Source organism: Bidens hawaiensis, unplaced genomic scaffold (assembly GCF_021521415.1).
Source record: "Bidens hawaiensis isolate Kalapana, Puna unplaced genomic scaffold, B.hawaiensis_p1.1 tig00000820_1, whole genome shotgun sequence".
Lineage (NCBI taxonomy): Eukaryota > Viridiplantae > Streptophyta > Magnoliopsida > Asterales > Asteraceae > Bidens > Bidens hawaiensis.
Genome location: NW_027491048.1, coordinates 216,666 through 288,294, shown reverse-complemented (window position 1 = coordinate 288,294; position 71,629 = coordinate 216,666). Strand labels below are relative to the sequence as shown.

Sequence of the window (71,629 nt, the reverse complement as noted above, 5' to 3'; positions counted from 1 at the left end):
CAATATCCTAACAATAATCACTAAATGAATTAGTAAGAGAGCAACTGAACAAGTGATCATAACTTTTGAACGACATTTTTTAGTCACCGTCGTCTGGCATTGATCGTGTATACACATCAATAGACTTCTTGCCTTTGCCTCTTATGGAGAAGATGAATACGAATGAAAGTAATCGAGTCATCCACTTGTTATTTTTTGTCTCCTCGTTAACATCTAGTAGTCATGTGGCCATTGAATGTTCGGCAATAACACACAAAAAGAGCATTCATGTATGGATACATGATCACACCAACAAACAACCAAAACATAAAAGTAAAACATGTGAAACTAAAAAAAACGTTGAACTATGTGGTTTAGTCAAAAGAGTAACATTAATTGTCCACCGTTGCGCTAGCAAGCATCTCTTTACACAAGTGTTTGGATTAGGACTTGTGGAAAGTTCAACACAAAAGTTGATTAGCATATCTTTTTACAATTTATGACTTTAAAATAAGCAATAAGCTTAATGATAATCTCGTAACATGTTTACAACAAACACACGCGCGATTAAAAAAAAAGAAAAAAAAGGCATGTTATGGTAGTTAGGCTATGTGCAGTGGATGAGCTACAAAATATGATGATTTACGCCATGTGACGTCCAGTCAGTAAAATGTGAGTTTTTGTTTTAGGGTGTAATGGTTTTGTAGGCTTGTAGCCCCATACACACACATATATATATGTGTGTGTATATATATATATCTCACACACACGCACACACTATTATAATAATAATAATATAACATAAACAAGAACATACAACAAGTTCTCTCCCCCCCCCCTCTTTTATCGTCCATTTTGTCGCCCCACTACGGGTGGGTTTATGAGGTTTTATTTTAAAACACCATCCAACAAGATATATAATTATATGTAATCAGGATTTATACCAGAAAGTTATACATTATTTTAAAAACCTGATCTCAAGACTAACATAAGGATCTATTTCTTCTCAAAAGTATAAATATAAAACTTTTATTACTTTTAGCAAGAAACTATAGTTTTCCAACAAGGCTCTGAATATAAATAAGTAATTTTTTTTGTTAAAAGTTATTGTTATTGCCACCGGCCTATTAGATCTCTAACAAAACATTATGTTTATTGTTTAACTTGATAAAGTAGTAACCACTTTACTAACAAATACCATGATTACCATCATGATATTTGTAACATTGCAACAAATGATTTGATGTTATCACGAACTCCACTTGCATCGATGCCTAACATGAAATAGGACTTCAACAATAGTTTTGTCACGAGAGTTGGTTCTAGTGATTAATCTCTAACGTAACATTGTAACAATAAGCAAAATAATATTTACAATGAGTGCATTTCATTATTAGACTAGCTAATAACTTTAGTGTACCACATCAATTGAGAAACAAATAAACTCGTTTCTTATAAATTTATATTTTACTAACATTCGATTTTGTGGTGGGAAATAACTCAATAAGGACATAAGATTAGGTGACACAATCCTAGTTGGTCGGGGAATCTTTGCATGTTTTAGCAATTTTTCATGTATCCCACTCACATTCTTTTTTAAGTTAAGGTATGGTTTTTTTACATGGTTTATTGTACGACCTAAAATTTGGTATTGTTTTTTTTTAATGTATCATAAACTTGTGGATGGTGTTATCTTAGGTATATTTCCTTTTATATACTCCATTGTCCGTTATGTTTGGTATCATCTATGCATTTGTAATACCCTTCACCACTTATGGTTTTCTTTTATATGTGTTTTTATAAATTATAAATTATTAAAGTGTTTGGTCATAATTTGGAATGGTGATCACATAGTTTGTGAGAAGATTGATTGGTGAGAACTATCGGACTATTGTGATATTGTCACACCCCAGTTTCCCGTGGCATCACGTGACGAACTGGTATTAAACTTAAAGCAACATAAAATAATCAAACGACATAAATAAATGAAGTGTCAATGTGTAGGCTTGATCACGACTACCCACATAAGTCCTAAACCAAATAAACTCATACCAAATGAAACATGTCTAATAATCACAACATTAACAACACATTGTCTAAATAACAAGTTCATAAGGTCGTCTAAAATAAGGTGTCCTCATAGCAGTAGCATTCTATGATCCAAGCTCAAAATCGTGCTAATCAACGTTCATAAATACATGCTCAACTTATATGTTAGTGATATAGGCATATAGCTATTTGAGTTTGTAACATGACACATAAGTCAACCATAGTAAAATAACAGTAGCTCTATCTAGACATATAAGATTTGTGTCCACCAATCAAGACGCATTTGAGGATGCAACCAAGAATGCAACTATATGTTATAATAAAATTTATATAAGTTGAGTTAAATTGGATTGGACTAATTTGAATTTAGTTGATCTTAATTGAATTTGGGATCAAAGTTGAATTTGGGTTTTCATTAATTTCGACCCTAAACGAGTATGGGCTGAGCACAATGGGCCTAGCCCATATTTGATTATTCTAATTATCTAATTGTACACCGGACTAGAGGTGTACAAAACCGGTTTTAAACCCAAACCGAACAGGTTGGTCAACGACTGGTCAAAACCAGTTTGACTCAAACCGGTTTGGTTTATAAACCGGTTTAGAAGCAAGATAGGCCGGCCTAGTCACACCGGTTCAGTTCGGTTTATAAACCGGTTCGGTTTAAAACCGGTTTGATAGATTTGAAGGGGAACCGGTCCTGAATCTTACGGTTTGAAAACCGGTTTGGTTGAAACAGGTTTTAAACCCAAACCGGTTCGGTTTATTTTGTCTAAAACCGGTTCCAAACCGGTTTTTTTACACCTCTACACCGGACCCTAATTAATACAAGATGACAATTAACTTCTTTATAATCAGACCTGAATATTTCATGTGTGTTACAGGCTTGTGTGGTTTTTACATGTTCACTCGTTTTAACATGGGTATAATGCAAATTTCATTAAAAAATAGTTTTTTATAATAAAAATAGAAGGAATGTGTATTTTTGAAAAGAAATAAACTCTTATAGATACATGTAATAATGTACTCTTACAATATTTCATAAGAGCATCTTTTAACCCGAATTAGCACTAAACTGAGTTTCATTTCATAAAACCTTTTAATACAAGTTAAATGGACTCAGATTAAACACAATGCAATGAGCTAGCGGGAAGAGGGATTAGAGAGAAGGTAGAAACTTTTTTTTGGCTAAGTGCAAACATTAATATAATAACTATTTAATCACTTTTACCTGTAAACTCAATTTGTCATAATCAAGCGGTCAAACACTCAAGCTTAAACTCAAATTAATAAAAGTAAATCTAATCAAAATTGTGTTATAAGAACAAGTGTTATGAAGTTGATACGCGCGTCACCTACCTACCACCTTTACACAACAATACGTCTTCCACCATGACATATGATATAAGGGTGTCACTCATATTCCTTCCCTCTCACTAGCAGGTTAGCACTTAGGCTGATGAGTATATACTAGTGGACAACCCTCACTGGTCTGACGTGGCAGCCATATAGAAGCCCTCGCACGAGGGGTCTCACTGGAACACCGAGCTCCCCATATTCAGGTCACGCGTGACCTAAGGCTACTAATGGTGGTTAATATACTCATTCACTCATCCTCTTCTTAGCCAACCATATATTATTATTTTTTTGTTTTTTTTTCTTTTTCAGTTATTTTATTATAAAATGGAATTATAGCGAAAGATGGAGAATAGCGTATTTCCTTGGTTGAAGGGTGACGTTGAATGATGCGAGGGAAGTTGACGTGGCAAATTAGAGGAATAGCGTTGAGGGGTGTATACACCTTAGCATTAAAAATCAAGAGGGGAAATAAGGTGTTCAATTAATCGTTTTTTAAACATCTTAGTTAACTAACCCTTACACTTATCTTTTTAAGTTGATTAGTTAAACCTCATTGTCTACTGACTAGATAACAACAACGTTACGCCTAAAGGTGCACAAACCGGTTAGGGTTGAAACCAGTTCGGTTTGGTCAATAAAAGTCAAAACCAGTTTAAGATCGGATTCGGTTCAGGTTGAAACCAGCTTCTTGACCAAGTTACAATCGATTTCGGTTTGAGTTTTAACCGATATGAAACTGGTATTGATGGAGAAAATTACAAACATATTACATACTCGATTAACCAGTTTATTTGTCCACCTCTAATTATACCCGGATAACGTTTTATCTGACCAAACCACACATAATAAGTATCAATATTCAAAATTTAACTCGCTCTACAGTCTACACACTTACACAAGTAGTAACGAACAATGACGTCATCAACGGCGAAACGAGATCTGGAAACCACCAGATCACCGGCAACAATGTCCAACCGTACAACCACCACTTCACAACCATCACCATCACTTCCACTAGTCATCACTCTCAACTGCATCGAATCACCAACAATCGAACACGAATACCTAACCGGCATCGCGCGTGTCGAGCACGTGCCCTTAAGCCTCCTCGCCGACGCAAAAATCGAGTCCGCCGCCGCCGTACTCCTCCACTCGCTCGTCTTCCTCCCACGCGCCGCCCAACGCCGCCTCCGCCCCTGGCAGATCATCCTCTGCCTCGGATCCTCCGACCGGTCAACGGACTCAGCTATCGCCGTTGACCTAGGGCTTGGTAGGTTTGTACACGTGGATGTTTCACGAGCTGAGGAGGTTGCCGATACGGTTATGGCGTTGTTCCTAGGGTTATTGAGAAGGACGCATTTGTTGTCGCGGCATGCGTTATCGGCTTCCGGATGGCTCGGTTCGGTCCAGCCGCTATGCCGTGGAATGCGGAGGTGTAGAGGACTTGTGTTGGGGATTGTGGGACGGTCCGGCTCGGCTAAGGCGTTGGCGACTCGGAGTTTGGCGTTTAAGATTAATGTGCTCTATTATGATGTTCAAGAGGTATAAATGTATAATTAATAATTGAACTACAGTAGGATTTGATTTATGTGAATATGTGGTGAAGTGTTAATAGAATCACTCATAATTTATAGTCACCATAGGATTCACTTTATTTTTTTAGTAATTTCCTGTGCTTATTGAATATCTGGTGAGCTTTTAATAGACATCTGATTTACCGTCCAATGGCGCATCTGTTAGAATCACTCATGCTAGTTAAATATCTGGTGAACTGTTAACGACGTCTGATATATGGTGGAGTGTTGTGACTGTTCGAATCACTGATGAATTGTTTATTACCTGATTGAGGTGTCTAGATTGCTTAAATTTAAATGTGACACGTGCTATTACTTTTTAGCGAGTAATTGATGGAAGCTTTAGCTAATTCACAGTAGATTGGCCATAAGAATTTGTTACATGTACACAGTAGACTAACAATTGACAAACTGAACATGACTCTTTTTTTCAAGCGTTTACGCCATCTGGCAAACTAGTTTGTATTATTTATAGGATGGATAGTCGAAGTTTGGCGTTTAAGATTAGTGTGTTCTATTGTGATGTTCATAATTTGCTGTATTTTTCAGTAATTTTTTAGTTATTTGAATATATGGTGAACGGCGTCTGATTTATTTGTTGAGTGGTGAAACTGTTAGAATGATTTTTAATACTTGATTGAGGTTTAGACCGATTAATTGAAATGTGACACGCTTGCTTACTTTTTATGAGCAATTTGGAATCAGAACTTCTTTGTTTGATGGAAGCTTTAGCTGATTCATAGTTGATTGGTTTTGGGGTTGTTACTATTTGCTTTAGTGTTTAGGAAGGTGATACACATAGACTAACAGTTGACAAACTGAACAGAGCTGAACAGGGCTCGTTACATTCAAGCGTTTATGTCAGATGGGAAACTTGTTCCTTCAAATTTAGTTATAAGATGGATATATTTTAGTTGTGGTAATCAGTTAACATAGATGGATTTTTATCAAGATGTAGTGTTCTAAAGTAAGATTATGCTGGCCCCGTCGTCAGATAGTTCAACTATGTTAGACATGATTGAGCATGGTCACATACTGTTAAGTTCGGTTATGGGGTATCTTTCTTACTCTTTACTTTTATATTAAGTTGAGATATGAGAGTGGTTCTTTATGGGATGTTAGTAAAATAGTTTGTCATTTGAGAATGTTATACTTTAAATATTTACATAATATATTACTAAATACTTATACTGTTACAAATATAGGAATTTCAACTATCACAAGTATTAAGGATTAATATTCCCATTTAACTGCTTAGGTATCCACATCGTATACGATTCAAAGGCCTTAGTTGAGCTTAGACTTTTATTGAAACATTGGCTAAGTTGACCGGCATATGAGAAGTAGGGTGGATTGTTTCTGAAAGTTCATTAGAATGAGAAAATGAGGAGGTTTTGCAACTATAAGCACTTAGTGATAAATTGATAATCATTGTGCTCCCTTGCTAGTAGAGGGCATGACATAGAGGTCCTGTTGCAATGCAATTCAATATGGAAATAATACAATACGAGAGGCCAACTATCATATTGATGTTAATCTGGATCTATAATTAGTAGCCCAAGCCTAACAGCTTTGGCCTTATGTTGTTGTATTGATTGCTATCAATTAATGGGGTTTATCTTGTTGAATCTATAATATTAAATAAAGATGGTTGGCTAGTTTGGACTTTATGGTTTTATGAATTTTAGGCATTGTAGTAAGGCTCAAAATAATGTATGTAGTACGATGTCATATCACATACGGTTCATGTACTGTGCTTCGAGTTTGTGATTTGGTCAGAGGAATGTTTACTACATCTTCAAAAATGAGAGTGTGACTTGAAAATTCTGTTAGCAGATAGTAATATCTGAGGTACAAATATAAGATATCCCCATGACAATAATTGTGTGATTATATTTTACAGAACTAATGTATAGTCATTCAGACAAATACAGAAGCACAATTTTTCTGTAAATTATATAATATAATACACGCCTATAGATGTTATTTAGGATTTTTCCCATTCTTCAAGGGCGTAAGCATGGTCTATTGAGCCAACACCACAACAATGAACTGTCAATTTTCAAATGATTTTTTTAAACAACGGGCTGATTGTGGAAGTATTTTGTTGAAATTCAATAAACAACAAAGTATTTATATTTTAGTTATTTGGAAATATGAGCTTCTTTAATCAGTTAGCATGTACATGAATAATGTACCAATTGGGGAATAGTCTTTCCGTTTCCAGTTATTTTTTTAGATTATGAATAACTTGCATTTGCTTTTGTTTCATATGCAGTTTTTCTTTCTCTTTATTAATTATATTTTTATTTTTCAGGAAAAAGGTAAGAGAGTAAGCAGGTTTCCTCCAGCTGCCAGGAGGATGGACACTCTGAACGATTTACTTGCTGCAAGTGACCTCATTTCACTCCATTGTTCCCTAACCAATGATACAATTCAGATTATAAATGCTGAATGCTTGCAGCATGTCAAGCCAGGTACTTTTTTGGTCCCTTTGTTAATAAATTTTATATAGTTTGATAAAGGGTATGCAAATGCCTACTCATCTAGACAAATTTTGCATATTTGTACAGGGGCGTTTTTGGTAAATACCGGTAGCAGCCAGCTGTTGGATGATTGTGCAGTAAAACAACTTTTGATTGATGGCACCCTCGCAGGATGTGCTCTCGATGGTGCCGAAGGACCTCAATGGATGGAAGCATGGGTAAGATTGTGATACGTGTAACGTGACACAAATTATGTGCTTAATGGTGTAATGTAATATAATTGCTTTCATGTAGTGAGTACTACTTTTTGTTTGATACTGATTTTCCAAACACAAACTTACTTCAGGTACGTGAGATGCCCAATGTTTTAATACTTCCCCGAAGTGCAGATTACAGTGAAGAAGTATGGATGGAGATTCGGGGAAAAGCAGCATCTATATTACACACATTCTTTTTGGATGATGTCATTCCAACTGATGCCGTTTCTGACATCGATGAAGAAGAGAGTGAAACACTCTATGAAACCGGACAAACTGACAAACAAACCAAACACGTGGCATCACACTCCTTTAACATATCACAGGGGACCCACATGAAAATTGATATCAGCCAACCTCAAGAATCAACACTATCACAAACCACTTCCCCTCAATCCGAAGTCAAACGCAGTAGATCAAGTAAAAAAGCTAAAAAAAAGCACGCCCGTCAAAAATCAATGCATAAAACTGGTGATAAGGAGAGTACATCACACAAAGAAGATGATACTGCTATGAGTGGTACGGACCAAGTGTTGAGTTCTAGCTCACATTTAGCATCCCTTGATGATTTAAGAAGTAAGAGGACACCAATATTTGGATCAATCCATGATTCATCAGCTAAATATGTTAAATCAAGCGCTGGTGTTGGTAAAAATTCTCTTGAGCTGTTAAAAGATGGTTGTGTTATTTCTTTGCAAGCTCGAGATCGTTCTGCACTGCATGTTTCTAGGCAGAGAGCTCAAGGTGGTGGATGGTTTCTAGACACCATGTCGAATGTAACAAAAAGAGATCCGGCTGCACAGTTTCTTATTGTTTTCAGAAGCAAGGTTTGTGAAATGCATTTCAATTATGTACCTTGAATGTTCTATACGTTTTTATGGTGTGCATAGGGTAGGGGCCTACCTGACCAAATCCACAAAGAAAAATAATGAAAGCGAGATACCATGAATTGAAACATATACGGATTTGTCATAATTAAAAAAAAGTCAAAAACAACTTTGAAATAATGTAGAATCAAGAGCCGAATTTGACCCTTTGGCTTTGGCCCCATGGACCAAATACTTTGTCCTATCCCATTTAAGTTGAATCTCTTGTTTTATATGCAGGATACAATTGGTTTAAGATCTTTCACTGCTGGTGGGAAGCTGTTGCAGGTGTGTTTTCACTTCAAGTTATATTAATATAAACTGGCATATAGGGAGTGAACTGCATATTTTACGGGTTTTACTTGCATAGTTCATCAAGTAAACAAGAAACTTACTGGAATTTCTTTAAATATGTGGAATCCCACGGAAAGATTAATTTTTCAGCATGAAAGGCGAAATACTAATAATAAAAAAGGATCATTTTAGTGCCCTTTTGATTTGTTTTTATTTTGGTTGGAGAAAGAATACGCATGATTAAGGTGTTTGATCTTAAATAAATATAAATGTGCAATGATGGAACTATAGAGCTTACATGATGGAAGTTGCAAAATTTTGAAGATGAAATTTTTATTTGAATTATGCAGATAAACCGAAGGATGGAATTTGTATTTGCCAGTCATAGTTTTGACGTTTGGGAGAGTTGGACCTTTGAAGGATCGTTAGATGAATGCAGATTGGTTAACTGCAGAAATCCTTCTGTAAGCACTTTTTCCTCTGCAATTTCATAGCTTGGAATTTTCATGTACTTGTATAAAAGACACGTGTTAAAACCCAATTTCTGGTTTTTCTTTTTTCAACTTTTATCTTATTCGACTTGTAAATATGATACGTTACAAAAGTCGTAAACATAAAATACAAGTGTCACTGACATTTAAACCCATGCAAACTGCAGGCTGTTTTAGATGTGCGTGTGGAGATTCTAGCAACTGTAGGAGATGATGACAGGATAACTCGGTGGCTTGATTAATCCCTCTACTAACTTCGGAAAGCTAAGCTACTGTCTGATGAGGTTTGTAACAATGTAATTCTTATTGCTTTTTCAGTTGTACTTTTACATACATTAAAGTTGTCAAAGTTCACGAGTGTGACCAGTTGTCATTCTCGAGTTTTTGTTATACATATGGTTTTATTCAGGCATTCTTTGCCTTGAGGTGTGTATCACTAGCCCTATACTGTTCGGCTTTATGTAAAGAACATTCTTTTAAGTAGTTGACTGGTTTCTCCGAGTATTTCGTTCATTAGTGGTGACTCTAGGTCAAGGTGCTTCTTTTTGTTTGTTGTTTGTTGTAAATAGTAATAGAAATATCCAACATCATTAACAATATAAGAAACAAATTCATTCTCCATGAAATATAATACAACCGGCTAATAAACGATTGTGATTGCATTTAGTGTGTCATTCTATGGTTATTCCAACCATATGATGCTACCAAACGAAGGCTCTTCATAAAAAATCGACAGCCCACACGAGCGATTACTCCTGCCAGCTCGACAAACGTTAGTAGTTAAGTGAAAGAACGTATTCTTATACACAAAATTAGTAAATTTGAACAAGGGAAAAGGTAAACTGGAGTGGGATTTGTACTTGGTGGTATGTGCAAGCGTCATATAACTAGGGGTGCAAACAAGCCAGCCGAGCCCGAGCTCGAGCTCGACTAAGCTCGAGCTCGGCTCGTTTAACTTACACTGAGCTCGAGCTCGGCTCGTTTCGAGCTCTATTTTCAAAGCTCGAGCTCGGCTCGTGAATGGATTTTGAAGCTCGGGCTCGGCTCGTTTACAATTTATAAATTATTTTTTATATAATTATAATTATTTTATATATTTTTTTCTATTATAATTTTATGTATAAAAGAATATATATTATTTAGTTATTTTTTATAACATTATATTTATTAATTAATAATTATTAAATATATATTTAAAATTTTTTTTACAAATGGCAGGCTCGTTTAGGCTCGCGAACCGGCTTGAGCTCGATAAGTAAAGCTCGGGCTCAGGCTCGTTTATTAAACGAGCTTATTTTAGGCTTGATCTCGGGCTCGGGCTCGATAAGGCTCGGCTCGAACGAGCTTTTTAACGAGCCGATCTCGAGTAGCTCGCAAGCAGCTCGACTCATTTGCACCCCTACATATAACGGTTTGGATTTGGTTTGGCTTATAATAACTAGCAAATACCAAATGAGTTTGATAGTGTAGGATTGGTAAAAATGAGTTAAGGATTGGCAAAAATGAGTAGTTCAATGTAGACAAAAGGAACACCCCTCTCCCCCTAGGCCCTAACTATTATTTATTTGAGTTACTAAGGTCAATCAGTATACTCCAACTCCTCTCACGTGTGAGAGGATTTAATTTGATGTAACGTCCTGTGTGGAAAGGGGTCACGCCGCCCCTCCCCTTTGTTGGTCACGAGTGATGTGAAGATTGTGACCGTGGTCACTCCCATCACGCCCTCCCCCCTCTACTTTCTCTATCAAATCCGGTTAACCGAAACGGCTAAAACCAGGCAAAAACTGGTCAAAACCCAAACAAAAAACAATCATAATCTGGTCAAGAAACCGGTTTCAACCCGAACCACAACCGACCATAAATCGGTCCTGACCTTTGTTAACCAAACCAAACCAGTTTCAACCCAAACCGGCTTTGAGTTTTAAATCGGTTTGTGCCCAACTACTCCCGACAGGTGGTTTCGGATCAGAATTGATGTACGAACTTCCTTTCCCATCCCTTCGGGACGTGACAACTTAACACCTCACAGTTCCATACTCAGAAAATGAAGATAATCAGACGGACTACTAATCCATTAGTGTACTAAAAGTATCAAAGTGCTAAATTATCCAGGACCAAAAGTGTATCATTTCCATACATAATAATCTCTTTATCCACACACACACACACACACACACACACCTCCAATGGCACTCATCCTCTGCTTCTTCCTTCATCTCTCATTTTCCGGCAGTGTCTACGGCCAAGTCCGTACGCTTACCTCCGTCGTTCGGAAACCGGCACGGCGGCTTATCGGTGAAGGCGGAGGCGGCGTCAGGCATAGTGCTGGTGGATAAATCGGAAGCGGATAAGGTTAATCGGCTGAAAACGTCTTATTACGAGAAGATTGTGCCGTTGCTTAAGGAAGAGTTTAATTACACTAACCTTCATCAGGTATTTGTTTTATAATTTTTATAGTTTAGGGCTAATGTGTTTAATTTTATGTATTTGAAAGTTTTAGTTTCTATGAATTATGATTATGCTGTTGTTGTTGTTGTATATTATGTGTAATGTATTTGATTTTACTGATGAATTGATTGAATGAATTTGGAGAAATGTTAGTTAAGGTTAGGGGTGTAAACAAGCTGAGTCGGAGCTTGACTCGTTTATTATTTATTATTTAATTTGTATACGCTTTTAATTATTTTTTAATATATTTTTGAGAAAAAACTTAAACAGGCCTAAGCTCAGCTCGAACTCATGTAGTATGTTAAAAGAGCCAAAGCTTGATTCGAGCTCAGTTGTGCTGTGTGAAATTAATACATAGAAGTCCAAAAGACGTAAAACTTAAAAATACACAAGGCTCGACGAGCCTAAATGAGCTTCACACACAAGGCTCTTGCTCGGGCTCAATAAGTCGATAACTAAACATGCTTTGTTGAGGATGGGGCTCGGCTTGTTTCGAGCTTTCTATCGATCCGAGCTCGAGTAACTGAGTTATGGTGATGTATAAGGTGCTATGCAGTCGATATCACCGATATATCAGTGATATATCGGTTATCGGTCCCTTGGCGATATATAAATCAGAATATCGGTTCAGAATATCGGTACCGATAATATCAACGATATTGACCGATATTTGACCTATATTGGACTAATATTTGACCGATATATCACTGATAATCCCGATATCAGTGTTTTAAGTCTTAATCATCAACTTTTAGTGTTCAATGTTAGTGTTTTAAGTCTTAATTTCAACTTTTAGTGTTCAATGTTAGTGTTTTAAGTCTTAATCTATTCTTACTTGCTACGATTGTTAGTGTTTTGCAATTTGCAAATGGTTAATTTGTTAATGGTGGGAGACTATACTGAATTATTAGTGTTAAATTGCTATATATATGATTTTATATGATATTAAAATTACCGATATCCCACCGATATCTCACTGCGATAACTGATATCTCTGATATCGGTCCTTGACCGATATCCGATATTTTTCCGCAGTTAGGACCGATATCCGATATTTTTCCGCATTAACTGCGTAGATAAGGTGTTACAATAAATAGTTTTGTTCAGGAAATAGTGTTATTGTGGAAGGTAAGTATTCAATTTAATTAACCTGATCAAATAAGCCTTAAATATGAATGGTCCTTATGATAATTTAGAAGCAATTCAGATTGTTTATTACTTTAAAGTGAGTAATATGTTATGAAGTTGAGATTGCTATGTTCATCTGAATTTGTGAGTTCTAAATTAGTACATTCTGACTTTTGAGGTCAAATAAAAGATTCTTTAAATTAAGTAATTAACACACGTTCTTGAATTTTGAAGACAAGCATATGACCTCAGTATTTGTAGCAAGATTACTGTTAATATAGTGCATCAGTCAACAGAAGTCTACTAATTAAGTCAAACTCATCTATGTCAACTCCGAGATTGAATGTGTTACAACTATGGGAGTAAACATTTGGTTAAATAGAAGTTTGGATGCTAATGTTCTGTTAGTGAAACTTGAGGGTCCTAATGCGACAATTCGATAGTGCAGTTAGTTAATGATTGTTAGCTATTAGAATTTGGGGATCAGGACTATAAATAGCCGAGACGTTTAGCTGTTGAGTTAGTTCCCACTTCCTAGTTCTGATCCGTTTTGTTTTCGTTTCTTGTAATCATTTCATGCTCTTCTCAGTAATAAGTGAAATCGTTCTTTCTTTGGTGTTTTCATAACAGTTACCTATAAAAAAAATTGGAGATAAGTAGTGTGCGGTTAGCTTGTTTATTACGAAATATCTATCATTCTTTTATAATTTCTCAATTTCACAAGATTTAAGAAAATTGGTGTTTTTGTGTGTGTCAATGGTTGGGTCTTTTGTGATCAAATAATCAATGGTTATTTTGAGTCAATTCCACACATTTACAAAACTCAAATATTGTTGTTTAGTTTTCTTTTCTTGTTTTGATATTGTATGTTATTAAATATGGTAGGTCCCGAAGGTTGAAAAAATTGTGGTGAACTGTGGTATTGGAGATGCTGCACAGAATAGCAAAGGTCTTGATGCAGCAATAAATGACATGGCACTCATCACAGGACAAAGGCCTGTTAAAACAAAAGCAAAGAACGCCATTGCTACTTTTAAAATCAGAGAAAATCAAACGCTTGGAATCGCAGTCACCCTTAGGGGAAATGTAAGTTTTCTCTTTTTAGAGTCGGTTAACTCTAAAACATTATTTTTGAAAATTTAGTTACTAATACTTGTTTCAACCTTTAATTATTTGTTTAAGAAGTTTTCTTTTTGAACATTTGATGAAAGCTGTCACATAAAACTTTCCAAATATTCGTTCTGTTGCACCAAGAGTCTAAGTATGCCTCTTTTAGGGGTCTACGAGCTGAGCCCGAGTTCGGCTCGTTTCAAGCTCTTTTCTAGAGCTTGAGCTCGTGAGTCGTTTTTCCAAGCTCGAGTTCAGATCGCTTATTATTTATTACATATTTAGTTATTTTATATACATTTTCAATTATTTTCATAAACTTTTAGCTTGTAATTTTATATATAACTATATTATTTTGTTATTTTATCATAATTTTCCATATAGTAATAAATATTATTATATTAATATGTATTTAATGCGTTAAATAATAGTTATTAAAATAATAGGCTCCTTTAGGCTTGCGAGCCAGCTCGAGCTAATTTATTAAACAAGCTTATTTAAAGGCTCAAGCTCGTTTAAGCCCGGATGGATTCGGATTTTTAACAGGCTGATTTCGAGTATCTCACGAGCCAGCTTGGCTCATTTACATCCTCTTTTTAGAGGTGACCAAACTGGGTGGGCTGGATAACAGGCCCAAGTCCAAATGGGTAATTCATTAGCCTGGCCCAAAACCATTCTTGTTTATATATTCAAAATATTTATTATTTTGAATATGATGGTGTTATTAAGATAATAGTCAAGCGGTTAAAAATTTTGTATGTATTAAAAGGTGAAGATGATTTCTACACCACCAAAATCACTTACACACCAATATATAAATCAGCTCACATTTAAACAGATAACTTTTAAATTTTAACCTGTATGACTCGTTTTCAGATGTTAACCAAAATTAATCAGATTAAACAAGCGTAAATCAACGATTTTTGATATGTTGACATGCTGTTACAGGTGATGCACGCGTTTCTTGACCGATTCATCAACTTGGGTCTTCCCAGAACCCCGTGATTTTCAAGGAGTGAGCCCAAACAGCTTTGACGGGCACGGTAACTACAGTGTCGGACTAAAGGAACAAAGCGTGTTCCCAGAACTAAGCTATGATGCCCTCGGTAAACCACGAGGAATGGATGTGTGTATAACCACAACAGCTCAAACCGATAAAGAAGCCTTTAAACTTCTAGCCTTAATGGGAATGCCCTTCCGTGAAGGTGCCGGGCCCGTCACGGTGACTATTGTTAGGAAGAAGAAGTTGAAGTCTCACCATTTCAACACAAAACCAAGGCAAAGTCAAGAAGATGATCCATCTTTTGTTATAATTGTTGTAATGTTTGATGCATTATTTGCTTGTGTAGTTGTAATTGTACCATGCTGATATAAACATGGACTTTGTCTTAATTAGTAAGTTTTTATATTTCTAAACCTCATTTTAGCCACAAAAATTGGTTTAGAGACAGGATTTGAATAATGGGTTGGGTTACTTTTAGTGGGTGGAGCATACAAATAACAACCAAGCATTTGCAATGGTGGGTTTTATCTATAATAAGCATGTTTAATATTAGGCGTATAATAAACCACTTAGATAATGGGTTGTTGACGTGGTTATAGGCTTGTTAGGTTTTAGATTTATAATAAAGTACCTTTGTATATTTTGTCTATGCAAAGGGTGTAGACTGGTGACTGAAAAATGGGTGATACGGAGACTAGGACCGGACCGTGTAGGGCGGTATAGGGTTTGGTTGGTTCCGGTTCGGGTTTACTAGAATGCCAAAACTTAGAACCAGTTTGGACATTTTTGTGTGGTATTAGTTTTATAACGATGTTATCGACTTCCATAACATTATCATTATAAAATTTCAACGGGCCTACTATATAGGGTACGGGGTCAACTGACCTTGTAGTTTTTTTTTTTATTGACTAGCAATATTGTGAACATTGAGTATTTGAGTTATGAGTTTTTAAAATTTACATAGAAAAGATCAATCCATTTGAATAACAAAGCGAAAAGCTAAAAAAATGAGTATCGAGTTCGATGAAGTACTTCCGTTAATAATTCTAAATGGTTATTGAACCGTGCATTACTTTTTTACGGTCATTATTACATTAAAAATTCATTGTAGATCTTGGTTAACGGTTGCAATGTCAAGTTATCATTATCTATGTCTATTTGATCTTACTCGATTCAAAAAAGGAAAATTTAGACGTAAGGCTAAAAGACATTTGAGCAACGGAAAGTTCAACACCAATAGAAAAAGTCTTAGTTCCGCAACATATTATAAACCAAATTTTCTTCTTTTCTTTTCTCTTCTCTTCTCATCCTGTTCCTTAACAAACAATGTATAGTATTAAAACTTAGGTGAAGTAATTAACATTTACCAGATAAACCTAGGTATATGGCTATATGCATGAACTTAGTTATGTATATTTCAGTGGCGGCCCAACCTTTTTGGTGGCCTAAAGCGAGTTAAAATATATGGGGCCTTTTTTTCCAATTAAAATATATAATTTTTTTTTGCTTACGATCATAACACGTCGAAATATAATCAAATTAAGTAATAAGATTTTATATGAGACGTTTTAGCTACTCCAATTCAAAATCTGCCACTATAAGACAAATAAAAATAATTATAATTTTAACATAAAGCAACTGAACTTAGTGGATTTAACAAAGGAGAAAAAAAATACATAAATAATTAACTAGGTAGAAATCTTGAATCATGAAAACGAAACCTTAAATCGTGAAAGATGGATGAAAACAATCTAACTTTTGAAACCTTGACTCATGAATGTCGGTTGATTGTGAATTGTGAGGGCCGATGATGTATAACATGAATAAAAAAAATAATATAACATAAGAAAATTTGAATGAAGAATATGTACTCTAATCAAATATTGAACAGGTAGTAGGAAAACATATTATATCACATTAATAAAAACAAGGGAAATTTATTACAAATTGAGGATAAACGGGATGACATGTATGGCACGAACCTGTGCCTCCGTGGTAAAAATGGAGTGAGCATACTACTGCACTGCGCACTGGTTATTTGGTAAAGTTACTAAGTACATATTAATATAAACGTTTAAGGTAAAAAGATTTTTAAAAAATGAGGCCTTAAAATTTTGAGGGCTTAAAGCTTTGGCTTCAGTTTCCTATACCGTTGGGCCGGCCCTGTGTATATTCTACTATTCACTATTCCAACCACCTCACAATCAAAGTCAAACAGTACTAAGTAACAAAACTCACATCAAACAAATGAAACTTGCTCACTGTTAACAAAAGAAGCTTGCAAACTTCAACCAATTGGTGAAACTTACACACTTTAATCAAAGAAATTTGTAAACTTTTGTCAATGATTATGTAAGCAATCAATGAAACTTGCTGACTATGTTTTCATAAAATCACTTCATACATCATTTTGTTCTTAGGCTAAGGGGTGTGGGAGGCTCTAATGGGGGCTCTAGTGGGGGCTCCAGCCAATAATATTATGACGTGTGGCAGAGAGAGAAACTTGATAAGGGGGGTGTTGGAGCCCCCGTTGGAGCCCCTGGCCCTGGTGTGGAGGGGCTCCAGCTAATATATATTTTTTAATTAATTCCACACCCCTCAACGGCTCTTTTTCGAACTCCAAGACACCTTTTATCTCTCTTCTCCCGCGACCAGCCTCACGCCTGCCTGGATTTCCGCGCGAACGGGGCGCGAGCGCGAGCCCCCAGGCAGGCGTGAGTGTGGTCGCGGGAGAGAGAGAAAAGTGAACGTTGGAAGGAAAAGAGCCGTTGGGAACATCTTAAATTAAAAAAAAAATATTTTTACCTAAATAATACCCCATTTCATCTATAAAATACCCCATTTCACCCATATCAATCACCACAACTTCAAAATAAAACCCAAAATCAACCCATCTTCCCAATTTTTTTTAAAAAAATAATGTCGTCGTACTCGTCTGATTCCGACTCCTCCGAAGAGGATGATTTGCTTCTTCATGTAGGGGGAGTTTTGACCGCAACCGTGGTCGATCTCTTGCAAAATCAAGCCCATCAACCTCGACTCCCGAGGGTTAGAGCACCACCTCGTGATCGTGATCGATCGGGTGCTAACGATACTTTGTTTAGGCATTATTTTAGCCCTCAACCGGTATATGAGGAGTCGGATTTTCGAACTCGTTTCCGAATGAGCAGACAATTGTTCATGCGTATAGCAAGTGATTTAGAGGCACGGTATCCCTTTTTTCAACAAAGGGAGGATGCTAGGGGTCTCCCCGGTTTTACCCCTCTTCAAAAATGCACGGCTGCTATCCGTCAATTAGCGTACGGCATCTCGTCGGACGCTTTGGATGAGTATTTACAGATGTCGAAAAGGGTTGCACGTGAATCCCTTCATTTTTTCTGCCAAGGTAAAAAACATTTATTTTACTTTTTATTAAATATTTATTACATTTTGTAATATATATTATACGTAGAAGTCATATCGACTTACGCTCGGAGATATCTGCGTAAACCTACAATGTATGACATCCAACGCATATATGAGGTGCACGCAGAAAAACATGGTTTTCCTGGGATGCTAGGTAGCATCGATTGTACGCATGTTGGATGGGCTATGTGTCCAACGGCCTGGCGAGGTCAGTTCCACCGTGGTGATCATGAAGGGCCGACCCTTATACTTGAGGCGGCGGTGTCACAGGATCTTTGGTTTTGGCATGCTTTTTTTGGTGTTGCTGGGTCAAATAACGACCTTAATGTTATCGATCAGTCACATTTGATCAACGACCTTATCGACGGGGTTGAACCACCTCAATCTTTTGTTGCAAATGGAGAACTCTTCAAGTACGGGTACTATCTGGTCGATGGTATTTACAACGAATGGGCTTTGTTAGTTCAAGCTTTTACAGATCCAATCGCCGACAAACGGAAGTATTTTACGAAGAAGCAAGAGTCTGCTAGAAAAGATATTGAAAGAGCTTTTGGAGCTATAAAAAAACAATATTATGTTCTGGCGAACCCGATACGTTATTGGACTCGGGAGAGGATAACGGACGTCGTCTACACGTGTCTGATCCTACACAACATGACGTTAGAAGACGAGGGCAAAGCTATCTGCCAAAACTACCAAGGTGACATTCCGCCACAACCGTCCACAATCAGTGATCAACAAAGACTTCATAACATAGCAAATATCAAGAGCCGTGAGATACTCGGGGATCTTCGACATGAGTTGGTTGAACATTTGTGGGCGAGGCGACCCGATGATCTTGTATTAGATTAGTGTTATTATTAAGTATTATTGTTTGTTTAATTTTTAGTATGTTTTTTTTTGTAATTTGAATTTTAAAAAAAATGTGTGTTTTTTTTAATAATTTATAGGTTTTTTTAATAATACGTTTTTTGAATATATTTATAAAAAAATAAAAAAAAATCCGCTGGAGCCCCTCCACACCAGGGAAAGGGGCTCCAACACCCCCCTTATCCAGTTTCTCTCTCTGGCACACGTCACAATATTATTGGCTGGAGCCCCCACTCGCGCCCCCATTAGAGCCCCCCACACCCCTCAGCCTTATATAAAAAACAACTAAATACAAGAAACATTTAAGCTACTTTAAAAATTGCTTAATGAATAATTAGTGTACGATGACATTTTCATAACATTTGATCCGCCGATGAACACTATATATTGACAATTTTATGGGATAATTTTATTTTCAAAATAATTAACCATACAAAAGTTACTTGAGCGTAAAATTAATATATCAGTTCTTTAAACTTATTATTTAAAATCTAATCGACGCCTTAATCTTAACCAGTGAAATAGTGAGATCAGATGAACAACGCATATAACTTCCTACGCCTTTCGTACAAATAAGTGAAATCACCTTTTATTTTGATATGTACTATCTTTATATAGTTTGATAACTCTTTACTAACATATGCACATAACAAAAAACAAAATCTATAATAATCTAGTGTCATATAATATTCTCACACGATATGACATAATATTGTGGACCATCGCTAATGGATGCCCCGTGAAGTTGAGTGGGTCGGTTATGGAGTTCAAAAAGGCACTTCACGGGTGGGTACAATAACAATAGAATAGTAATAATAATAGACACCTCTGACTGACCTCACCAGTCACCAGTCACCAGTCACCATACTCAATTGTTTCTTTTTTCCATCTTTAACAAAATGATAAGTGTGTCCCATAAAAAAGATAATATTTGGATGGAAAGTTGGATACATAGTATATTTCAAAATTGTTGCATAACCTATAATATATATGTCTACAAAATCAAATGATACCAACCAATATTGTTCAATTTATCCACTATAAATTCAGATGTTCGTTTTGTTACCCACACATATATTTCACGAAAAATCATCCGTCCTTGGATTATCTCATCTGAGCACGCTTCTTGTTCACTACCAACGTTTCTTAAACGTTTAAGTGGTATATGAGACGGAACATTTTTGTGAATCCAACATATCTTTTGTACGCGATCTATGTGATATTTGTCAAGGATGTTATAGTTCTAGATTAAAGTCTGTGTGTATAATAAATGTATAAAAAGGAGCTTCTAGAAGTATTTGTTCATTTTACAATAAAAGAAAGTATGTACAGCTTATTAATAGTTTATGATGTTTTGTTAACTTTAATTATGCAGATAAAAACACTTTGGGATAAGAGACAGTTCCCAAAATTTTCTCGTGCCACAAGTTTCCAAAGTTCAATCATGAATCACATCACTAAGTCACAAGAGAGAAAAAAGAAATCTTAAATAATATAAAAAATTAAAAACCATAAAATTGAACACTTAGCATGAGATACTCAAGAGGATGTAAATAAGGATCTATACTCTTGTAGCTCGAGCTCATCTTATTTAACTTAAAGTTTTAATTTAACCAAGCTCGGCTCATGTATATATGCTTTAACTAGTCTAATGTTCGTCTCTTTTGTTATTTAACTATTCTAATTTCATAAAAATTATAATTACTTATGTACACTATATACTTTTTAGTTGATTTAATCAAAATTTTATATGTATACAAATAATATCTCATGTATTTTGTCAAATTTGATACTTAGTCGTGTTTGATCATCATTTAATATGTATAATTATTAAAATATTAAAGTTTATACACATTCTTATTTTATACGTAAATAATAGACTCGTGTCTTTTGTCAAATTTGATAATCTTGTTTGATCATGAATTTGTTTGACAACTCGCTCTCTAGATCTATATATAATACACATCTTTACACTATATAATTTATTTTCGAGAAATCAAATGTACATAAATGGCTACTAAATAACTAGGAAGTAATAAAGCTACATTTTAACCTTTGATAATGAAATGAACAAAATAAGGAAATACACCCCCCCCCCCCCCCCCCCCCAATTCATTGAATGGAAAACACACAAGAGAAAGATATCAACAGTCATTAAAATATAATAATCTAAAAACGGGAAAACAGTTTTAACTAATTCTTATCATTATTTAATAATCATAATCAAAGAATTTTAGGCTCACAAAAGTTGCTCCTTTTGGTCCTATAAATACCCACAAAAGAGTTCATGTTTTTCCAACACCTCACCAAACACAAATCATCACATTATTCTTCAATCCTAACAATGTTGTGTTGCTACAACACCAAAACCATTACACATCTTCAAGTAAGTACACACTTCTAAGTTCTACCTTAACATTTTCAAATTCAAAATCCGCGTAAAATCGTAAAGTGACAGAAACAAAACTTTTTAGTCAGGGTTATCATAAGGTCTCTTTTCTGTCACTTATAACTACAGGTCCAACTCATTTTTTTATTTAAATTAGTTCTTATATAAAAATCCAACAAATACCGGAACAACATACCCTCTTGACGCCCTGGTTTCGCCCTTATCCCAAGTGCAAATAATATATTATCAGCATGAGTTATATAGTTATTTTTATATACATTTTATAGCTATAGAAAATATACCCGTCTTTAGGGGTGTAAATGAGCCTAATTGAGCCTAATTTTGACTAGGCTCAAGCTTAGCCCGTGAATTGCTTAATTAAGCTCGGGCTCGGCTAATTTATTATTTAATAATTAATTCATACACGTTTTTGATTGTATTTATATATTTGAAGAAAAGCCTTAAATGAGCCTAACCTCGGCCTGAGCTCATATAGCATCTTAAACGAGCCAAAACTTGGCCCGAGCTCAGTAATGTAGGTAAAACTTAAAAAACACACTAGACTAGTTAACTCGAGCACGACAACTAAACGAGCTTTATTTGAGGCATGAGTTCGAAAAAACACTCCGCCTATTTCGAGGTTTTTATTGATCCGACCTCGAGTAATTCCCGAGTGGCTCAGCTCGTTTGCCCCCCACCCGTCTTATACATTATATCAAGTAAAATAACAATTTTAGACTATTTTAATATTTTCATCATTTTTTTTTTTTTATTTTTTTTTATTTTTTGCAGATGAGAGACATGGTATGGTTATTCGTGGCGGTGACATTAGCCGGAATCATGGCCGGAGTTGAGGGTAGAAACGTAAGACACTTAGAGGGGTCATTAGAGTACACCGCATTAAACTGCAGGAGTCATAGTGCATCAATAACAGAATTTGGAGGGGTTGGAGATGGGAAAACATTAAATACAAGGGCCTTTCAGGAAGCCGTGAATACATTGAGCCAATACGGCTCAGACGGCGGGGCTCAGCTCTATGTACCGGCTGGTCAATGGTTGACCGGCAGCTTTAATCTCACTAGCCATTTTACACTCTTTCTTCACAAGGATGCCACCATCCTTGCTTCACAGGTATTTTAATATTTAATTTAAATCATACTTATATTTTTTGTTTAAATTATTTGTTTGTGTTTTTGTAGCATATATTGGTACAACTTATTTGGGAATTTAGTTGTCATTATTATCAAATATATTTTTCTATTTCTATTAATACAGACATCAAAGATGCAGGCATAGGTGGTTTATAGAATGATTTAAGAGTATGTTAGTTTGCCGTTAAAAAAAAAAGACAAAAAGATACGAGTTTGGTCTGTATTTTGTATTTTTCGAATTAATAAATTTGAGAAACTTTTTGTATTTTTTGAATTAACAAACTGGAGAAGCAGAATGAATTCAAGAAACTGATTTGAATTTGGGTTGATTCGAATAAACAAAATTATAAAATTTGATTATAAATATATAAATTAAATATAAATATATACATTTATGAAAAAATTAATTTATATATGATAGAGGACTTATCATGTAAATATTCATATCTCCAAAACAAACAAAAGTACACACACCAATGAAGGAGTAGAATTGCTTTTGTATAAGGCCTTTTGGCTTGTTTCGAATATGTGATATAGATTTGTCTCTATTTCATGAATATAAATAAAGTATAAAAATTTGATCATAACTTATAACTTTAGACAATTTAATGCAAAAGAAGTAGCTTTTATTTAAAATAAATAAATAAAATTTATATATTATATATTAAAAGCAATGTTTTAAATACCGGAACTACAACTAAACCGTTAGCTTTGGTAGTTCGCTAGTTCGACTGGATGTTATCGTCTAAAAGACTTCTATTTTTTCAATTTCGCCAAACGGTCCTGATTTCCATACACCGGGGAAAAAAACAAGAAACAAAATTACATAGTAAATAGTAGTTTACTTTTGTCTAAACTGCAGTTTACAGCAAAAAGAGGGAGTATGAAAGAACTTAAAAAGTGACCCTTTGCTAATTAAGTTATTAACTAATAATACTCAAACCGTATGGTTCCAGTTAAGTTGAACCAACGGTCCGATCTGATTTTCTAGGCATGAAAACTTGTATGCTAATAATTTTTTATAACTTGATGATCACAGGACATAAATGAATGGCCAGTGATTGATCCTTTGCCGTCATACGGTCACGGAAGAGATGCAGCAGGAGGAAGGTACATTAGTCTCATATTTGGAAACAATCTTACTGATGTTATCATAACAGGTAAAATTAACTAACTAAACATAAATATAACTTTTTATATATAGATAGAAAAATTTATTTAAACCGTCGAAACTGAATTGTGACACGATTGGATTAGGTGACAATGGGACGATCGACGGGCAAGGTTTACTTTGGTGGCAGAAATTCCATGGGAAGAAGTTAAAATACACCCGACCGTACTTGTTTGAGATAATGTATTCCGATACCATTCAGATTTCGAATGTCACGTTTTTAAATTCTCCCTCGTGGAATGTTCATCCCGTTTATAGCAGGTAATCATAGTTAAACCATGCGCAAGGGATGTTCATAATTCGTCGAAACCAATAAAACCATACAAACTGAAGCAAGTCAGCCGGTTTAATATACATACCACTTGGTTCATATTTCAAAACTTATAACCAGACTTGTAAAACCAAACTATGTATAATGTATTATTATTATTATTTTTTTTTTCAATTTAGTAATATGAATTATATGTATTATATTCATGAACCACCATTACTATTATTTAAATAACTAATACAAAATATGCTGTTGCAAAAAAAGAAAATTAGAAATATTGGTTCAAAACTGTCAAACCAGTAAATTCAGCTAGGGGTGTGCGTTGTGCGGTTCGGTGCGGTTTTTGACTAAAACCGAACCGAAACCAACTTTTTTATGATATTTTAAAACCATTTGGTTTCGGTTCGGTTTTGCTCATCGAGCCAAAACTTTTTAGGCAAGAAAAAAAACTAGACCCAAAATCTTGAAATTGGGCAAGATATATATTTTTTCTTTAAACTATTGATTAATAGAATATTGAATATTTAGACTTAAACATTAAAAGAAAATAAAAGACATATTAAAAATCAAAAATCAAAATCAAAACTAAAAGTACCAGAATTATTAGTTATGTATCATATGTAGAAACCAAATATATTTGTTATTAACCATATGTTAAAACTGAACAAATAGTCATTGGTAGATTTTGGTTTCATGGCTTAAAATGTTATAGTTATTTCGATTTTTTGGTTATTTCGGTTCGGTTTTTTCGGTTCTTAACAAAATACAAAACCGAACCAAAACCAATATTTCGGTTTTGCTAAAGTTCAAAACCGAACCGCCGTTTCTAATTCGGTTTGTTTTTTTTTTGGTTTGTACAGTTTTGATTTGGTTTTTTCGGTTTTGTGCACACCCCTAAATTTAGTTAACCAACCAACCCGCCTGGTTTGGTTTTATATTTTTCCTAAAAACCATAATTAGCAGTTTGGACTAGAATTTTTATAAGACTGGTCGAACTGGACTGTGAACATCCCTAGCGCAATATGCACGTTATGCTGGTTGTTCGTATTTCCTAATAAGCTCTTTCTTCTTAAAACCAAAGGTCTTATATAATAATTATTGTAATGCAGCAATATTCTTTTCCAAGGCATTACAATTTTAGCTCCAGTTCAATCTCCAAACACTGATGGAATTAACCCAGGTTAGTTTTAACTTTTTAACATAAGTTTATTCATCATTTAATTTATTTAAATCACTTTTTATTACATTTTATGAACTTAATGTGTCACAGATTCCTGCTCAAACACAAGGATAGAGGACACTTACATAGTGTCTGGGGACGATTGCGTGGCAGTTAAGAGCGGTTGGGACGAGTACGGGATATCCTACGGTATGCCAACACAACACTTGATCATCAAACGCCTGATGTGCATTTCACCTTACAGTGCAGCCATTGCACTAGGAAGTGAAATGTCGGGAGGGATTCAAGACGTGCGGGCGGAGGATATCACCGCCATCAACACCGAATCAGCGGTCCGGATCAAAACCGGAGTCGGGCGTGGGGGGTTTGTGAAGGACATTTATGTAAAAGGCATGTCACTTCATACCATGAAGTGGGTGTTCTGGATCACAGGAAACTACGGGTCCCACGCTGACACACACTGGGACCCAAAAGCTATTCCTGTAATCCAGAACATTAATTATAAAGACATAGTGGCGGAAAACGTTACAATGGCCGCTCGACTGGAGGGAATCTCAGGGGACACGTTTACTGGGATCTGTATATCGAATGCGACCATTGGGATGCGTGTTAAGGCTAAAAAGGTCCCGTGGACGTGTAGTGACGTCGAAGGGGTGACTAGTGGTGTGGTTCCGACGCCGTGTGACTTGTTGCCTGATCAAGGACCGGAGAATATCGGAATGTGTAAATTTCCTCAAGAGAAATTAGATATAGAGAATGTTGAGCTCAAGAAGTGTTCTTATGCTATGCCACAATTCTAGAATTTGTTTTTTTTATACACTTGTATTTTATTTTATGCATTTAAAGTCGCGTATGGAGTTCATTTAGCGACTACATGAATTTATAAAGATGGTTTGTAACTTTGTATCGTGTACGGTTGTGCTTTCTATTATGGAACATGATTTTGGTACAGATAAACTGGAAAGAACATTTATAGGATGTAGAGTAACTAGTAAAAATATTTATATATTTATAACAACTATGCGCGCATTTCTTACTGGCCGGGATTGAATTTTACTGACTCCTTCCAGATGAGCTCTTTGATATTCTCCTCAGTGCAAGATGGCTGCTCAAAGTCAAAACTGAATGGTCTCGGGCATACAGGCTCCTCGTTGATGTCATGAAGCGGTGCTAAGTACGGGTGACAAAGCGCCTCATTAACTGCAAAAATGAAAGCCCAAAAGTTTCAAGAATCTTGGATGTGTGACATAATAATCAGTTTATTTAAAAAAAAAAATATTTCTGTTATTTAAGGCGGTATAATACCTGCAATACGCCTATTCGGGTCAAAAACAAGCATTTTTTCCAGCAAATCCAACACCCCGGGAGATTTATTCGGGAATCTAGCAGAGAATTGTTGCTTTGGATACTGAGGAAGTTGTCGAACATATCTTCGTGCATTATCGCTTCTTAGAAATCCAAGACTCGCGTCTTCTGGTGAACCTATCAGCTATTAAAAACAAGTAAACATGGTCAAACTGCTTAGAGTGAACTGCAGTTTTCGTCCATATGGTTTGTCCAAATATGCGATTTAAGTCCAATAGTTTCAATTTTGCGGTTTTCGTCCATGTGGTTTCATTTCACTTGCAATTAAACCCGAATTCACTAATCCCATTAAGTCTGGTTGTTAAACCCGTCAGCGTGCCCTTCACGTGAGGGGCAGTTTTGTCCTTTTATTCCCCAAATACACCCCATCTCCTCGTGTGAGGGGGCTTGCGAATTAGGACAAGTTTTTTTTTAGGGAGAAAACGGACAAAAATGCCCTTCACGTGAGGGGCACGCTGATGGTTTAAACGTAATGAATTCGGGTTTAATTGCAAGTGAAATGAAACCACAGAGATGAAAATCGCAAAATTGAAACTATTGAACTAAAACCGTAGATTTGGACAAACCACAGGGACGAAAACCGCAGTTTACTCAACTGCTTATTTACAACATTGTTTTAAACTAAGGTGTAAAGGATTATAACCTCAGTGATAAGTCTAAGTTGATGAACATAATCTTTGCCCGGGAACAAGGGTTGTCGGGTCATAATTTCGCCAAGAATGCAACCTACTGACCAGATGTCAATTGCTGCTGTGTACTCTGAACAGTTTAAGAGCAATTCTGGGGCCCGGTACCATCGAGTGACGACATATTCAGTCATGAAATCTGTCTCGGATGTCGTTCTCGCAAGTCCAAAATCCGCAATCCTTAAGTCACAGTTAGCATTCAGAAGCAAGTTGCTCGGTTTTAGATCACGGTGCAATACATTTGCAGAATGAACATACTTAAGTCCTCTTAATATTTGATATAGAAAATACTGCATAGCATGCATTAAAGGATTAGTAAACAAATAGTTGCATCCAAAAGATGAAAAGTGTTACAATAGTATAAGCCATTCAAAAATGGAATACTGATTATGATTTTTTAAACTTTAGTAAATTGCGGTTTTTGTCCCTGTGATTTGTCCGAATATGCGGTTTTAGTCCAGTAGTTTCAAATTTGCGATTTTCGTTCCTGTGGTTTCACTTCACCTGCAATTAAACCCGAATTCGTTAACCCGTTAAGTCTGGTCGTTAAACCCATCAGCGTGCCCTTCACGTGAGGGGTAGTTTTGTCCTTTTTTCCCCAAATACACCCTAGCCCCTCACGTGCGGGGGGCTTGCAAATTACGACTCGGGTTTATTTGGGGAGAAAAAAGACAAAAATGTCCCTCACGTGAATGGCACAATGATGGGTTTGACGACCAAACTTAACGGGGTTAACGAATTCAGGTTTAATTGCAAGTGAAATGAAACCACAAAGATGAAAATCGCAAATTTGAAACTTTTGGACTAAAACCACAGATTTGGACATTTCAAAAGGACGAAAACCGCAGTTCACTCAGTAAAAGTCTACAATAAGAGGAATGGGGCCGAACCCGACAGTGATCATCAGCTAGGGGTTGATTAGAGCGTATACACTGATGAAGATCCGTGTCCATTAACTCATAAACAATGTATACATCATTAAAGTTTTCCTTCAGTGGAGGCCGTATGATGTCTTTAATTGCGATAACCTGCAGACGTTGAACGCAAATCATAAACTTGTGATTGTGCATAACAAGTAACATTAACACATTAATAAAGAAACTCACATTTTCATGGTCCATGTGGCACAGAAGCTTGATCTCTCTTAACGTCCGTTTGGCATCTATTCTGTTATCAAATGCATTACCGATTTTCTTGATGGCAACTTCTGCACGCGTCTCTGCATTCATTGCAGCACTGCAGTAAACGAATAATAAAAGTCAGCTCGCTTCATTTTCTTTAGAAAATATATGTACCAACAAGAGCATAATGCTAACCAACAAATATAAACCATAAAACAGTACAATAACTATAATTCAACATTATACATAAATCAATACACTATGTTGATTAATAATACTCCAAACGAGTTCGAGGATTAAACTAACTAGCATGGATTGTGGCATCAAATCGAATCCATTCATGATTATTGGATGTTAGGTTTACTATTATAGAGTTTGCATTTCGTTCTTTATATATTGTATGATATACAAACATAATCAACTCAATATTGTACCGTCTTACATGATATCAGAGCCTTGGATTTCTCGAACCGTCTTCCCTACGTATACAACACACAAAAATGCAAATCCCAGATACCAAATGGTAGGGGTGAGCAAAAACCAAAAAAAAACCATAACCGACAAACCTAATTGGTTATGGTTAAGTGAATCTGGTTAATCGATCATTTGGCTATGGTTACATTTAATGTGTCTTGTTAACCAACTTTAACTGAAATCGAACCGAACCTTGTATGATTGTGTTTTTAAAAATTCTATACCTCTATTTTCATCTTTTATACCTTCGAACATTTAAATTCATACTACAAATGTCTATAACCGAGCTTGGAACACCATAACCAAGCTTGGAATCGGCATATTTCAGCTTCGAAACTTCAAAAATCAGCTTTGAACACCATAGCAATATAACATAGCCAATCAACAAAACCTAAGGAAAAAAAATAATAAAAAAATACGTTGGACAAATAACAGAACTTAACCAAACATATGGTTAACAGACCATTCGGTTATGGTAAAGCCGACTTTGCACACCCGTGAACTCATAATAATAAACCTTATATCCAATAACTTACAAAATGATCAAATTTCACTAACTACAAATCAAAAACACAAAATCAACTTAAAAAAAACGTATCACAACGAGTTCGATTTCATACCAAACAATACCGTAAGCTCCTCGACCAACCGGACGTATAGGAGGAACATATTTCCTAGTAACTTCAAACAAGTTACCATAAATATTATACTGAACGTAACGGCCACCATGTGTAACAACTCCTTTAATATTATTGTTACTATTATTATTATTATTATTGTGAGGATCTCCTGTAGTAACAGTGGTGTTGTCCATGATTGATTTGTTTTGTTTAGAATATGAATATGTGTTTTGTTTTGTTTAGAGAAATGGTGAAATTGAGGAAGAAAGTAGTGAGATATTGACAGTTGACAACTTTTGAACTGTACTTGTGATATCCATGAACAAAGTTAGATTTTTATATCTTTTTTTGTGCAGTTGAAGATGTGGTCTCATCGGACCCTACACCTGTTTATGATGGCTTTGACTTTTCAACTTTTCAACTACTAACACTCATCTTGGAAATTATATTATTAATTTATTATTATTTTATGTGAAATAATTAAGGGTGGTAGGTTAAAGAAGCCAAGAAGGTATATTCCTATATATAGCTAGAGCACACGTAGTGGATCTCGTGGAGAGCCGCGAAGAAGCCGGCACCGGGTGGAAACATCGGTAGGGGTGTGCGTGGTACGGTTTTGGGCTAAAACCAAACCGAAAACCAAAACTTCGGTTTTTGGATTTTTGAAACCATTTGGTTTCGGTTTTCGTTTTGGTTTCAGTTCGGTTTCGGTTTTTTTGGATTTTGTCATTTGAGTTTAAAAATTTTAGGCCGAAAATAAAATTCGACCAAAAATAATGATTTTAGGTATATATAATTTTGTTAATAATTAACCAATCGACTATTATACATTTTAACAAAAGTATTTAAGTTACATATATATTAAATTGTTATAAATTACTTATAATAAAAAATAAAAATCAAGAAATTCGGTTCGGTTCAGTTTTTTCGGTTTTTATTACATGCAAAACCAAAACCGAATCGCTAGTTTGGTTTTAGAAATATATAAAGCGTAACTGTCGGTTTTGTTTTGGTTTGGGTTATTCGGTTTGAAATTTTCGGTTTTTTCGATTTCGGGGTGGCTTTTTCGGTTTCGTACACACCCCTACCCACCGGTTTCTTCCGAGTAGTTTTTCACTGGAATACGTGGAGTGTATCCTGTTTTTTATGGAAAAGTGAAAAAAACTCCGTATAATATGATTAATAATTAAATTTGTAACTATTATTTTAAAGTTACTTAAAAATGTTGTTGAAAGGTTGTGAAATGTTCCAACCAGTTAATTTTTTTTATAAATGTTTATAAGTTATTTAAAATTTAATAAACCAAATAAAATATAACACTTGGTTATTATTTAGTGATTGATTTATGCTAATTTTGTTTTACATTAATCGACCAATTATGAAACTTGATACTACTGTTTAGTTTCTGCTTCAATTTAATTAGAAAAAAAAATAGCTATAAAATGTTACATTTAGTTTACTACATTTTAAAGTTTTAAATATTGATAAAAAGAATCACAGGATTTAAACATCTAATAAGAATTTAGTGATTTTACATAAACAAAAAAAACTTTTAGCTATTTTAGTGAAACACTTAAAAAATTCTTGATTAATATTAGGTGGAGTGTCGTGTAAACAAACATATAAATTAATCTATTTATCTATCTATAATATATATAAACGAAAACCCAAAAATCCTAAGTGTCGCGATGTGGTTGCTCTCCTCTTTTTTGGAGTCACCAGATTTGCTTGATTTTTAAATGAAGGTTTCTCATGCATTTGACCCGATTTCACGGGTATGAGTCATATCAAACCCATATTTTTCTTAAACGAGTTATAACATATCATTTAACTAAAAACTAATATCACCAAATATTTGATATAATAATCCTATAAAGTAGGGATATACAGGGGCGGATGTACGGCAAAGGCAGGGGTAGCACCCGCTACCCCTCAACTTTTCCGGCGTAGAGGAAATTCTATTTTTCTTTTTACGTTTTATGTATTACGTTATCCCTGAGGTTATATTATGTTTCCCCTGAATTTAGCGAAGAAGATGGAGCGGCAAATATAACTCAGAACATATTTGAAGACCGGTGAAGAAGATGGAGCAGTCGAGCAGACAAGCAGATGAAGAAGATGGAGCAGACAACATGTGTTGTTTTAAGGAATTAATTTCATTGTTTCATTTAGGCCCTCCATGTTTAACTTTATAATTTATTTGGTCCCAATGTATTTAAAAGAAATTTATATAATACCTCCTTCTAGTTTCGTGTATGCCTACTATTCTAAAGATTAACTTTATAATTTATTTGCATGCTAATTGCCCATTTAGTTTATAATAATTTTTTTGCATGTTCATTGCTCCAAAGATATTTAGTATTAGACGAATTTAGGAACTTTTCATCATCTTTAACAATGTTTATTGTCTTAGCGTTACATGGAAGTTAGGATTATGAACTTTAGCTCCATGACTTATTTTTCATAAAAAGTTATGTTTATTTTAATAACTGAAACTTTTAACATTTGATTTTCAAGTACAAAAAAAGTATTTTGAACTACAATATGCTACTATTTTAAATTAAAAATTTTATGTAAACATTTTCTTTAATTTGATTTATAGTTATTACCGTCATTTTGTTGTATCACATCAAGTCATAAGCAAATAACATTTTTCTAAATTTATTAATTTCGTCATCTTCATGGTTTTAATTATATATATAATTATAAGCAATTAATATTTTTAGCTTAATTTTGTGTATACCCTTTGTAAATCAAGGAATCGTCTAGCCTGCAAACTGCAATTTCTTCTTCCCTAAGAATCAAAGACCGACATGCTCGTTATTCTACTTCTCCTTCGATTAACCATTGTTTGAAAATCGTGTTGGCCACCCGTGTTTGAAAACAAAAAGCATCGACCATCGGATTGTAAAAAACTTCGCCGACAACCTCTTTAAAAAACACACATCGCAGTAAAAAAAATTATGTTACCCCTGAAATTATGTTCTAGATCCGCCACTGAGGATATACTAAAAATTAGTATATGATTTATTTAAAAACATATATATATATATATATATATATATATATATTATTTATAATTAAAAAACAATTTGTAGTATAAAAAAATAAATGAGTTTTTGGTCTCATCAAACCTATATAGCTTTTAAACCAGGTTATAGCATATCATTTATTTGTGAAACAATTTATCATCAAACCATAAGTATATTGTTATTAACTTTCATATAATTAAAAAAATAAAAATTCAAAAAATAAATAATATAAAACAACCTCCGTAATACGGGGGATAAAAACTAGTAATAATATAAATAACTAGGTTTTAATATAATCATAAAAACTATTCGTTTTTAATTATTGTTTCATTTTTATGAAGTTTTCTTATCTAGTGGCCCTTTTCCTTTACAATTACTATGTACTTAAGCTTGAAATACATAATCATTAAATCCTAACAATTACTATGTACTTAAGTTTCATATTTATTCCATTTAGACCACTTATTTTTATATAAAAAAAGGCACTCTAATTGAAAAATATTCCATGAAACAATCCTAAAACATATGTTAGCGTACAGGTGTACTTTATTTTTTTTTTTGAACTGTGAATTTTATAAACAAGGAAACAACAAGACCACCTCCACACCTCGGAGGAAAGTCACCAAACACCAAAAAAATCTACATAAGTTTAAACTTACACCAACTAGACCAATCTAAGAATCTATTTTTTGATCTATATTTGAACCATAAAAAGCCGAGAGACTTTATATCCCCAATAATATCTTCAATCTTGATATCTTTTCCTTCAAACACCTTTTCGTTTCTAGCCTTCCACACCCTCCAACAAGCAATTATAACTATACCATGAAAAGCTTCCTTCTCAACCGGCCCAAGCTTACACGATTTGTGAAGCTCCAATAAATCTCTAACCGAGAAACCGTAGATGGGGGGGGGGGGACTCTACACCACTTACTAACGTGATCCCAAACTATCGCCGCAACCATACACCCGGTGATTATGTGATCGGCCGACTCGTTACCCAACTCACAGAAAACACACAAATCATTCGTTACCGGGACATTCCTTCTAACTAACGCCATTCGGGTAGGAATTCTATTCATTTCCACCCTCCAAACGTGAATGTTACACTTCGCCGGGACCCATTTACTCCACTTCATAACGTAATTATTAACATCCTCTTTTTCCTTTAAAATCATTTTCTTAACCGATCTCACCGTGAAATCCCCTCTGCTATCTCCTAGCCACTCCCAAGCATCTTGGCCACCTTTCCAGACAGCCAAAGTCATAATTTGAAAGCACTTCTCCCACTTTGCCATTTCTTGAGCTGAATTCGGATACCTGATCCAATCCCATTTCCAGCCAAACTCTCCACCAATCCTCCAAAACATGTCACTAACATTGCACAACTTGTTCCTTTCCAGTTTGAAGAGGTTAGGACATACTTCCTTTACTCTTGAATTTCCAGCCCATATATCCTCCCAAAACTTCATGTTTTGACCATTACCCAAAATCCCTTTTATTAGATCCACCATCTTTCTTCCATCCTTTTATTAGATCCACCATCTTTCTTCCATCCAACTTAAGCTTGTTAACCGCTTTGACAATATTTAACCAGACACTTGTAAAGCCATTATTAACCGGAACTACATCCCCAACTTTAGTTTGAGAATGGATAGACATTATCAACCTCTTCCATAACCCATCTTTCTCCGTCTTGAATCTCCAAGACCACTTGGCTAATAAAGAATTGTTAACGTCTTTGAGCCTTGAAATACCCAGACCGCCCCTATCTTTCGGAAAAGCGATCCTTTCCCAAGCGACCCAATGAATCTTTTTTTCATTACTCGACCCTCCCCATAAGAAATTCTTCATAATCTTTTCTAAATTTCTAAGTTCTCCACAACTTTGTCTGGCACTTTGAACAAAGAGAAGTAATAAACTGGGAGGCTTTCAAGAACCGATTTAATTAAAACCACTCTACCACCTATTGACAATGAGTGAGCTTTCCAAACCGCCAACCTTTTCTCGAAAACATCAACGATCCGGTTCCAATTGTTAACCTTATTCACATTGGCTCCCACTGAGATGCCTAAATGTAAAAAAGGCATCATCCCACTTTTACACCCAATCACCCTAGCCGTATCTTTGACCTACGTCACGGACACATTACTACCGATGACCTCAGATTTTTTTAGATTAATTTTAAGGCCTGAGCAAAGATGGAAGCACCTTAAAATTCTGTTAACATTTACCAAGTTAGTTTCCGACCATTCTCTAAGGAGCATGGCATCATCAGCATATAAAAGATGGGAAACAACTGGTCCTCTATTTGGCGTGCGAAAACCCTTAAAAATACCATCCGCCACAGCTTTACTAATCATATTCGAAAAAGCCTCCACCATTATAATGAACAAAAACGGGGAAAGGGGGTATCCTTGCCTCATGCCTTTATGGCATTGGAACTCAAAAGTAGGAGATCCGTTCACTAGAACCAAAGATCTAGCCGAGGAGAGGACTCCAAAAATCCACTTACACCAAACTTCTGGAAACCCATTTGCATCATAATTGAAACTAAGAACTTCCAATGAACATTATCGTAGGCTTTCTCAAAATCAATTTTTAAAAAGAAGGCTTTGTTTGGTCTCTCCTCCAAAGTCTCTTTAAACCTGGCCCTGAAAAAGCAAAAAACTTCCTTTTTAATAAGTTTTGGTTTATCACACCAAAATCCGTTAACTTCCAACCCCGGAATAACATTCTGCCTTTTCCTGTTATTAATAAATCTATGAAAGAAAGCAGAATTGTCATCTCCGAACATAGCCCACCGAATCCTCGACCTTTGCTTGAGATCTTTAACTTTTAAGTTTGCCAACTCCGTTAAATCTTTAAGACATTCCATTCTGACCCATTCTTCGTCCTCCGATAAATCCGTAGATTCCATATCCAGCTCAACCTTTTCCAACTCCATTTTCAACATTTTCTCCTTCTTTTGCTTTAGTTTTTCCCCACCACCTTTTTAATTCGTTCCTCAACATTTTAAATTTTTTAACCAAAGCTAAATCAGGAGGCCCTTCATAAACCCACCTCTCACAAGCCTTGCGAACCACTTTATCAAAATCCGGCCAATCCATCCAAGAGTTAAAGAACCGGAATGGACGGTGTCCAAAGTTAATCTCCTTCGTGATAAGAATCAAAGGTCTATGGTCCGACAAAAACCTTGGCAACACTCTAAGACACGCATTCGGCCATAGGTTAACCAATTCTGGGCTGACCAAACACCTGTCAATTTTGCTCATCTTATTGCCCACAGAGAAAGTATACTTGCCCCCTTTCATATCATACTCTACCAAGTTATTTTCATAAATAAACTCATTAAAATCTCTCGTTCTAACCGGGTTGAAGATAGAATTCCTTCTTTCGTCTGGAAATCTGACCACATTAAAGTCCCCTAACACGAACCATAAACCAGAGTGTCTGCCCTTTACGCTCCCACAAACTTTTCTTCTCCGTCGTTCCTTGAGGGGCATAAACGTTAATAACACAGATAGGGTCATTGCTTCCCACCATTTCCCCTTTTATAAATAAGAAATTTCTATTTTTAATAGACTCCAATAACTTAAACTTCACATCTAGCAGTAGCACCAACAAACTCCATCCCAAAGGAAGAATATCAATCTCTACCGCAAGCGTTTCCTGAACCGCCAAGAATCAAATCTCTTCCTTACACTTTATATCCCTGATTTATTAGTAACGTTTTGTTTTATGTGTAAAATTTAAAAAAATAATAGTTTATTTTTCCTGTATAGATTTATACATATATAGTGTAGATGTTATTATAAATTGCACATATATATTGTTATTTGTGTGTTGGGTTACACATTTCCTTTCACAAATTGTTAGTTCCTTTCATTTTCACAATTTCATTAACACATAAAAAATATTCAAACAACATATAACTAATTTAAAGTATAAAAAAAACATAGCTAAAAAAAATACATAACTAAAAATATAAAAAAACATAACTAAAGAAAAAAAACATAACTAAAAAATATACTAATATCCGTAATATTCGCGCATTTTTTCACGTCGTCGTTGAAACAATAATGCGGCTTGCTCATGAAACCCCTCCGCTTTGAGGGATTCGTAGTCTTCTTTCATTTGACGTAATTCCAACGTCTGGTTCAGCTTTTCTTGTTGTTTGTTGGATGCTCGAAGGTCGTTTCCTATTTCCGTGGCATTTGTTTCCAAATGACCGACCAACTCGTTTAATTCACTGGGCGCCGTATTGAATCGTGTTGACGACGAACCTTCCCCCTTATTTTTTTCTCGATCTCCCGCGTGGTCGAGGCAACTCCTCTACGTCTTCGTTGTTGGCTATATTAACATCGTCGGCTAAATTAACCGTGTCATCCAGGAAGAAGCTACGAGCATCGGAGGGTGTGTTTGGTGTGCTCAGATTTGTCGACGACGATGTCTTCGACTTTTTTGAAGGCTGGGATGAGTCGGCTCTTCGGGCGACTGGAACAGTTAGTGCCCCGTTCCATTTCGCGCAACGACGTAGTTTTTCCCAACAATTCAAATACTTGAACGGTTTCCCGGGCCGCTCTAAAGTTTGGCCCTGAGCTCGAAAGTCGCTCAAGGCTTGAGTTATAATGTCGCCGTCGTTATGCCCGCTACGCCAGCGGGATCCCTGCAACCGGTTAATTATCCCGGCAAATTTTTGACAATCGGCGTTAAGCCCCTTTCAGTGGGCTTGAACCGTTTCTTTTCCCCGGTATTCTTTGGGTTTATCGGTTATCGCGAGCCAAGCTTCAAATACTTTCTTCCAAAACACTCCGGTGGCTTGAAAGTTAGCTACAAATTAAAATTATTTGTCACAGTTAGTATACAATTTAATAAACACTAAATACATTTTTAATAAATGCTTAATATTAAAAAACTTACCGACGTTGGGATCCTCCGAAATGACGATCCAAGTCCTTGCGAGGGTCACCTCCTCCGCCTCGCTCCAATGCTTGTATGGATCACGTTGCGCCATCGGCTGCCCCGGTTGTTTTTTTTTTGTGTGTTTACGGGTTGCCTTTTTGCTTGAACCGGAGGCCCGTGCCGTTTGTGTCTCCGGCACCGTCACCGGCTCCAACTCCGGTGGTGTAGACCCGAACGCCGGCATTAAGTTTTGGGGGCTGAGATAGTTGGCGTACATGTTTACGTTCGGGTCGGAAAATTGAAACGGATAGCTCGGTTGGTTTAGGTTCATCGGGTTTCATTGTAAGTTTGGTTGGTTCGATTGGCTTGGTTGCGAACCATACGTTTGACCGAAAGGAGGGAATTGGTAGTTCGGTTGGTTCGGGTTGTTTTTAGGATTCATTTTGCTAATTTTTTGTAAGAATTTGGGTATGAATTAAGGCTGTCACTTTTACCCGAAACCCGAAACCCAACCCGAAAAAACTCGTACCCGAACCCGAACTAACCCGACTCGAAGAACCCGAACCCGAGAAAAGACTAACCCGAACCCGAACCGAAGTAATTCGGGTTGATTCTTGGGTTTTATTTATAAGATTTGGGTCAACCCGATTAAACTTTTAGTTTTGAAATTAAATATATTTTTATGTATAACAGGCTAAGTCTTGGTCACTAAAGTTATCAGAATTTGGCTCTAATCGACTGTTGTCATTCTAACTATTATGGATGCTTAGTATTAATTTATGAATTCCGTTTATTACTAATAGCAACCATAATCGAACAACCAAATCACGCCCAATTGAATACGATTATGGTTCGAGTTAGTTTTCCTCTTCTTTTGAATTGTGTTATCAAGTTAGGTTAATTTATTATTTGATTATATTTGTTATAAGCAAAGATGAATATTTTGTTTTAACTTTAGCATTATAGTTTTTAAAAAAAAATTGGTTTTGCGCTTTTTTCTAGGATACACGAAACCCGATTAATCCAACCCGAAAAAACCCGACCCGAATTACCCGAACCCGAAAAACAAACCCGAAGAACACCCCTAGTATGAATTGTGTATAAAATGGATATAAAATGGAGAAGAAGGGTGTATGTTTATATATATATATATATATATATATATATATATATATATTGTTTTAATTAATTAATTTTTTTTACATTTGACCGTTTGCAACGGTCCATTAAATATAATATTATTATTTTTCAAACAACCCGGCGACAAAAGAACCCCGCCCCCGCCCCTTTTTCGCCCAAAAAACGGGGGGGGGGGGGGGGGTGTTTGTGCCCCTTCTCGCCATTTGTCGCCCAAGCTCAAGCCCACTACATATGGCCTTATGGGGTGCAAACGAGCAGAGATGTTCTCGAGTTACTAAGCTCGGATCGATAAAAGCTTGAAACAAAAAGAGCGTTTTCGAGCTTAAGCTAGTCAAATAAAGCTCGTGTAGTTATAGAGCCCCAACTCGAGCCTTGAATGGGAAACTTATTTAGACTTGTGGAGCCTTAACGAGCCATGTGTATTTTTAAGTTTACTAATGTTGGACCTTTTATTTATTAATATTATACTGCATAGTCGAGTTCGAGCCGAGGTTTTGCTCGTTTAAGGTGCCACACGAGCTTGAGTCGATCTTAGGCTAGTTTAAGGTTCTTTTCAAAATATATCAAAATAATTAAAATACTTATATAAATTAATTAATAAATAAACAATCCAAGGCCAAGGCTGAGCTGAAAAAATAACTCACAAGCCTAGATCGTGTTTCCTAAAAATATCTTAAAACAAGCCGAGTTCGAGCCTACTCGAGCTTGGACTCGACTCGTTTACATCTCTGGTTTGTTAAATATTTATTATTGGGCTGCCCAAAATATATGGGCCCTTCATATGTATCCCGGTGGACTACCACAACAAACTTATAATTTGTTGTTTGGGTATCTTTCTGGGCCTAACTAGGACAGTATTCAGTTATTCACTATCCACTGTCCATTACATATAAAGCCTCTCGGGTCTCGGCATTGTTGGTATTCATTGCATATAAAAACTTGTTTAATATGTACAATCAGTGGCGGATCCAGGATTTTTTTCGGGTGGTGCACTACTTTTAGACGTTTCTATTTCATGGAGTCGGGTATAAAAAAATCCGGGTCGGTTTAAGGTTCGGGTCGGTTCGATGGTTCGAGAAAGTTCATTACATAATAAAAATACGATAAAATAATAAAAGAGACACCGTCATTAGAAATTAAAAACTAACAAATTAAAACCAACAATCTAACAAACTAAAACTAAATTTAACAAATAACTTAACAATCAAGAGCAATTAACATTTTACAAGAAGTCAAGAACAATTAACATTTAACAATGGATTGTGAATGTAAACTTACCTTCAAAGTGGGAGGATTAGAGGATTCGAGTAAGAGTAGGCAGTGGCAAGAGGACGGGGACGGCTGAGTGGCTGACAGAGTGAGGTTGCCGACGTTCCACGATGGTCGGAGTGACGAGGACGAGTGGCTGACGGAGTGAGGCTGCCGGCAGTCAGGGGCTGAAGAGGGTCAGGGGCTGGGGACAAATAAACAACTTAAAGATCAATTAATTTTCAAATGACTTAGTTTTGGTATTCAAAAAGCTTTAAATTTCAGTATATATATATATATATATATATATATATATATATATATATATATATATATATATATTATTACGAATACGCAATTCATAACAAGAAAGAACAGACTAGTTTCTATGTCATCAATCTAGTTTGATAAGTCAGATCTAGAAGCTTCAAGTTCACGACTTGTAATTTACCTATAACAAATTCCTTAAACTATTAATGAAAAAAAGTGAATTACCAGATGAGTTATTGTTGGCTGAGAAAACAAAAGGCTTAGGCTTATTGTTATCCTGAATTCGGTCTTTGAATCCCTGGAAGTCAGCTTCGAAGTCATCTGATGGTGGTGGCTTTGAGAAGTAATAGTTTGATAAATTGGAATCACGGAGAAGATCTGCGGCGGTTAAACGACGAGACTGGGGAGGCGCTGTGTGGTGTTTTGTGGACTGGTCACTGGTTGTGTTTATTATACAACCCTAACTAAGTAAAAAAAAATGTTTCAAAAACCAGAATTGAACCTGTGACCTCCGGGTTACAAAACCAATAGGTTTCCAGCTAGACAAAGGCTTCAAATGTTTGTAAGGTGGTTACTTTCTAATTTATAAGGTGGTTCCTTTATTATTTTCTATATATAAATACACAATTATTTCAAAACTCGGGTGGTTCCTCGGAACCACCCGTTTTCACTATAGATCCGCCCCTGTGTACAATTGTTACCATTACATATAATGTTGTTTTCTAATACTAAAATTTTGTACTATTTTACACTTCCACATGTCCTAAATGGCTAAATGTACTATAGTTGACGCTTTCAAAACACTGATATTTGTGTGTTTTCATATGTGATTTTAATATAGATAATAACGTTAACTTAACTGTTGTATCCTAATTGAAAACCATTTCACTTCCACACGACATACGTAAACCTTGGTCACGTATATGTGTTTGCTCATCTGCCAAATTTTGTTTCCGACGCTACCAGCTTAAAGTGCACATGCTACGCGACAATAACTCTTGTATCTTACTTTTACTCGTATGTAATGAGGTCTTATTAATTATAAAGCCCCGCAATATCCAATTACAACTCGCGTATGTACTTATACTTGTTAGGTTTTTCACTTTCTTTATATCTCGACCCGACCGGCCTCGAAAAATTTCACGTTTGGTTGTACGAAATTAAACACCCCAAAAAGATGAACCTATAAGAAAACTAAATCCGCTATTAAACTATTTAACTACATTAATGGAATAAATATTATAAAATATGATACAAGGGCAAAAGCAGACACATTACAATGAATTATGTATGCATAAAATGTAATTGATTATGGAGTTATATAAAGAAAACTAATTACTAGTTTACTACTTTCTTAAATATTTTAACTCAATTTTACGATCTAGTACTCTACATGACTTCATTAATTATCACGCATTCTAGAAAATTCCATGTCATCCTTGAGAAATCAGCATGCCACGTAGACCTGCAACTTCTACTATAAATGGCATGTCACCCATAGAGCACGTGTCAGCTACAAAAACACACATGTATAACCATAGTACCACGTGCATATTGAACCCACGCCTAACGCCACTCGAATTTAATAAAAAAGGATCCACATTTTCTAACTATTTACTATTAATTAATTAAGTAATTATAGGGCAAATTCCTAAAATAGACTAAACGAGGATAGGCACAAAAAAAATTAAGAGAAATTCCATAATGATTCATTGAAAACTCAAGGAGTCGTGATATTTGGGTATGTGCTTTGTGTTTTCGTTGGCCACTAATGTTATGCCACACATGTATGATGTCTGACTCTACCCATGAGTTCTCAAACCAAAATCCGTCTAACCCTTGAGTTTTGACACCAATTAAAACTGTTTCTTTGAAAACCATCTCCATCGTGAGATTTGTTAAAAGTTTGAATCCATCTCATTCCACCAGTGATTCACCACCACCACCATCTATGACCATTGTCGGCTAAACTATCTCCGAGCACCGTCGCTAAACCATCTCTGATGGTCGGAGAGATGGTGAAGGAGACGGTGGCCGGAGAAGGTGAATGCGACGGTGGTTGGAGATAGTGTAGCCAACGGTGGCCAGAGATGGTGGTGGTGTTGGTGTTAATACAATGGTGGAATGAGGTAGTGCAAGAATCATTAACTTAATATTATATATGCACACCGACAGATATATAAGAAATTAGTGAAGTGGGCACAAGTGTGTGCCTTGGGAATAAAGTAATCGTGAAAGGTGACATAAAACTGTTTGCATGATCGTTTGCATGATCCGTGCAACATAAATTCCCTTATCTCCCACATGACATAACACGAACCTAATAAAAAACAAAATATTTAAATTCTCTTACATCATTTAAAATTTTCTAAGCTAATTAAAAAAAGTACAATATATGTTATGAATAAGTTTGGTGCCGTTTTAGCAAGAGGCACATTAATTGTATAGCACGCAAGACGATCCTGTATGAAATAGCAGTTTCATGAAGAACCAAAGAAAGATGAGCCTAAGAAAGAGAAGAAAATTGTCCCACAAGAGTAAATTGTAGGAAGAATTATGCCCTATAGACCTTATTACCCTCCTATGCATACTTACTATAACTATCAACCACCTCATTACCATAGCATTGAGGAGAACCCAAATGCATGTGTCATTTATTGAATTAAGTTGCAACTTGCGATGCACTTAAGTGTTTTCATTAAATCTTCTAAGAGGTTGTTATATACATTATCTTGATGCAAATTTAACGAAAAGATAACCCCTAGAGGCCAGAAGACCTTTTTTGTTAAAAAGTGGCATGCTTTAATTGGGAATATTTAGATAAAGTTGAAGAAGACGATAATAAAAAAAACTTGTGTTTGTATTTTCATAATTGTATGATGTAAATACATAGTTTTATATCGATTAAATGTGTGCTGTCTCATCACTCAACACTAAACACCCATTTTCATCGTTATGTGCGCGCATATCTAATACTTTGATTTATACATGACTTCTACAGTATTTTTACTTTTTCTATATTTTCTTGAAAGATAACATGATAAACTTTTATATACAAGATAGGATTATAATCGAAAGAGTTGTTTTAAGATGATTTTGAGTATACACGAGTGATATTTGTGAGGTTTTGGGTATATTTGAGTAAAAGTTGAAAAACTTTATAGTTGTTTTTTTATTAACTTTGTTAACGTTATATATAATTCAACTCTCGAACATGTTATAATTAGAGGTGCACAAAAAACCCGAACCCGGAACCGGTTTTTTTATACCCGGGTTTTTAATACTCGAACCCGTACCCGACCGGGTATTACCAATACCCGAGCTGTAAGATAAACAGAAGTAGTTAATTAATTAATTTGTTTGTTTATTGATTGAGGTAGCTATGGGGTTGTTTGTTAGGTAAGAAGATTTGAAGATATGAATGTTTGCCCTGAGTTGATAAAAGGATTGCATGTGGAGATGGAGTTTGAGAGGCCCAGCAAGATCCAATCACTTGCAGCAAGTAAATCGTTCAGAGTGTTGATTTCATCACATTTTTCAAGTCGATGAGTGAAGCGCATCATGATTCCATCACATTTTTCAACCCAGCCTTGTTGATTTCAATACCATTCCAAAATAACCCAACCGTTCATAGAATGTGTCCCTCAAATCGCGGGTTTGTTCCCTTTCACTCTCGATGTCTAGACGAGAGTGAAAGTCAATAACCATATTAAAATATGAAGTGAATCTAGAACTAAAACCCCTAATCATTAGCCGAACCTCGTTTATATAATCCCTGTAGATTTGAAAGGTTAGGCGATAAAAGTCAACTCCTTGATCTATTTTTACTTTGCATGCATCTATGTGATAGGAGATCCCTGTTAAACAAATAACATAGTCAAATACATATATATATATATATAAAAATGCATGTTAAGACACCATGTTCTTTATTATTTTCTCCTAAAATAGGACCTTAATTTAACACACAGCCACACATTATTCCACAATGGTTAACCTCGTGTGCTCTCTTTCTTCAGTTCTTTTTCTTTTTTGGTTCTATTGGGTGTGAAGATGGTAGGAGAGTTCATGGTTTTCTACTTTGGTAAAATAGAAATCATTAAAATAAAGAAAGTATTATTATATGCTTATTGGTATTTGGGAGTGCAGATTATAGCATTGATTAAATGCCTACTTTCAAAAATACTTTAAGCACCATTTAATTCAACTTTCAAAGAGTTAAATTTAGTTACTACTCGGTTACTCGGTGAAGAAACACTAACCGGATCCACGACAGATTACGGGTAACCTGGGGGTTAGATAGATGTTTCCCACGAGGGGTTAGACCCGGCAAAGATGGTTCTTCTGATAACCTGCAAAACAGACACCGTGAACTTGTCACTGAGAAGGGGGGGGGGGGGTTCCTCCTTGTGACCACCCTCCGGCGTGAGAATCAGACTAGATTGCTCTTTAAATATAAATGTATATTAAGAGATTGCTAGAGCAGATATCAGGTATAATATGATGATAATGTGATAAGATGAGATGATCATACCATTTGGGGTATTTATAGCCGAAGGTAGGTTTCCAAGGAGGTGTGGCCGGCTGAATAGTATTCCTGTTCTACCAACTGTGGCCTACGCACGTGCCTTGCTGGTAGTTGGTGGGTAGGCAGCGGCTGACAGTGACCAGGCCTGCTGTGTACTATTCCTTTTCCACCAACTGCTGGCTATGCACGTGGTATGACAGGAGTTGGTGAGTAGGCAGCGGCTAATAGTGACATACAGTACAAGAGCATGCTGCTCGCCATACTGTTGTCAATAAGCTGTCGTATCTTTAGTCAGATCTTTTGCCCATACCTCATCAGGTACAGTACAGAAGATCTTCCCGTATCGTACGGACTGGCTTTTGGGCGGGAGTATTCCCCCTCCCGCCTTTGTGCGGGATTGTTCCCGGCTTTGCTCATTCCTTCAGGTGACACTGAGTGATTGAGAGCTAAGTGCCTTGTGCGTGTAGCCTTGCTGCGCGGGTGGCCTTCCCTGATGGCTTGTATCCGCAGCTGCGGGAACAGGCAGAGTCCTTCACCATTGGGAGGCATTTCCTGCGGGAACAGCTTGCGTACTGCGCGTAAGGACGTCACGTCTCTGAGCATGGTGGGTCCTGCGGATCCAGTTGGTTTCTGCGCAGACGTCTCTCTTCAAGGTGAGTCTTGCGGGTCCAACTGGGCTCTGCTGGGACCTACCTCTTCAAGTCCCCCCAGTCCAATGTTCTTCTCATGAATGTTTAATAAAGTGAGGTGAACTTTTGGACTTAAGCAAATGGTTTTGAAAAGGGTTTAGGTTTAAGGTTTTCCATGGGGATTCTTCCCGCGGAAGTCCTTGTCACTTGCAGAAATTCCCGATTTTCCTGCTTGATCTTTGGGTATGATGCGGGTAGGTCTGTAACCTCCTCGCAAGTCAGGAGCGTTGAGTCCCACTTGTGTGGATTCTCCATGAGGTTTTGGTAGTTTTGAACATATCCACCCATGTGGTACTTCATTATACCATATATATAAGATCCATCTGTATAGATATCACCATCTACATCCAGAAAGCCGTATGCTTTGGAAGAAGCTTGTACAGTTTGGGAAGGGGTTTTGATTGATAAAAAAGAAGAATCTACTTCAACCGATATGCCCTTAGGCACGGCCATACATAACATAGAAATCACACTTGGAAAGGGTGGACAATTAGCTAGAGTGATCAATTATGTTAAAACCACCAATTCCATCCTGGAGCTTCAAACAATGTAGTTCTCGACGTTCCCGCTATGCGAGGATGTTATTTCCGTTTCCGCAAGCATTGCCCAGAAGATCCTTCTTGGTTTCAATTCCCTGCGGAGCGCTAGGTATGTGAAGGGTTTTGCCTTGACACTGTACCCGCGCTCGTCTTATGGTTACTTTACTTCCAAGGTATTCCTGGCGTCAATTCCCTGCGGGTGCTAGGTATGTGAAGGGTTTTGCCTTAACACTGTACCCGCACCCGTCTTATAGTTGGTTGCCAAGGTATTCCTGGCGTCAATTCCCTGCGGGTGCTAGGTATGTGAAGGGTTTTGCCTTAACACTGTACCCGCACCCGTCTTATAGTTACTTGGTTGCCGAGGTATTCCTGGCGTCAATTCCCTGCGGGTGCTAGGTATGTGAAGGGTTTTGCCTTAACACTGTACCCGCACCCGTCTTATAGTTACTTGGTTGCCGAGGTACTCTTGGCTTCAATTCCCTGCAGGTGCTAAGTATGTGAAGGGTTTTGCCTTAACACTGTACCCGCACCCGTCTTATGGTTACTTGGTTGCCAAGGTAAGGGGTATTTTCCCGCTTACTTTTGAATCTTTTTGAATTTTTGAAATTCGAAGAGTTGGTGAAAGGATAAGAACAGTCCAAACCTCTGAAACGTCGTGCGACGGTTTCTTCTGACTGTGTCAGGACGTGCAGGAAGTTATGGTGACGTGACAGTACATGGTCATTCCAGACGCTTTTTCAGGCGCGTGGGCGCGATTTTTCGGGCGCGTGGCCGCGAAATTAATGGTACGCGTCCTTTCAACAGCTGTTGCCAGCTTGCTTTTTGCCACGTGTCATAGTTTCATTGCACCTTCGATTTCTCTCTCTTCCGCATTAAATTCATCATATTAATTGCGATTAGTATATAAAGGGGGAGAGGGTTCTTTGTAATCCACACTTTCACTTTTCTCTTCATCTTCTAAACGATTTCAGGCGAATACTCACATTTTCAGGCAAGCATTCTCTTGAAATCGTTTTCTTCTTTCATCTGTAAGATGTCTTCTCGTGATCTCGAATCTACAGCCCAGGAGGCTGGGGTGTTCGCCGATGACAAGAGTACTGCTGGCGAGTGCCAGTGTGCTCTGCCTGTCGATCTGTATCAGTACGTCGTCAGGAAGTTCATGCTCGAGTCTCTCGAGCCTGAATTTCCTGAACCCCATCAGACGGTGTATGATGCCCCCAGAGGCAAGATCGGGGTATATGCTGCATTCTTTGTCTATGGGAATCTTAGGTTCCCATTGACAAAGTTTGTGTATCGTGTCCTGGAAAGGCACGGTGTGCACCTGACCGAGGTGCACCCGATGGCGATCGCGAAGATTCGCCACTTCGAGTGGGTGTGCCGGATTCTGGGCATTGAGCCCTATGTCGACCGCCTGATGACCTTCTACTCCTGGAGGTGCATCCAGGGATGGTATACTCTGATAAGCCGGATTAAGGGTTTGAAGATTAGCGCAACCAAGCGCAGTCTTCGCTCATGGAAGCGGGAGTTCTTCTTCATCTCCGCTCGCCCCATCCCCCTTGCCATGAAGTTCAAGAATGGGCAAGCACTTCCCAGCCTTCACGCCTCCAACTACCAGGAGGCGGAATGGTTCTCGAAGATATCCCGAGTCCAATCTCCGGTTTACCGGTTTGCGGAGTCCGGGATGGTGATGCTCGGGATGAGCCGGGTGTGGAAGGATGTGGATGCGCAAAAGATCCCAATCGTCCTTGAATACGGTTCGAACTCTGTTCCTTACGGTATGCTCTGTTTCTTTTTGTTGATTTAGAATCTCTTCTAACTTCTTTCCTGTTTATTTCAGAGGGGAACGACTTGCAGTCGCTCCTGTATCCGCGGGAGGCTGACGGTCCCGCTCGGATGGGTACTCGTGCTCTAGATGAGAACGAGTTGCCCATCCTAGAACAAACGGCGGATCGGTTCGTGGAGGTCTACCCGCTAGGCCACGAGATCCTGAGCGCCAGGCGGCCAGGTAAGGCGCTATTCAACCCTCGACCCCTCAATGTTGAAACCTCTGCTGGAATTCCTCTAATCTTATGTTCTGATGAGGAATCCGCAGATGGTCCTCCGTTGGTGCGGAAGAAGAAGGCTGCCGGCGGGAAGGGGAAGGAGAAGGTGGCCTCCACTGCCGATCCGGTGCCTCGGTCTGACTCAGAGGCCCAGAGCGAGGAGTTGGCGGGGAACCCCGGTGGTGATAAGACCACCGCACCGGAGGCTGCGACTGTCACCTCCGGAGAGCCCCGGATGACGACGGTGAGCGGCGCAAAGAGGCCAGCTCCATCGGGTTCGTCCCCGCCTGTCCGCACTTTTAGGCTCAAGAAAACCCGTAAGTACAAACTTCCTTTATCTTTAACTTCATAGCTTTCCATCATTAACACTTTATCTTCTTTGTGCAGGCGTGGATGTTGACGCATTCCAGGGTGGAGCGCAGAGGAGTACCCCTCCGCCCATGACGGTAGGCTTGGTCAGCCTACCTGAGGCGACGACCCAGGCGGCAGCGCCTGCGCCTGCTTCCGCTGGTTCAGTTGCTCACTCCGTTGAGCCGACTGTTCCAGCTGTGATGACATCACCGCCGGCTGTCAGGGCCATTTTTACCACATCTTTCACTGAGCCGGCGGTTACTTTTGCTGCGGATTCCGCAGCGGCGACCGCAGCGGCTGTTACCATGCCTCCTCCGTCATCGGCAACGACGGCCGATCCTTCAGGTATGCATGGGGCTTATCGCCAACCTCTGCCTCCTTCCCATCTGCCTGACCTCTTGGATGGATTTCCATTGGGTTCAGGTGATGGGTTCGGCGGCTATCGGCCTGTTGTTGACCCTACAGGTGCGTAGGGTTCTTTTGGCCCTTTTCATATTTTTATCATCTTTTCCTAACTGCTTTATGTTTTTTGCAGTGTCGGATTCCAATGAAGTGTATGTTCCACGATGGAACATCCGCCGAGGAACAACCCTTCGCACACCTGTGGAGTGCATGGATCACGCAGCTCCCAGTGGTGCGTTGGGGGAAGCCATGGCTAGCTACCAGGAGGGTAGGCTAACCAATGAGCTTCGGGTTCTCCTGGCCCGGATGCAGCCGCGCGTCGAGCTGCTTTGTCGTGAAAACGACAAGTTAAAAGCAGCTCGCCTTAAAGAAGTAGCTCAGGCGCGGGCTGTCCGGGAGGAGAATAGGAGGCTCTCCGCGGCTGCTGCGGAGAACGAGAAGGCGTTCAAGGCCCTTGAAGTTGAGGTTCAGGCCCGTCTCGAGGCTCGTTCCAAGGCTGCCCAAGCTATTAATGAACAGCTTCGGCTGGCTAAGGAAACTGCTAGGAACGCAACTGAAAGGGCCACCAAGGCTGAAGCTGTTGCTGAGCCTCTACGCGTGGAGAATGAAGAGCTTAAAGCCAAATTAGAGGCTCTCCAGCAGGCTCATGATGCCTTGGCGATGGAAGACGCCAAAAAGCTCCAAGAGATCTTGGACCAGAGGGGGGTGCTTGACCACATTGAGCGTAAGCTAAAGGGCGTCGAAGAGGCTGCGGCTAAAGAAGTGTTGCTTGCCAACCTCAACAAGAGTGAAGCCGAACGCGCCCGTAACGAAGCTCAAGCTGCCCTCCAGGAGGCTCTGGTTGCCAAGGAATGGCTTCTTCGAGAAGCGTTGTCTCAGGTATGTTTAGCTTCATGTCTTCACGCTTTTCTTTGTAAATAGAAAATGTTTTGATACTTGTATTTTTTCTTGTAGGTTGTGCATCGAGTCTTCACGGAGACGTCTTATGACGATGCTATGAGCGCAGCCCTCAACGCTTCTCATGAGGATGGGGAAAAGGCCGGTTTCCTGCTTGGTCTAGGGTTCGTTGAGAAAGGCATCCCGCCTTCCAACTTCCCTTTATTTGATGTAGATACTGAAGCTGTATACGACCAAGCAGTGAATCAGTATGCCGCCTTCCCGCATCCGGTGGTGGAGAAGGTAAACGAAGTTGCTGCTGCTGATGATGGGCTAGCTATCCTTAAAGCTTTCCTTGAACTGCCACGCTCTACTGATGGTGCTGGTCCAAGTGGAAGTGGCCCTGAAGCTTGATCCTGAAGATCCCTTCCCACTGCTAGGATAGATTTAGCTTGTATAGATTTATATTCTTGTAGGCGGGTAGTTACCCGGCCATTCTTGTAATGAATATTATGAAATATAAATCTTTGTGCGGGTAAGACCGCTACTTTCACTGGATTCCTTGCTTTATAAACGCTATATGACTTGCATACTTTAGTTTAAATTAGCAATTTTCCAAGTGTTTAGAATAAGTTAACCTTTGAACGTGGTAGATAATAGGTTGAAGTTTTGCTTCCTCTTTCGTGATTGTGCGGGTAGGACCGTCACTTGCACTTAGTAGGATGGCTAAACTTTACCTACATCTGACCTGCGTGGAGGTTTTCCTCATCTTTTTTGAAATTTCTAAGTGTTTAGGATAAGTTAACCTTTGAACGTGGTAGATAATAGGTTGAAGTTTTGCTTCCTCTTTCGTGATTGTGCGGGTAGGACCGTCACTTGCACTTAGTAGGATGGCTAAACTTTACCTATATCTGACCTGCGTGTAGGTTTTCCTCATCCTTTTTGAAATTTCTAAGTGTTTAGGATAAGTTAACCTTTGAACGTGGTAGATAATAGGTTGAAGTTTTGCTTCCTCTTTCGTGATTGTTCGGGTAGGACCGTCACTTGCACTTAGTAGGATGGCTAAACTTTACCTATATCTGACCTGCGTGTAGGTTTGCCGTTTTTTGGGTTTATGCGGGTTTTGCCGCCTTCCCCACGCAACGACTTTCCACGTAATTATGCGGTGAAAACCGGCATATTAGTGTTGAATAAATTAACCGTTCGACGCGCGGTTGTTAATAGGTTAGTGTTCAGTTTCCTCTATCATGATTCATGCGGATAGACCGGCACTTTCATTTAGTGGGATGACTGAACTTTACCCTTCAACTGACCTGCGTGAAGGTTTGCCGTTTTTTGGGTTTATGCGGGTTTTGCCGCCTTCCCCACGCAACGACTTTCCACGTAATTATGCGGTGAAAACCGGCATATCCGTGTTGAAAGTTCATAAAAGTATAAATGTAAAATCATCAGCGTCGATGTTCTAAGGAGAATCATTTCCATTAGAAGTGGCTCTTGGCCTTTTCTTTACAAATTTGGAATTGATTTACATGCAAACTGTGTAATTGAGCTCCCTTCCATGTTGTTGGGATGGGAGTGCCATCGAGCCGATACGCACCTGGTTCGGGATCTCGTTCTTTACGCAGCATGTAGTCTCCACATTGAAGCTGGAAATTTTTATTCGTGTTTTCCCCAGCTGGGGTTCTACACGGATCAGCCTGCTCAGCGTTCATTGCGCCACGAGGTGCGCGAGCGTCCCATCTCTGACAAATGCTTCGATCTTGTCCTTTACGTCTGTGCATTCTTCAGTGTTGTGGCCTTTTGTCCTGTGAAAGTCACAGAATTTGCTCCGATCAGCATTGGGACGATGTCGGATTATTGGAGCCTTTAGCCATGGGAGCTCCTCAGTGGCGAATATCTCGGTGACGCTTTTGGTGAGTGGCGCCCATCTGGAGTTCTGGTTCGACCGTACGTTATCCCTTCCGCCTAACCGATGTTGCAAGCCGGATGAGGTGTCAAAGTTTACCCTTGACTGCCAAATGCCTAGCTTCCGCTTTTTGTTTAATCGGGCGGTAAGGACGTTGTCTTCTCTTGTTTTCTGGGTGTAGAGGTTTGTGCTCTGTGGGAGATCTCTACCCAGTTGCTTCTCCGTTTCCGCAAAGCGTTTAGCTGCTGTCATGATGGCATCCCATGTGGATGGCATGCCATCTTTACCCGTTAAGGTGCGGATGAGCTCTGGGTCGTTCGCGCCCTGGATGAAAGCAGCGCGAACAAGATCTTCGCTGATATTACCCAGGCTAAGCTTCTTTGAGTTGAAGCGAGTGATGAAGTCTAGCAAAGATTCATCTTTCTCTCGAATGCATTTGAGGATTGTCCATTGCTCCTCGGTATACTTTCGTTGTTGGCTGAAGTGTTGGCTAAACTTCTGTTGGAAGTCTGCCCAGTCGTAGATGTGGTTGACCGGTAGACGATCGAACCACGCTCTAGCTGGCCAAACAAGCGTCATTTGGAACATGTAACACCACGTAGGTTCCGTCCAATTGCTGACGGTTGCCCCCGTTATGAATCTGTTCAAATGATCGTCTGGGTCAGATATACCATCATATGTGCCTATGTTGGACATTTGTTTGGCACTTTTTGGGGCAATTGCTTCCGCAATGTCCCTTGCAAATTTGGACGTTCCCGCATTTGCAACAGTTGGTCTAAATGTTTTGGAGAAGTCACGTGGACTTCCACCTGTGTTTTTTGGTTTGAAGGCTTCTCCAAAACGCCTTCTCGGTTGGGAGTTCGTTTCCTTACGCTTCCCTTTTGCACTATGGCGAGGGTTCGCGTCGGTGTCGGATTCCTCCGAGTCTTCGCACTCACTACTCATGAGTTGAGTGCTTCCAAATTCGTCAGCCTGTTGGACGGAACGCAAGCGTTCGTCCAACTCAGCTTGGAATTCCTTCTGACGTGCCTCCGCCCATGCCTTAACTTCATCGAGTGTTTGGCGGGGGAGCCTCGTTCGTTGTCTCTCTAACTGGGTATCGGTGAATCCCAGTGAGCGATTATTTACTGCACTTGCCCCAGCTTGGGTAACTGGGGTAGTGTTCGTAAAATTTACTTCACTTGCCCCGGTTTGGGTAACCGGGGTAGTGTTTGTAAAGACTGTATAGCCGGTATTCCCCCCAGTAGCTGGGGTTGTGGTTACCGGAGTTTCTTTAACCATCTTTCCAGAAGTTTGAAAAAACTGAAAAGAAATGAAGTTCTAGCTTTTATGCACGGATGGCGCCAATGAAGAAACACTAACCGGATCCACGACAGATTACTGGTAACCTGGGGGTTAGATAGATGTTTCCCACGAGGGGATAGACCCGGCAAAGATGGTTCTTCTGATAACCTGCAAAACAGACACCGTGAGCTTGTCACTGAGAAGGGGGGGTTCCTCCTTGTGACCACCCTCCGGCGTGAGAATCAGACTAGATTGCTCTTTAAATATAAATGTATATTAAGAGATTGCTAGAGCAGATATCAGGTATAATATGATGATAATGTGATAAGATGAGATGATCATACCATTTGGGGTATTTATAGCCGAAGGTAGGTTTCCAAGGAGGTGTGGCCGGCTGAATAGTATTCCTGTTCTACCAACTGTGGCCTACGCACGTGCCTTGCTGGTAGTTGGTGGGTAGGCAGCGGCTGACAGTGACCAGGCCTGCTGTGTACTATTCCTTTTCCACCAACTGCCGGCTATGCACGTGGTATGACAGGAGTTGGTGAGTAGGCAGCGGCTAATAGTGACATACAGTACAAGAGCATGCTGCTCGCCATACTGTTGTCAATAAGCTGTCGTATCTTTAGTCAGATCTTTTGCCCATACCTCGTCAGGTACAGTACAGAAGATCTTCCCGTATCGTACGGACTGGCTTTTGGGCGGGAGTATTCCCCCTCCCGCCTTTGTGCGGGATTGTTCCCGGCTTTGCTCATTCCTTCAGGTGACACTGAGTGATTGAGAGCTAAGTGCCTTGTGCGTGTAGCCTTGCTGCGCGGGTGGCCTTCCCTGATGGCTTGTATCCGCAGCTGCGGGAACAGGCAGAGTCCTTCACCATTGGGAGGCATTTCCTGCGGGAACAGCTTGCGTACTGCGCATAAGGACGTCACGTCTCTGAGCATGGTGGGTCCTGCGGATCCAGTTGGTTTCTGCGCAGACGTCTCTCTTCAAGGTGAGTCTTGCGGGTCCAACTGGGCTCTGCTGGGACCTACCTCTTCACTCGGGTTTCGTGAGGCTGTGGCCTCTTGGAACCGATGACCGGCCAGAGACCAACAATCCACAGAAACTAGGGACCGATTTCATGCATGTAATTTAGGGTCGGGTAACATTAGTCCGGTTATTCAGGTTTTTTTCGGACCGACCCAATTTTACACAAACATAATAAAATATATCAGAGAGAGGAAAAATAATAATATTATTATAAGAGAAAGAAGTAGTTACTTCTGCGAATAATGCCATAGTCCTCCCTGAATAATGCCATAGTCCTCCATGTGTTGTTCATGGCCCTTCATTACATCAGCAATGCCAAAAGGTGGAAAGTACTCCCCAGTCTCTTCATTATATCCTCCACTAAATGCATCAGTAGAGTCAAAGGGCTCCACCACCACCTCCCTGTTCCTTGCAGCCACATGATCAGTGTATTTTTGATCCATGAAATCTATCATCCTCCTAATTTCTTCAACAATAGCATGCATAGAGGCCCTTTTTGATGCATAAGTTGTTTGGTGCAAACCTCATCACAAACATTAACAACTTTTTTATGTATGCAAAAGTAAAACCGAAAGCAATAAGAATTACAAAGAATGGTTTATGGTATTTGAAAAGAATGATGCCACAAAGATGAAGTTCTAAGTAAGAATGAAGTGGTATTGTGTGTACTCCCGGTCACACGAAAGGAACACCCCTTCCCCCTAAACTATAATAATTTACTTAAGTTAAAAGTATCTCACTTAACAATAGAAAATAAAACATGTAAGTTCTTAATTCAAGTATCATGTACAAGAATAAGTGGTCAAGGTGACAGATTCGTTAGGCCCCGAGCAAGAAATCTTCAAAAATCAAAGAAACCAAAACAGAGACGAGATTCGTTTCAAACATTAACTAATTAACCCGCCCTAGATAGATAGACTTGAACAAACGAAGCCAAAAGAGTTTAGGAATTTTGCATCCAAAACAGAGTTAAAATAATGCATTGAACAAGATCAAATTCAGTAAACCCCAAGGTTTCATGAAATATTAATCCACTTCCACAGATTGAAGAACTTTGCACCAAAACAAACAGATATCGGATTCAGTAAAACCCTAGGGTTTCGTAGTCCTAACTAACACTTACTACTGGTTTTGATTGAATGTACTGTGGATCAATTAACAACAAGAAACAAGCAACACTTACTCGATTGAATGCAATGTGGATCAACTAACAACATGGAACGAATACTAAACACAAAATTTCGGATAATTAACCACATTAAGTATGGAAGAAAGCAAATGAAACACATACAGCATGCATATGCATATTCAGTCAGTAAGTAACGTAGGAGTCAAAACACCTTGGGGATATGAGATTCAACGACGAGAAGATGGAAGATGAACTGAAAACCCTAACGAAACCCTGATTTCTTTCTTCAACTTGAACGAGCTGTGTGTTTGTTTGTTGGTTGGAGCCAATAACAAACGGTTGGTTATTCGTTACCCCTTTTTATTTGAATGGAATGTTGGCACACGCTATTTTTTTCATTTTAAAATACTACTAAACTTAGCTTAGTAAACGAACCGAACGCTCAGTGTTTGCTTGTTTTAGTTTAGAAAAACTTAACGAATAGATACATTTTCTTAATAAGTGAACACGAACATAAATGCTGAGCCAATAGATATTGTTTGATTGAACCCTCTGAACGACTATACAAAATCACCATTTTACCCTTCTGATTTATTTTGTGCTAATTAAAATGTATATATTTGGTCATATTTGGTTGTATGCTTAATAATATTTGCTTTAATGATGATAAGATTTGGTCTCAAACTAGGGATTTAACAAAACCATTAAAATACCAAAAGAATTCAACATCATAATTACTAAGCATTTTAGCAAGCACTCTATGTTTGTACATGTTACTAATATATTAAAGCAAAATATAATGTGCCCACATGGCATCACCTAGGTTGTCCACATAGGATGTCACTTAGATGCCATGTAGATAATTTCCTTATTAATCATTAACTATTACTTAAACTACCCGACTACCCATTTAAGTGTCAATTCTCGTGGGTTTTGAGTGCCCCGTTAACCCAACAAGCCGAAACTTTTATACTATATTATTTGATATTCTTTATATAAGTTACAATCATTCTCATTCCCTACCACCATCCAAAACCTTAATTGCCACTCCAGCTCTTCTTCAATCACAAGTTCAGTCTTCTATCTATCTAAAGTATTCTTTTAATTGATGTTTTTTAAGTTTAATTGAAATCGTAGGTTATCAAAACCCTTACCGTTTGAAAGTTTAATTGAAATATTTGTTGTCCATTATTGAAATCGTAGGTTATCAAAACCCCTAACGTATGAAATAATTCAATATGAGCATATTCCAAAAAAGGAAAAATATTTTAGTTTATTAACTTTGGCAGCCAAAAAGTATCATCTTGCTCGAAACATATTTGTGTTGGTTAAATATGTTGTTTATATTTATATGGTTTGTTGATATGCTTTTTCACCCGTGTGTAACACGGGCTATATCTTAGTATACACTATTGTGTAAAAATGAAACTGATATTTGCATTGAGTTATTAAAGAAAAAAACAATACAATAGACGCATTATGAATCGTGTTAACCGAGTCAGGTTAACCTACCAATTGAACATTTTTTAATACATTTCAAACAATCAACACATAAAAACAATCAAAATGTGAAGTGCGCTTAACTCTTACTTGCCAAATAATCGATCATCAACAAGAGGATCATATCATTGTAATGCTCAGAAGAAAAGACATATACATATTGAATCCAGAATCAAATAGATATACATTGTTCAAATGTTCAATATGGATTTATCTATTCTCCACTTAATTTTGATAACTACATGTATAGGTTTCTTTAGGCATCAAACAATTCTCAAACCTGCATTGTCAAACTTAATTCTACGTTAGGTTTAAAAATAAACCCCTTAGGTAACATAGGATAGAACATGTAAACAAATAAATTGATGTTACAATTTGATGTTTCAATCATACGCGAGAGGTTGAATCGCGGTGATTAGATCAGTGGTGAAGAAGGGGAGATTTTGAAGAAGGACTGAAGGGGTATGCGCGTAAATGCGCCTGCTGAATGGTTTAGTAAGATTTTGAAGCTGAACCATTAAGAAGTTTTAATTTAACGAACCAAACAAACATCTCTCTGACCGAATCAGAAATGAACCTTTTAATGGTCCCATTCAAACCCAAACAAACAGTCCCTAGTTGTTATAATTGTAATTACCTATTTATAGGCAACATTCTTTCCATAACATATTGGATGGTTGGTGACTTGCTACAAATTTTATTTCAATGTTGCTTTGCATAACATTGGTTTTGCTACTCCATGGTTTTGCAACCACTTATTTCTTGTTATGACATCGGCAACCAATTCAAACTTGCTACTCCATGGCTTTCATTAATATCCACAGCCGAGGCGATTCCCAAGAAAATTCAAATCCAAAGTACTTCTCTACATTGGAGGATCATAGTCAAGTAGTCAACCACTCAACCCTTTATATTTTGTTGTGAGTGTATAAAAAGAAGGAAAATAAATAAAATGAGTGTGTTTTTTAGTTAACTTATGTAGATAGAAATAGAGGTTCCAATGTGAATGCTAAACAATTAAAACTTTGAACCATTTCTAAAACTGTGAACATCGTCATTATTTTGATGATGATGTTTGTATATGCTAAAAACCATTTACTTGATGTTCAAGGTTATATTAACAACACTGATAAAACGATAAAATCTACATCACGCAGCATTATACTCACTAGTCATATTGACCTGTTTTACTGTAAAAGTGATTGATCTGCGAGCTCCCCCGAGACTGCGAAACACTTGCTTTAGACTCATTCTTGTCACTGTTAGCAGAATATAATGATCCCTTAGAGTCCTGCTTGTATATATTTGAAAAATATCAGCAAATAACCACATACAAAAAAGTATCATGTTAATATGAACCGTTCATTGGACTGAAAACTTACAAGTGAGAACAAGTTTTGGGATTTCAAAGTATTCGTCGTACCACCTCTACCGTCAGGTCCAACAGAAACAAGATCATCAGATGCTTGTGTTTGCATAAATGAAGCATAAAACCCCTTGCTTTGACTCTTTTTGCACCATTTTCCAAGGTGTCTTTGTGTTCCACCTGGACCTAGAAGTCCAGCTGAAAAACAAAAGTCTGCATCTTTATTATTTTGTGAATCATTTGATGAGGAATTAGGTGACACTGAAACCTTCGGCGCATCATCGTCATCGTCGATTAAAATGCAAGAACCGCCAGCATCTTTATCACTACTTTCATTAATAACCTCACACGCTCTTAACCTCTTTGTTTTTCCAAGATGAATACCAGGCTCCTTTATTGTATTCCGCGTGGGGTCCACTTCATTTTCTTTCGTTTCCTTAGCTTTCTCGGTTTTTTTTTTTTCTATTAAAGTAACACACTGTAAATTATCCATTAAACAAAAGTTAGTTATACAAAAAAGTTATTGTAATGGTTTTACCATTAGTTTTTCAAGCTCTTTACGAGAACGGGCCTCGTTTTTCTCCAAAGCTTTGTACTTAGTCATTAGTTCCATATACGCCCTATTAGAAAAACATGTCGCACCACATTATGTCCTAGTGTATATAGTGAAAATTACGTATATGAAAGTTATAAAGGTAATAAAACTTACTTGTTACGAGAAACCAATATCTGTGATAGAATGTCCACACTGTGCTTATCGTGGGGTTCGTCTAAAGAAGCAAGTTTGATAATTTCATTCTCTTTCAAATCGAAATCAGAGGCCCTGCAATAGCGCAAAATAAAACCTATAAATCAGAAGTAGCAATTACCATGAAGCAAAATAAGACAACATCTTTGAAGAATTTGAAAAATTATAATTATTAATCGAGTCCCGTCAATAAGTTTGATATTACATATAAAATTCAAATCCCATTAATCCCTATTTGGTACCCCCACCTCCCAGTTAGTGCCTAGCGAGTTCTACAACATTTATTAAACTAAGAAAAAGAAGGTTAATTTGATTATAAGATCATGATTCATGATCATCGCCGGTTTAAGTAACAAAAAAAAAAGACAAACATAAGTGTCACCGCCGCTTGAGTAAAAAGATATCCCTTTGCATAAAACACTATGTTCAAAGAGACAAACCGGTTTGAGGGTCCAAATCATTTCAGGTTATAAACCAGACCGGTTTAGTCAACAGCCGGCCAGCCAGTTTGGACCAAACCGTTTCGCGTTATAAACTGGTTTAGGAGGAAAAATGTTCGAATCTATTAAACCAATTCGGTCCAGGTTAAAAACCAGTCTGGGGCAAAAAAAATCCGGTTTGAGGACAAAAAACAGTTTTTGTTTTTTTCAAAACCAGGTAGGTTCTTAAACCAGTTTGACTATTCAAGTATGAACCGCTATACAAACCTACGGGTTGGATCGGTATGGAAACCAGTTTTGGGTTGTTATCGATTTATCGGGCCGGGTTGGTCGGTTTGTAACCGGTTTTGGTCCATCTACAATTCATCAATTAAAGACTAGGGCTTTTCAAATTTGTTAATTTCAATATCACAGATTATGCAATGAGAAGAATTAACTACCAAAAAAGGATTCATTTTAATGTATATCAAGTAAAAAGTATTATAATAGATAAATTATTAATAATAATAATAATAGGAGTTGCTGATTAATAATTGAGTACACACCAGAGTTCATGGAAGACATGACCGCAGATAGAAATGACTTGAAGATCATCATAGCAAATTGAACATATAGCTTTGCCGCCGAATGGATCCATCATCATCTAGTTCTACAAACAAAACCCTAATTCTCTCTTTATTTATTTTATTTTACATTGAGTTGAGTTGGTTGTATGTATATGTGTGTATATATGTGTGTTAGGGTTTCAAGTTTGAAGTGAAACTGATGGGAATTGGGTGGCGGGAACTTGAGTTTTGTGATTTGTATATTCCATGTCATTTCCAAATCTTGTTCAACAATGTTCATCTATTAAATCTAAAAAAATATACTCATATTATTTTTTGATTTATGTTTATCCCAACTAGGGCTGTCATTTTTATCCGTAACCCGATCCGAATAACTATTAACCCGAATCCGAAAGTACTTGTACTCATGAAACCTGAACCCGAATCTTACAAACCCAACCCGAACTAACATGAATTGAGTACCAAGTACTTTTTTATGGGTTTCTAATATACCCTAATAACCCGTTTGACTAAGTAATTCAGTTATTTTATATCCTATGTGAAATTATTTTAGTTTTTAAATATCACGTGGCTCATGGAGAAAATTTTCACATTACATCATGTTAGTTTTGTTATATAGCATTTTTAGAAGAAAGTTATATATATAAGTATTACTCAATTTCCCTTATATATAAAAAAGGAACTACGTGTTATCCTAAAATAATATGTATATTTAATAAGAAAAACATATCATTTTTTTTATCAGTGTTAAGGTGACTCATCTTTAATCAGTGTTAAAAGAACTAATTGTTAAAAGATTGTGTATTTTTGGGTTATGTGGTTTGCTATTTGCTTATGAAGTTAAATTTATCAAAGATGATATATTTGCTAGAATTTTAGCATATAAATACACTTTTAGTTTTTTAGGTCAAATACTCGAAAACCCATACTCATAAAACCCGAATTCGAGTAACCTGGGAGAGATTAGGGTTGGGTATGAGTATTCAAAATAAATTTTTCAAACCCGCGGAACCCGAACCGAGAAACAAGAAAGTACTACCCGAATAACACCCCTAGTCCCAACTAAAGAATTCGCTACCTATTATTATATTTGTTCTCAACGGTCCGTGACTAGCAAAATGCTAACGCCATTAGATACAGGTTGTTTGAAAAACGTTTTTTTGCTGGGCAGGAAACCCAACATTTTCGTCCAAACATATTTGTAACCTTAAATCGAACATTTAGAAATATGTCACTTCAATTTGTCAAATACAAAACTTTGTTGCCACAATTTTTATCTATTAAAACTAGAAAATAAATATAATCTAAACATAGTAATTATACACAAGATTCATCACTTTTGGCCTAGTAATATGAATGTTTGGGTTAGGGCTTAGGAGACTCAAGTTTGATTCTCACTTATATTATTTTTTGTGGATTATGGTAATTAAGGATTTGAGTTATGCTTTGTTAGGTCGTCAGTTTGAATCCCGGGTCCACCCGAGTTTTCGTCTCACTATGTGTTACGCGACAGATTTATGCTCTTGTAACGGCACAACGACAGCCAAGTGGCAGCCAGCAGTATGGTTTCCTAGGGAACGGCCAAGTCAAACTCTGAAGCCACCGTGGACCCGATTAAGACAACATAGTCTAACCAGAGTGGGGAAACGATACTCTAATTTAAAAATAGACAAGAAAGTAGTTATAAAAAAAGTTATTATATACAAACAAAAATATATAACACAACAAAATATATTTTAATTCCGTCATTTGGTATCGAGTACTGATATCGGTAGCGTGCCAAATCGTACCAACATATTTGGTACCTACTTTTCTTGAAATTTGATACCAACAACATATAGAGTTAAACATTTTGTAACGAGTATTGTACCGAACCGATACCAAAGATACAGCCTCTAATACCTCACCTTTTTTGAAATTTGATATTGGTGTGGTATGGTATGGTATGGAACTCATCCATATCGCCAACTATAAACCCTTTAGTTCATTATTTAGTTAGTGTAACAATGAAATTCGGAAAAAGAGTCATGGTATTTTACTTCACTTAGTGTAGAATAAATGATGGTCATATATTTTCTTTGTAATTCAATCACTCTTAGCAATTAACAACCTTCCACCACTAACTATACCAACTTATACATTTTTCTAGCATTATAATTCAAACCTATCAATCTACCTTCAGTTATACCTCTTCAGATTTGCAGACCAAACTTGCTTCTATATAACATTTTTAAAATCTTCATTGCGTGGATCTCACAGGCGAAGGCTTTAAAGGCCATACGCTCGTTTTTCCTCAATAGCGCCTTCTTTTTTAGATAACAAAGTTGATTAGTTATGCGCTTCACGTTTTCCAACTCAACTTTTAACCCAACTTTTTCGCTTTTAATACCACCCCCCAAACATCCTAATCGCTCGTAGAATATTTTCCGTTCATGTCGTTTATCGCTTCCTTTTCACTCTCGATTTTTGGAAGAGAATAAAAGTCCAGAATCAACTTAAAATACAACTTGAATCTGGTAAAGAAACCTCTCATTAATAGCCATATGTCGGTTATGTAATCGTTGTAGAGTTAAGTTAAGTAAGCCCATTAAAGTCAACCGTTTGATAAATTTTCAGCTTGCATGCTTCAACATGATATGAGATCCCTGTTAAACAGTTAACTTAGTAATATATACATATATATATGTATAGAGAGAGAGAGAGAGAGCATAATATTATAATAGAAAGATTACTTTTGCCAATAATGTTGTAGTTCTTAGAGTGTTGTTCATGGGTATTCATTAAATTAGTAATGATGGATGGTATTTCTGAGTTTCTTCATCATAACCACTCTAGACATCAATAAAGCCAAATGGTTGCACCCAGCACCAAGGCCACCACTTCCTTGTAGCCACATGAGCAATGTACTGCTGGTCCATGAAATCTTGATTTTTCTCTATTTTTTCAACAGTCGTATGCATAGATGCCCTTTTCAATGCATAATCTCGTTGCGTCAAGCAAGCTAAACACACCTGGCCTCCTTCAATAATACCCGAAACTTCATTAACAAAGCTTTCAAAGATTGCAGCAACCACTTTCACAATCGACTCGCTAAACCCATCGGCTTCAAACATATTGAAGGTTGGTAAGCCTTCCATTTTCATTCGTGTTGCACCCCTCCAAGACGGAATCAGGGTGGAGCGCAAAATGGTTCAGTGAGCATGTGATTGTTGCAAATACAAACATGCATTGGATACAAAGTTAAAGTTTAGAGTTTACAACCAAATTATTTAATTTAAAAGATGACTATTTTAAGATTTCTCAAATACGACCCAATGATTTGGGTTATACTAATCTTTCAAATGTGTATCAAGGACTTGCATGCTTATTTTCCTAAGTATATTAACCATGCAGCATCGCCTAATTACCTAGCCTAAGAAACATACTAAAAAAGTCAACATAATGTTGGTGAGCTCACAGGTTTATATATTTGTATAACGGAACATACTTAATTTAATACCCTGAAAAATATACTTAAAAGTCAACATAATGTTGGTGAGTTCACAGGTTTTAAATGCATGATTAAACTCGTTGTTTTGAAAATATTGAGTTTCAAATGTTTAAAATGTATAAAAAAGTTATGATTTCTCAAATATATGGTTTATTGAATTAAAACATTTATCAAAAGCTTATGTTTTCATGACAAAAATGTGCTTTAAGACTTGTTCATGTTTACGTAAATAAAACGTAGATTAAAGTTATTTATGTTTTCGTGATTAAAATTTACATAAAGACTTATTTATGAAGTTGAAAACATTGTTTGTTATGAGTGAGTTTTCCCGATGAAAACGATGTCCAAAAAGTTTACGCTTACGTACACCCTTTTAAATATATAAGTGAGTATATGCAATGCAATATGATATATACGATAACCTAAACAAGATTGATAATCCTCCGTAGACTAACTAAGAATACGAATTAATATATGACAATGAGCCTATAATCAAACCCAAATCCATATGTATGCCCGGTAACCGTGCCATCATGGTGTGAATTATAGAATATATGTTCCCATTAACACGTCGGTTAGAGCGACTAACCATGAGCGGGGGATCAATCCCGATAATACTTCCCACATATTCCTTGGCTAAACCCATAGTTAATGATTATAGAATGTATTGATCTGAAGATCTTAAGGGCCTTGTGTAACTCATGCTCATATAAAGATTCTATGTCTTGCTTACTAATTATCGTATTAAATAATTTTATGTAAAGTTGTCAAATAAGTTTATACAATGTTACGAAATAAATCTATTTAAAGTTATCAAATATGTTTATGCAAAGTTACTAAATAAGTTTATGAAATGTAATCATATAAGTTTATGAAAAGTTATTAAATAAGTTCATGAAACGTAACCAAACAAGTTTATGAAAAGTTACTAAATAAGTTTATGCAAATTTACTAAGTCCATGCAAAGTTATCAAATAAGTTTAGTATGTTTCTCCCCCTAGTTTGTAAAACAGTAAAAGAGAAAAGGGGCCGTGAAACTCACCTTGGTGTTGGTGAGTGACGCGTAAAAACTCTTGTTTGTATTCGTCCTACGTGGGCTTGTAAGTGGAATAGGTCTAGGAATTAGCTACAAGAAAGATCTTGAGCACTCTAATCCAACTTCTAGCACTTGAACGAACCTCCTAACACTTTGCTACCCATCTTGAGCTTAGTTACACCTTCTTGAAGTTCTCATTGACACTTGCACTTGGATCTTTTGAGATATTTGAGCCTAATGTGGCTTAGATGAAACAAAAATGGCAAGGGTTCAGGTTTGAGGCTCGTTTAAGGTAGCAAACGGGATCCATTACCACTTAAATGTTGGTATGTGTTACTTCCCTGAAACCCTAGATAATAGGAAAAAGAATCAGAAAATTTGGAGTTCGTTTGATACCCCAAATTGAGGTATTTAAACAGCAGCTGGGAAATCTGCGCAGTTTGGCAACGTAGGCAATTTAGAGGTTGAATTGTTGGCCAAATGAAGTGAAACCAGTTGGAGATTTTAAGGGTGAAGTAGGAGCTTTATTTCCAAGTGGAAAATCGTTATTTAAAGGTGTAGAGGTTGAGATATGATCGTACAAAGTGGTCCGATTAGTTTGGACAGAAGCTGAATATGATTTGTTTGCTTGCACCAAATTAAACTGAGCAAGTGTGGGCTGAACGATTTCGGGGTTGTTGGGATATTTATGCATGTTAAACGGATGATTAAGAGCTGAATACATAGAGGATGGTGATCCATGTGATGTGGTTATGATCCAAGGGCTGGAATTGTTTTAGAATGATCCTATGGTTAAGTTTAAAGGCTGCACATTTTTTGGTTCTTCTTTGTGCTTTCTAACACACACATTAACGTATATATGTGAGTGTGAGTATGTTTATGTTATTCTTGTTTTTTTTAATTTTTAAATGGATAGAGGTGGTCAAGGGTGAGGTTGAGAGAAAAGTGGAAAGAGTTGAGCAACCTTTCTATCTTAATCCTCTCATAAACTATTTCTATGTAAACCTCTATTTGGCAAAATTCTTGGTCAAATGGATGAATAGTCACTTGCTTTATTGTTTTTATTCAATTTGGTGAAATACTGTGTATGCATATATACCATTCAAGATGCAACCCAAAGAGGGGGGGGGGGGGGGGGGGGGTCTTCACGGATGGGCAAATGGATGGTGAAAGAGAAATAGTGTCTACATTTGTTTTCCATTTCTTGATTTCTTAAACTTCCATCTTTGTATAATAATTAAAATTGGGTAAGGATTTGTGTTCAAGAGAGAATGATGTCTTTTGCTTTATTCACTACTTGGTGAAAATTTGAGTTTGCATGCATGTGATATGAAGCATACATGTGACCATACAAAAGAAAGAACATAATCGACTGGAAAAGGTGCTAGGGCAATCTTATGGGCTAGACTAGACTACTAGGTTTAAGTTAGTTTTAGGCTCTTCATTTATAATTCTTTATATTTAGTTTAGTTTGTATGTGAGACTTAATTATGTTTCTACGATCCCACATATGTTTAATAACATTATTATAAGACAATTTCATGTATTTAAATTTAGGTTCACACTCATAGTAGTCGTTAAGTATGTTCATTTACGCGTGTTAATTCGTCACCGCGTTATAAAATATTGTTATGCTTTGGACATAAATCTGAGTCGTTATTCATATACATATATATAGCGCACCGTTCATTCTATAAGATCTAATATAGTATCGATAATCGTAGTGTCATATGGTTGTGCGTGTGACGCGGTATTTTCTATAATCGCTTAACGTGTATGAGATACATGAATGCAACTTTTGATGACTTAATGAATATGCATCTAATTTAGAACAATTATATAAGGTAATTATGTCTACTTATTGTCTAAGAATTGTAAGGATATTTGCGGGTTGTCACATAGTAATTTGGGGGGTTTTGTTGTATAGAATAATCCTTGTGGCTTTGTGGCTTGGGATCAACTAGAATATCTTCAATCTTTTTGAGAGATTATTCTATATAACAAAACCCTTAACTACGACCTCTAAGCTTCTCTTACAGAGAGTGAGAAGGTAGTAATTTGGGGCTTTTGTTGTATTGAATAATCCTTGTGGCTTTGTGGCTTGGGATCAACTAGAATATCTTCAATCTTTTACCATAGTTGAACCAAATAATAGTTAAGGGCTTGATTTGTTAAAAGAAATGAAGAATTAGATAGGGAGAGGGGAAGAAAGATGGGGAGGGGGATGGTTAGAGAGAGGGAAGAAGAGAAGTTGTATATTGAAATGGATGGAAGAAGTGCGGGACGGTGATGGGTATTTATAAGGAGACAGAGGAAAGAATGATTGGTTGATGTGGGAGGTGACCCATGGTTTATCAAAACCACATGGGAAAGTTGTGGGTAAGGGTTAATGGTTTTGTGATGGGGCCCATCAATTTTATAAAAAACGTATTATACCATGTATGATTATGTGTCATTTTTGTAAAATTGTCTCGTTTTTTGACCTTTTCGCAGGCAATAATTATGAAATAATATTATGTATTTTTCATCTATAAATAATTATACAGAGTGTTGGACAACTAAATTTTGCTTAAAAGCCGGTGTAAACATACAATGTAGTTAAATTTCAAACTGAATGAAATGAAATATAGCTAGAAATGTTTTTCACACCATAAATCATATATTCCTCATAAAATATATTTATGAAATCCAAGCGTACGGATTATATTTATGAATTTCTAGGATTTACAAGGCAGTTTCCGATGTGCATACCGGGTATTCAACTACATTGTGATGCATAGATCACAAAAACTGAAATTGTACGTAACATGAAGGTTTTTATCTAATGTAAATGACTGACATTAGTTGTGATCAACCTAAATAACTTGTAATTAGTATATATGTAATAGATTACAGTATGAGGATTTACGGTAATTTTGCCGGTTGTCATAGTTCATCTGCAATTAACATATAGTTTTAAAAAAATTGATTCAAAAAATCTGGACAAGAAACCAACAAACTTTGCTGCATCAAAGAGAAACCAAATTGATCTGAAAAATACATATGACAGGTCCATTAACCCCAAGAAATCTTAAATCAAAGAAATCAAAATAGAGATCAGATTCATTTCAAACATTAACCTGTCCTAAAGTTAAAACATTGGACAAACCCCAAAAGAGAGATCAAACCCCAAGGTTTCAAATACAAACCACACCCCCTTAGAGTTAAAATGTTTAAGAATTTTATAATTTGCATCAAAGAACCACACAACAGAGTTAAAACATTGAATAAGCCAAAAGAGAGATCAAATTTAGTAAACCCCAAGGTTCAATATTAACCCCCACATATTGAAGAATTTTGCATCATAGAACCCCGGCCAAAACAAAGATCGGGTTAGGGTTTTGTAGTCCTAACACCTACTCGTTTGAATGCATGTAATGTGGATCAATTAGCAGCACGAAACAAAGAACCGTAGCATCAATTAACAAAAACTAAACATAAGTTTTCGGATAAACCAAATTAAGTAACGTAGGAGTCAAACATTGTCATCACCTTTTGAATGTTACAACACACCATTTGCTATTCTTTTAATTTTAATATAAAAACTAAGATAATTGATCTAAATAAAATTTCTGAAATGTAAAAATGAAACATTGATACTAGTAAAATCCGTCCTTGAACAAAAATTAGAAAAAAAATGAACATCGTGGTTGGTGGGTGTCTCTTAGGCCATGGGGTATACTCTAATCTCTACATAGGTTAAAGTGACATGGCACTTTAAAGATGGGTTAAACCACTCCCCACTTGTATTAATTATGTATTAATTACTAATTGATTTGTTATATTAATTGTGTGTTAAATAGGTTAAACCATTTCCTTTGGATGACATAGAGTGAGTGAGAAAAAAATGATGATGTGGAACTTATGTGAAGTTAAAATGGGTTAAAGTATACCCCATGACCTTACTGTCATGTCAATCCCCAAGTGGTAACTTAATTTGAGAATGAATACTAGTTACTTAAATTTAACTAGATGAAATGTTCTCGGATTTTAAATAAATCCTCATGGTCATGTGATAGATTAATTTATTTTGGATGTTCAGTCTTCAACTTCAAATGGTAAATTTGTTTAGGATTACCAACTTTCCTGAATAGGTGTTGCTTTTGACACTCCAATCTCCAACACTCACTCTATAAATAATCTAATTATTAACAAATATTTAACTATTATTATATTTTAATTACGTCACCCTAATCATTCTTTATTATTCTATAGGTATTTCCATTATTTTTTTTATATTTTTATAATAAAGTTAAACTTTTGTTTACAATAGGTTATATATTTATTTTAATTTTTCATTTAATTTTTAAGTTTTATTATATTAAATATTAAAGACGTGATTAAAAAATTAGTAACAAACTAAATGCAAAGAAACAATATAACTTTGTAAGCTAAAAAACAAAATTTACAACATATTGTTCTAAGCTTTTGGTTGCTATCATGTGTGTATACAACTAACTTGATTCTTTGCAAATACACTCTGAGGATGGACCACCTGATGTACAACACACATATCTCATTATTCTCAAAACCTGTCATTTGACCAAATTGTCGTCGACACCACAGCAACGGCCGGGACCAACAACGTTTGGGTTTACTGACCTTTTGTTTTAGCTCCGACACCGCAACAAACGTAACCAAGACCGACCAATTTCGCGTTGACTCACCGCCGCAACACCCACATTTCAAATGTAAACAGTTTATCCCAAATGTTGTATGCATATATTGTATGATCGTCTCAAGAAACATCGCAGTAGTAATGTGTTCCTCTTTACATAGACTTAAGTCGTAGACTGTGGCTAATATTACTGAATTAAGAGTATATTACGAGTCGTTCAAGAAAATAAAAATAAAAAAGTAAATACATAAAAAGGTAAAAAGCCATATATTGTAGAACATACTATTCTAAGCGTTTGTTTGCTATCACGTTTTATACAGCTAATTTGATTCTTTGCAAATATGTTGTGAGGATGGACCACTTTATGTACAACACACATATCCCATCGTTTTCAAAAGGTTGTAGGTACCACACATGCTAGAATTGCCTAATCACCTATTTCTTCACAATAATCTTGGCCTAAAATATTTCCAACCATTTTTAGCATTGGCTTCCATTACCGTAACTAATTTGACGGAAATATACTGAATTTGCGTACTCGTCATCTCAACACCCGAGATGGACAACGTTCGTGTTATACCGACGCTCGTGTATTGCCAACCGACACACGTCATTGGTTCACCTCAATTTTTATAGTTTTTTTGTTATATTTTTTGTTTTAGTTCCGGTACAATAACGCTTGTAACCGAAATCGACCGAATTCACGTCGACTTACCGTCTTAACCATTGAGACTGACAACGCTTGGTTTACCGCGCCCGTGTTTTACCGACCTATGCCAGCGCAACGCGTCGGGTAAAGGATAATTCACATAAAACTAAGTACTTATTATTTTTCTTGACATAACAAAATTATTATAGAGGTAATTTAGTTCCACGTTTCCAATGTTAAAGCATGTTAAATTTTACATGTTAGATTTTACAGTTTACACTAATGCAATGATTTGAGAATTGAAGTTATTTTATTCACTATGGAATTTACAATCTATAAATAGCTAACAAAAATAACTTCCAAAGATTAATATATTTGTAAAACTAAAGTAACTATAGACATTGAAAAAAATAGAGTGACAAAAAATTTAGATGGTCCAAATTAAATTCTATTGGGTCTTGTAGTCAACTTTAATTAATATAAGTAGATTATGGTGTTCGTAGAAAATAGAGTAAGGTGTTAGAAAAAACCATTGTGTATTGTGTGATTACTTGAAAGTTACACAAATTATAACATTTAAACTTTTTTTACTACATGTTATGTAAAAGACATAGAATATGTGAAAATCATGGTTTTGTAACTGGAATGTGTGCATTGCGTGGTAGCTTAAATCACTATATTACTAACACATGTGTATGTGAAGTAGAACTTCATGGATATTGATGGAATTGGCTTTTGTGGCATCATGAAAAGGTTGTTCGCGGTTTCTACTTGATCGTCGTTGAGCTACGATGGTTCATCGCAGATCTACGACTAACAAGTAAAGTACTGCTTGACGTGGTGAAATCAAAGACTTAAAGGTGAGTTCATTCAAGTTTCAAAGTGGTCGTATAACTTTTGTTTTGTTAAAAAGATGTACGTACCAACATTGAATTATAAATGTGCTAGGCGATGTATATTTAGATGAATCAAGAACCGAAAAGTAAAGCTTATTTCCGGATTTGTGAAGTGGACTTTGAACCACGACATTATTGTGATGCGGTTTCAACTGTCTCGTTGGCCAAAAGAAATTAAGAACGAGAAGATCGACCAGCTAGAAAACCAGAACATAGTTTAGACTAATATCATAATTTCATTCATGCCAAATTCAGAGGTGTGCTAAACCACTAAAAGGTTTTAATCTAGCAAACACACCTATATCTGACCGAATCAGACAAACCTCTTAAATAGTTAAATCTTAATGGTCTCGGATCCAAACAAACAGTCCCTAAGATAGTTGTATATCAAACAATGATTTTGTATAATTATCTCAAAATAAGAAATATAGTTGTTACTAGAGGTGCACAAAAAGGTCAGGTCTGAACCCGACCCGGAACCGGTTCCTAATCGTACCCGACTCACGGGTAGGACCAGATATAGGATTTCTCCCCAGAGCCGTACCTGAAACTGGTGGAACCAGAACCGGGAATGCCCGGTCAAAACCTAACCCTACCCTACCCGAAACCCGAAAAAAACCCAGAGGAACCGGTCAAATACCCGACTATACCCGGAACCGGTTCCTACCCAAACCCGGTTTGACTTTTGTTTACCATACCTGGTTCCGGGTTTATAAAATACCCGATTTGTGCACGTCTAGTTGTTACAATTGTAATTTACCTATTTATAGGGAAAAAATGAATGGAAATCAATTGAGCAAAACATTATGTAACATATTGGATGATTGGTGACTTGCTAAAAAATTTATTTCAATGTTGCTTTGCATAAAATTTGTTTTCCTACTCCATGGTTTTGCAACCGCCTATTTCTTGTTATGAGGTCAATAACAATTTCTAATAAAAATTCAAACTTTCTACAACCTTTTAACAAAAACTCAAATGGATTTAATACCCAAAGACGACGCGATTCCCAGCAGATTTCAAATCTAAAGTACTTCTCTATATTTGGAGGATAGTAGTCAGCATAGAGAGTTGGATGTGAAGGATCGTAGATAGAGATAGAGGTTCCAATGTGAATGCTAAACAATTAAAACTTTTTAACCATTTCTAAAACTGTGGAGATGTATA

The 71,629-nt window shown here is 37.0% G+C and overlaps 6 protein-coding genes, 1 long non-coding RNA gene and 1 pseudogene across 9 annotated transcripts; 3 read left to right on the top strand and 5 right to left on the bottom strand.

The window, feature by feature from the left end:
* Window positions 1-4,235: 4,235 nt before the first annotated feature.
* On the top strand, window positions 4,236-9,643 carry LOC143541840 (C-terminal binding protein AN-like). 2 transcript variants are annotated; one of them, XM_077034554.1, is made up of 7 exons: window positions 4,236-4,929; window positions 7,279-7,438; window positions 7,535-7,665; window positions 7,794-8,531; window positions 8,811-8,858; window positions 9,215-9,328; window positions 9,523-9,643. In XM_077034554.1, the coding sequence occupies exons 1-7, from the start codon at window positions 4,300-4,302 to the stop codon at window positions 9,595-9,597; spliced, it is 1,896 nt and encodes a 631-aa protein (XP_076890669.1). In that variant the 5' UTR covers window positions 4,236-4,299; the 3' UTR covers window positions 9,598-9,643. The 2 variants fall into 2 exon arrangements, with proteins under 2 accessions (XP_076890669.1, XP_076890674.1); XM_077034559.1 differs by lacking the exons at window positions 8,811-8,858; window positions 9,215-9,328; window positions 9,523-9,643 and adding an exon at window positions 8,600-8,781 and having other exon boundaries at window positions 7,794-8,566.
* Window positions 9,644-11,329: 1,686 nt separating this feature from the next.
* On the top strand, window positions 11,330-15,500 carry LOC143540945 (large ribosomal subunit protein uL5c-like; annotated as a pseudogene). The gene is made up of 4 exons (XR_013136670.1): window positions 11,330-11,362; window positions 11,468-11,788; window positions 13,817-14,017; window positions 14,987-15,500. The product of XR_013136670.1 is annotated as a large ribosomal subunit protein uL5c-like (transcript).
* Window positions 15,501-21,617: 6,117 nt separating this feature from the next.
* LOC143541829 (putative polygalacturonase) lies at window positions 21,618-26,391 on the top strand. The gene is made up of 6 exons (XM_077034548.1): window positions 21,618-21,702; window positions 22,498-22,836; window positions 23,896-24,016; window positions 24,114-24,288; window positions 25,408-25,478; window positions 25,569-26,391. The coding sequence occupies exons 1-6, from the start codon at window positions 21,661-21,663 to the stop codon at window positions 26,276-26,278; spliced, it is 1,458 nt and encodes a 485-aa protein (XP_076890663.1). The 5' UTR covers window positions 21,618-21,660; the 3' UTR covers window positions 26,279-26,391.
* On the bottom strand, window positions 26,385-30,060 carry LOC143541818 (mitogen-activated protein kinase homolog MMK2-like). The gene is made up of 6 exons (XM_077034540.1): window positions 29,745-30,060; window positions 28,636-28,765; window positions 28,420-28,557; window positions 27,487-27,819; window positions 26,784-26,967; window positions 26,385-26,678 (listed from the first exon to the last, which is right to left on the bottom strand). The coding sequence occupies exons 1-6, from the start codon at window positions 29,936-29,938 to the stop codon at window positions 26,512-26,514; spliced, it is 1,146 nt and encodes a 381-aa protein (XP_076890655.1). The 5' UTR covers window positions 29,939-30,060; the 3' UTR covers window positions 26,385-26,511.
* A 3,355-nt stretch (window positions 30,061-33,415) lies between these two features.
* Window positions 33,416-34,248, bottom strand: LOC143540934 (uncharacterized). The gene is made up of 2 exons (XM_077033886.1): window positions 33,715-34,248; window positions 33,416-33,565 (listed from the first exon to the last, which is right to left on the bottom strand). Exons 1-2 carry the CDS (start codon window positions 34,246-34,248, stop codon window positions 33,416-33,418), a joined length of 684 nt encoding a protein of 227 aa, XP_076890001.1.
* A 390-nt stretch (window positions 34,249-34,638) lies between these two features.
* Window positions 34,639-35,160, bottom strand: LOC143540928 (uncharacterized). Its single transcript, XM_077033880.1, has 2 exons — window positions 35,011-35,160; window positions 34,639-34,908 (listed from the first exon to the last, which is right to left on the bottom strand). Exons 1-2 carry the CDS (start codon window positions 35,158-35,160, stop codon window positions 34,639-34,641), a joined length of 420 nt encoding a protein of 139 aa, XP_076889995.1.
* A 1,744-nt stretch (window positions 35,161-36,904) lies between these two features.
* On the bottom strand, window positions 36,905-38,152 carry LOC143539409 (uncharacterized). Its single transcript, XR_013136435.1, has 2 exons — window positions 37,912-38,152; window positions 36,905-37,080 (listed from the first exon to the last, which is right to left on the bottom strand). It is a non-coding gene; the product is annotated as an uncharacterized LOC143539409 (long non-coding RNA).
* A 19,603-nt stretch (window positions 38,153-57,755) lies between these two features.
* On the bottom strand, window positions 57,756-58,755 carry LOC143541856 (uncharacterized). Its single transcript, XM_077034565.1, has 2 exons — window positions 57,997-58,755; window positions 57,756-57,905 (listed from the first exon to the last, which is right to left on the bottom strand). Exons 1-2 carry the CDS (start codon window positions 58,471-58,473, stop codon window positions 57,783-57,785), a joined length of 600 nt encoding a protein of 199 aa, XP_076890680.1. The 5' UTR covers window positions 58,474-58,755; the 3' UTR covers window positions 57,756-57,782.
* Window positions 58,756-71,629: the final 12,874 nt, after the last annotated feature.

Coding starts and splice junctions, on each gene's coding strand:
- LOC143540934 (XM_077033886.1), bottom strand. CDS start 34,248: ATGAAGTTTTGGGAGGATATATGGGCTGGAAATTCAAGAGTAAAGGAA. Junction 33,566..33,714: donor CGGCGATAGTTTGGGATCAC/GTTAGTAAGTGG, acceptor AGGGTGTGGAAG/GCTAGAAACGAAAAGGTGTT.
- LOC143541829 (XM_077034548.1), top strand. CDS start 21,661: ATGTTGTGTTGCTACAACACCAAAACCATTACACATCTTCAA. Junction 21,703..22,497: donor AAACCATTACACATCTTCAA/GTAAGTACACAC, acceptor TATTTTTTGCAG/ATGAGAGACATGGTATGGTT. Junction 24,289..25,407: donor GTTCATCCCGTTTATAGCAG/GTAATCATAGTT, acceptor ATTGTAATGCAG/CAATATTCTTTTCCAAGGCA.
- LOC143541856 (XM_077034565.1), bottom strand. CDS start 58,473: ATGGATAATTTACAGTGTGTTACTTTAATAGAAAAAAAAAAAACCGAG. Junction 57,906..57,996: donor CCCAAAACTTGTTCTCACTT/GTAAGTTTTCAG, acceptor ATATACAAGCAG/GACTCTAAGGGATCATTATA.
- LOC143541840 (XM_077034554.1), top strand. CDS start 4,300: ATGACGTCATCAACGGCGAAACGAGATCTGGAAACCACCAGATCACCG. Junction 7,439..7,534: donor CTTGCAGCATGTCAAGCCAG/GTACTTTTTTGG, acceptor ATATTTGTACAG/GGGCGTTTTTGGTAAATACC. Junction 8,859..9,214: donor CTGGTGGGAAGCTGTTGCAG/GTGTGTTTTCAC, acceptor TGAATTATGCAG/ATAAACCGAAGGATGGAATT.
- LOC143540928 (XM_077033880.1), bottom strand. CDS start 35,160: ATGGTGGAGGCTTTTTCGAATATGATTAGTAAAGCTGTGGCGGATGGT. Junction 34,909..35,010: donor AATGGTCGGAAACTAACTTG/GTAAATGTTAAC, acceptor TCCGTGACGTAG/GTCAAAGATACGGCTAGGGT.
- LOC143541818 (XM_077034540.1), bottom strand. CDS start 29,938: ATGGACAACACCACTGTTACTACAGGAGATCCTCACAATAATAATAAT. Junction 28,766..29,744: donor GGAGCTTACGGTATTGTTTG/GTATGAAATCGA, acceptor CGTTTACTGCAG/TGCTGCAATGAATGCAGAGA. Junction 27,820..28,419: donor TAGCTGATGATCACTGTCGG/GTTCGGCCCCAT, acceptor CATGCTATGCAG/TATTTTCTATATCAAATATT.